This window comes from Apodemus sylvaticus, chromosome 19 (assembly GCF_947179515.1).
Source record: "Apodemus sylvaticus chromosome 19, mApoSyl1.1, whole genome shotgun sequence".
NCBI classification, from domain to species: domain Eukaryota; kingdom Metazoa; phylum Chordata; class Mammalia; order Rodentia; family Muridae; genus Apodemus; species Apodemus sylvaticus.
In genome coordinates, this window is record NC_067490.1 from 36,782,337 (window position 1) to 36,854,425 (window position 72,089).

Here is a 72,089-nt window from a genome sequence, read left to right on the forward strand (position 1 = left end):
TTTAATGCACACTTGCCATAAATATATGACAATTGTCCTGACCTGCAAGACAGTCAACAGGGTTCCTGGACCACCTAGGAGAAGGCGAGAGACAAGAAATGTGAGAGACAGACAGCAAAACAGTATTCTGATCAAGCTGTCAAATTTTATTTTTTACACAAGACAATTTAAAGGGAAGCAAGCAAGGTGTAGGGAGGATTAAATGGGAAAAGTCATTGTATTTGGGGAACAATCTCAGAGGGCTAACATCATTTCTCAGGAACAGTTTCTCAGAATTGTCTCTCAGAATCTCAGGGAAGTGTTGGCAAGTGCAGTAGGAACTTGGCACAATAAATTGATCATGAGGAGGTGAAGTGGAAAGGAGTTGCTATGGTAACCTAACAACAGGTGAGCTTCTTCGTTTGTTCTAGCCCACTCAGGTGAGCTCTGCATGTACTGACCATCTAGCTTACTTGGCTAATCTTTAAGCTAGTACATTTCCTTCTAAAACAGGCTAGAGAAAGCAGACTAGAAATGGCTGAAAGGAGGGGGTTTGGGGATCTCTGTGAAAATGGTTCCTGGCAGAAAATAACTGAGTAGAGAGCATCCATAAACTAAGTGTCCTGCCTTGGTTGAATTAACTACCCTCCGCAGTTGTGTCAACATCCTAAGTAATGCAGATAAAATGGTGTGGAAGAAGGAAAATCATTCCTTCATTTCTTCCCTTGGCCTTTCCTCTTGGCACTCAGGTAATTTGCAACTTTCTGCTGTTGATCCATTCCCTGATATCAGAACCAGTATTTCCTGGCTTTCATTATAGAGATGGCCAGTAACTTCCAGGCTTCTGATTCTAGACTGAGACTGTTTGGGCATTCAGCCTTGTGGTCTGCCCAACAAAGATTGTTACCCCATCCCATGGCCTGCCAAGACAGGTGTTGTGGGGCTACCTTGGCTGCTCAGTCACAAGGATATTATAACCACTTCTTTTTCAGCCCTCAAGTGTGGTTCTATTGATGTTACTGTATTAAAACTATATTAAAACTTACTCAATATAGTCACACACACAAAAAATACAGAGAACTTAACATTTAATTAACATTCATAATAACATTATATTTAAAAGCAATATTAAATCTTAAGTGAATTATTCACAATTTTGGTAAAATTAGTAGCAACATCCATTGTATTCCTGACTTCTCTTTGTGGTTTTTCAGGCAGCAACTAGATGCCTGGACATGTGGGAATACCAGCTTTGGCTTTCTCACACCTCAGACTGCACTACTGCACTTTTCCACCCCTAGAGTACTTCCCTTGGCTCAGCACTTCCCTGAAACCAAGTACCTGTTGTGGCAGAGTGGGATAAGTGGGAGCCCATGTGATATAACTTCATTGCACCGGAAAACCCATTGTTCAGTCCCCATTTATCACATGCACCAACAACTCTGTTTCTTATTAGCAAGAATCTGCTAGGAACTTGGAATGCCACTGGAAACCTAAAATCTCACTTAGCAGTCTTCTAATATATTTCTATTATTTCTCTCCTACAAATTCTGCTTCTAATTTCTGGTGATCTCCTATACTTCTTAAACTCCTTTTCTCTTCCTTCCTTCCTTCCTTCCTTCTTCCCTTCCTTCCTTCCTTCATTTATCTATCTATCTATCTATCTATCTATCTGTTTATCTATCTATCTATCTATCTATCTATCTACTTATTAGTATTGAATCTAAGATCGTCTTCATTCAGTGACTCTCCCAGGCAGTATTCAACATTTACATATATCCTCCATTAAAACCCTGCCATATTCATTTCTCTTTCTGCTCTGCTCCAGACTTCTCTCACATCTCAGTCTCTTGACCTTAAGGCCCCCTGCCTTCATCATAGTTGTGCATGACAAAAGTATCCCTATCATTGACAGACTGAGGCCAAAACACACTACCTGGAATTGAGAATGGCTAATATTATGGTTGGTTTTAATGCACACTTGCCATAAATATATGACAATTGTCCTGACCTGCAAGACAGTCAACAGCGTTCCTGGACCACCTAGGAGAAGGCGAGAGACAAGAAATGTGAGAGACAGACAGCAAAACAGTATTCTGATCAAGCTGTCAAATTTTATTTTTTACACAAGACAATTTAGAGGGAAGCAAGCAAGGTGTAGGGAGGATTAAATGGGAAAAGTCATTGTATTTGGGGAACAATCTCAGAGGGCTAACATCATTTCTCAGGAACAGTTTCTCAGAATTGTCTCTCAGAATCTCAGGGAAGTGTTGGCAAGTGCAGTAGGAACTTGGCACAATAAATTGATCATGAGGAGGTGAAGTGGAAAGGAGTTGCTATGGTAACCTAACAACAGGTGAGCTTCTTCGTTTGTTCTAGCCCACTCAGGTGAGCTCTGCATGTACTGACCATCTAGCTTACTTGGCTAATCTTTAAGCTAGTACATTTCCTTCTAAAACAGGCTAGAGAAAGCAGACTAGAAATGGCTGAAAGGAGGGGGTTTGGGGATCTCTGTGAAAATGGTTCCTGGCAGAAAATAACTGAGTAGAGAGCATCCATAAACTAAGTGTCCTGCCATGGTTGAATTAACTACCCTCCCCAGTTGTGTCAACATCCTAAGTAATGCAGATAAAATGGTGTGGAAGAAGGAAAATCATTCCTTCATTTCTTCCCTTGGCCTTTCCTCTTGGCACTCAGGTAATTTGCAACTTTCTGCTGTTGATCCATTCCCTGATATCAGAACCAGTATTTCCTGGCTTTCATTATAGAGATGGCCAGTAACTTCCAGGCTTCTGATTCTAGACTGAGACTGTTTGGGCATTCAGCCTTGTGGTCTGCCCAACAAAGATTGTTACCCCATCCCATGGCCTGCCAAGACAGGTGTTGTGGGGCTACCTTGGCTGCTCAGTCACAAGGATATTATAACCACTTCTTTTTCAGCCCTCAAGTGTGGTTCTATTGATGTTACTGTATTAAAACTATATTAAAACTTACTCAATATAGTCACACACACAAAAAATACAGAGAACTTAACATTTAATTAACATTCATAATAACATTATATGTAAAAGCAAAATTAAATCTTAAGTGAATTATTCACAATTTTGGTAAAATTAGTAACAACATCCATTGTATTCCTGACTTCTCTTTGTGGTTTTTCAGGCAGCAACTAGATGCCTGGACATGTGGGAATACCAGCTTTGGCTTTCTCACACCTCAGACTGCACTACTGCACTTTTCCACCCCTAGAGTACTTCCCTTGGCTCAGCACTTCCCTGAAACCAAGTACCTGTTGTGGCAGAGTGGGATAAGTGGGAGCCCATGTGATATAACTTCATTGCACCGGAAAACCCATTGTTCAGTCCCCATTTATCACATGCACCAACAACTCTGTTTCTTATTAGCAAGAATCTGCTAGGAACTTGGAATGCCACTGGAAACCTAAAATCTCACTTAGCAGTCTTCTAATATATTTCTATTATTTCTCTCCTACAAATTCTGCTTCTAATTTCTGGTGATCTCCTATACTTCTTAAACTCCTTTTCTCTTCCTTCCTTCCTTCCTTCTTCCCTTCCTTCCTTCCTTCCTTCCTTCATTTATCTATCTATCTATCTATCTATCTATCTATTTGTTTATCTATATATCTATCTATCTATCTATCTATCTATCTATCTACTTATTAGTATTGAATCTAAGATCGTCTTCATTCAGTGACTCTCCCAGGCAGTATTCAACATTTACATATATCCTCCATTAAAACCCTGCCATATTCATTTCTCTTTCTGCTCTGCTCCAGACTTCTCTCACATCTCAGTCTCTTGACCTTAAGGCCCCCTGCCTTCATCATAGTTGTGCATGACATAAGTATCCCTATCATTGACAGACTGAGGCCAAAACACACTACCTGGAATTGAGAATGGCTAATATTATGGTTGGTTTTAATTCACACTTGCCATAAATATATGACAATTGTCCTGACCTGCAAGACAGTCAACAGCGTTCCTGGACCACCTAGGAGAAGGCGAGAGACAAGAAATGTGAGAGACAGACAGCAAAACAGTATTCTGATCAAGCTGTCAAATTTTATTTTTTACACAAGACAATTTAAAGGGAAGCAAGCAAGGTGTAGGGAGGATTAAATGGGAAAAGTCATTGTATTTGGGGAACAATCTCAGAGGGCTAACATCATTTCTCAGGAACAGTTTCTCAGAATTGTCTCTCAGAATCTCAGGGAAGTGTTGGCAAGTGCAGTAGGAACTTGGCACAATAAATTGATCATGAGGAGGTGAAGTGGAAAGGAGTTGCTATGGTAACCTAACAACAGGTGAGCTTCTTCATTTGTTCTAGCCCACTCAGGTGAGCTCTGCATGTACTGACCATCTAGCTTACTTGGCTAATCTTTAAGCTAGTACATTTCCTTCTAAAACAGGCTAGAGAAAGCAGACTAGAAATGGCTGAAAGGAGGGGGTTTGGGGATCTCTGTGAAAATGGTTCCTGGCAGAAAATAACTGAGTAGAGAGCATCCATAAACTAAGTGTCCTGCCATGGTTGAATTAACTACCCTCCCCAGTTGTGTCAACATCCTAAGTAATGCAGATAAAATGGTGTGGAAGAAGGAAAATCATTCCTTCATTTCTTCCCTTGGCCTTTCCTCTTGGCACTCAGGTAATTTGCAACTTTCTGCTGTTGATCCATTCCCTGATATCAGAACCAGTATTTCCTGGCTTTCATTATAGAGATGGCCAGTAACTTCCAGGCTTCTGATTCTAGACTGAGACTGTTTGGGCATTCAGCCTTGTGGTCTGCCCAACAAAGATTGTTACCCCATCCCATGGCCTGCCAAGACAGGTGTTGTGGGGCTACCTTGGCTGCTCAGTCACAAGGATATTATAACCACTTCTTTTTCAGCCCTCAAGTGTGGTTCTATTGATGTTACTGTATTAAAACTATATTAAAACTTACTCAATATAGTCACACACACAAAAAATACAGAAAACTTAACATTTAATTAACATTCATAATAACATTATATGTAAAAGCAAAATTAAATCTTAAGTGAATTATTCACAATTTTGGTAAAATTAGTAACAACATCCATTGTACATAAATACAAAACTCATCAAAGAACACAATTCATCAACAAAAAGTTTAGACAGTATTAACGAGATGAGTGCATCTTGGCTCTTTTCTAATTCTTAACCTAAATGGCTATTCTGCCTACCTTCATGCTTAGGTATAGTTTTCCAAATTAAAAATTCTAACATTTTTTCACACATTCTCGACAAAGCAAAAGTTAAAGTTTTATTGTAGTAATAAGACGTTGTTTAATGTTTCTTCACCCAAAATTTTATTGTACATGATAAGAAAAATCTGTTCATTTCAGACTACTACTTGGAGACATTATTCTACACCACAAAGCATCATAATTTATGCCATTAGTACATACTACAGTTGCTAACATATTTTTATGACTGAAATGTGGAAAGATTAATATTAATATTAAAGCATGACTACTTATGAATAGATTTTATGTTTATTTTATGCTGATATTAGACTTTTATTCTTCATTTATATCCCAGATAAATTTCAAGGGAATTTTTTTCATATTCCTCTTGAATATCATGTCAAATCTTTCATTCTGCTCCACAGTCAAATGGTGTTTCCAATCTCCAATGGTACCTAATGGGATAAGCACATGGATAGCACAGAAGTAACGCTAATTTTAAGATGCACTTTTTACATTTCTGAGAAGAATGCTGTGGGGTTTTTGATTGAAATTTCATCAGATCTATACATTGCTTTTGGTAAGAAGATCATTTCTCTATATTAATTCTAACAATCCATGAACATGAGCAGCCTTTCTATTTTCAAATATATTTCTTAAAGTCCTCACAGATTTAAACGTTTTCCACAAAGGTCTTTCAGCTTTGTTGTTAGGTCCATTCCATGATATCTTATTGCCTTTGACTCACATATAAACCAGATTATTTCCATAATCTATTTCTTAGCATGAATTTGTTGTTTTATAGAAAGAGAACTGATTTTGTAAGTTGATTTTGTATCATTTAAGTCCACTGAAAATTTTATTACTACAGGCTTTCTTATGGAATTTTTGATACAATATCATATCAAATAGGGACAATGTGGCTTCTTTTCCCCATTTCCATATCTCTTTAATTTCTTTTCCTTTTCTTAATGCTTTAGCTAGGTTTTCAGGGGCTGTGTTTAAAAAGAGTATATATAGGTTGCAGCCCTGTGTCATTCTTGATTTTAATAGAATTGATTTAAGCATTTCTCAATTAGGATATTGACTGTGGGTCTGGCATATACACCCTTTATTATATTGAAGTATGTTCCCCAAAACTCTATACTTTCTATAGCGTTTCATGAAAATACATTCAGTTTTGTCAAAGGCTTTTCATGCATCTATTGGAACAATCATGTGATTTTTCTAAGACCATTTAAATGACTGCTTACATTTATAAGCTTACATAAGTTGAATCAGCTCTGCATTTCTGAGAAGAACTAACCACCTAGGGCTTGTAAGGTAATAGGTTTTCCTTTATTTTTACTTCTTAGGTTTTTCAGGCATGGTTTCTCTGTGTAGCCCTGGGTATCCTGGAACTTGCTTTGTAGAGAAGGCTGGTCAGAAAAGGGCTTACCTGTGCCTCTGGAATGCAGAGATCAAAGGTATGTGACACTGTGCCCTTCTGAGCCTTGACCAGGGTTTTTAAGGCCTTCAGCAGGATGAACAGACTTTGAGTGCTTGCCACAATGGACCTTAATGACATAGGTACAGTCATCTACCTTGGTTGCACCTGTGATGTGCAAGTTCCCACAGGAACTTAAAAGGATAGACTGCCTGCTGACCTTGCTTTGGAACATAATCCAGCTGTAACAAAGGCTGGGTCTGTGGGCTTTCTGTATATAAACACAGTGCTAAATATTAAATTTGAAGCCTTGTCTTGGCTTCATTCTTCTCTCACCCCTCCCCCATCTCTTCTCATTTCCATTCCCCTTTCAGGTAAACCAAGTTTATCCATGTTCACTGAACAGCTACAGACAACATGACAAGGAAGGTCATGGTTCTTAGGAAAGAAACAATACAATCAGTTGAGAATAATTCCTACCTGCAATCTAAATCATATCCACAAAACATAGATAACTGTAGCTCTCACCAGTCATCAAAGAAATTTGTCTTACAAACAAGATATTCTCTATAGCAAACAGAAATTATTATAGAAAACTGTAACAGTCCATACTACAGAGATCAGCAGCTACTGTTGTGTTCGTTTGTACTGAACAAACCTATAACACGATTCCTATACCTAAGACTCTTTGTGGAAAGTGGGCCAAAAGACTTTAAGAGTGATAATCCTGCCTCCTACAAATGACAGAGAATCTATAAGAGAAACTTATATTGCATTGATATTTCAACAACATAGCTGTTTATGGAAAAGCCTGAACAATTATAATATCGATAGACATGCTAGCAAACAAGAAGGAAATTTCAGGAGTCCCACCTCTAGACCAAGAACTACAGGTTTTCTAACCTGCAGTGGAACACATGGTTCTACCACTTGCCTGGGAAGCATAGGAAAGCTGACTCTGGTGATGTGAGTGCCAAAGAACTGTCCCCATCCCACACAGGCCACAGCTACAGTACTTGGTAGAGCAAGACTGCACATCACCCGCATAGTAAAGCTGGCCCTAGTGGCATGGCTGCTGGTAAGCCAGCAGTTCCCAAAATGCCCTGCAGGTGTAGGTGAAGGAGAGCTGTAACCCTTCCCACACCTGCAGCAGGTGGGTGAGTTGGCCCCAACAACATGAGAGCAGGAGAGCTGAGCTGATCTTACCCTTCATTGGCTTCAGCACTCAGGACAGCAGGCCTGCACTGCAACCACAGCACAGGAAACCTGACCTCAGTGATGGTGGCCCGACCCAGGTAAGCAGCTGAAGATGTGTGAGCAGAAGAGCTAGCCCTGAGCTAAACTCTCTGTACCATTTGGGAGAATAAGCTTTCACCTTACCAGGGTACTATAGTAGAGCTGATGCTGGTGTTGTGGGTACAGAAGGGATGGTGGGTGGACCAAGGTCAGCTTCCACCCAGGCCTACATCGAGGGCTTTGAGTTAGTCCAACCCAACATCCACCCCATGTGCAAACTGCTGTGGAATGCAAAGGAGCTGTTGCTGCAGATCCAAACATGTAGGGTCTCCATGACATGGGGTAATAACAGAATATCTGAGAGGAATCGAGGTGAGGATCCAGTATTGATAATGTAGCAGAAACCAAATTCCTCAAACCAGACCAAAGACTCACTGCAATGAACATTTGCAAGTAAAGCTGTTTGAGTAAAAGGGCATACTACGAAACACCATAACACACTACAGTTTCCATGGAAAGCTTTCTTTTCTTCTTTTAGCTTTTATTTGTTTTCTTTGAGAGTGGATAGAGGCAAGGGCAGACACCTGATATGAATAGATGGAAATGTGAGTTGGATTGGCATGCATGAGGTGAAGTTCACAAAGAATCAATAAAAAGGTTTTCAAAAAAGGAAGTACAGGCAACTAATAACTGCCGTGAAAAGAAGAATTCACCTCTCCTAGTAAAGAACCCCATAGTTGGTTAAATAATACAAAGTACTTAGCCCACTGCCTAGGCAGACTATCAGCTAGTCTGCTTCTCTGAAGACTCCCAAAAGAGGTATATTACAATGAGAGCCACAAGTAAGGAATCCTCAAAAATAACTGCAGCAGTTGGGAACCCCAAGAAGCCCAGTGGACTTAGGACCCACCTTCACCCTAATAACCAACCCCTACACAAAACCCACCTACTTTCCTTTCCAGGCAGTGGCTTCCACCTGGGAAGACAAACAGGCTTGTCTCCTGTTCTGAAGACCCTACAGTCTGAAGGAACCCCCACCCCAGAAGGCATGCTATGGCCAGGGCCACAGCCCTCCTAAGAGATCTGCAGCAACCCAGGGACACAGGAGGCAGGCTCCAGAAAGAGACAACCAGACTAGCTAACTGATACCGGAAAACACAGGTAAGCAGGTAAAAGCCCTTAAAGAGGAAACAAATAAATTCCTTAAAGAAATACAGGAGAGCACAATCAAACATGTGAACCAATTGAACAAAGCAGTCTAAGACCTAAAAATGGAAGTTGAAACAATAAAGAAAACACAAATGGAGGCAACCCTGGCAATAGAAAACCTAGGTAAAAGGCCAAGAACTAAAGATGCAAGCATCAACAACAGAATACAAAAGATACAAGAGAGAATCTCAGGTGTAGAAGATACTTTAGAAGATATTGACACAATGGTCAAAGAAAATTCAAAACAGAATAAAACCCTAACCCAAAACAGCCAGAAAATTCAGGATACAATGAAAAGACCAAATCTAAAAATAATAGAAAGAGAAGAGATTGAAAATTCCCAGTTCAAAGGGCCCGAAAATATCTTCAACAGAATCATAGAAGAAAACATCACTAAGCTAATAAAAGAGATGTTCATAAATGTACAAGAAGCCTATAGAACACCAAATAGATTGGACCAGAAAAGAAAATCTGCTCATCACATAATAATCAAAACATCAAATGGATAGAACAAAGAAATGCTATTAAAAGCTATAAGGGAAAAATGTCATGCAACATATAAAGGCAGACCTCTAATAATTACACCAGTGTCAACAGAGATGCTGAAAGCCAGAAGACCCTGGACAGAAGTCATGCAGACCCTAAGAGAACAAAATACCCACTAGTATTACCTATATAGTAATGCCTACTATACCCAGCAAAATTCTCAATCATCATAGATGGAGAAACAAAAAACAGATTTCAACAATATCAACCAATCCAGCCCTACAGAGGATTCTAGAAAGAAACTTCCAATATAAAGAAGATAGCAACACCAAAGGAAAAAAATAAATTAAACATCTAACATCAAAAGCAGGAGAGAATTGCATACATATAATGCTACCTACAATAAATATAACAGGAGCTAAGCATCATCTGTCTTTAATATCTCTCAATATCAATGGACTAAATTCTCCAATAAAAAGGCATAAGCTAACAGACTGGACATGCAAGCAGGATTTAACATTTTGCTGCATACAAGAAACATATCTCAATGACAAAGACAGATACTACCTCAAAGTTAAAGGCTGAAAAATGTCTTCCAAGCAAATGATCCCAAGAAACAAGCAGGAATTGAAATCCTAATATCCAATAAAATATACTTTTAACAGAAAGTTATCCAGCATGATAGGGAAGGACAATTTATTTTCCTTAAAGAAAAAAATCCAACAGGAGAAAGTCTCAATTATGAACATCTAGGACCCAAATACACCCACATTCTTAAAAGAAACTTTACTAAAGTTCAACAAACCACATTGAATTCCATACAATAATAGTGGGAGACTTCAACACCACACTCTCACCAAAGGGCAGGTCCTTGAAACAGAAACTAAGCAGAGACATAGTGAACCTAATAGATGTTATGAACCAAATAAATTTAACATACATGTATGCAGAACATTTCACCCTAAAATGAAAAAATATTCCTTCTTCTCAGCACCTCATGGTATCTTCTCCAAAATCGACCATGTAATTGTCACAAAGCAAGCGTCAACAGATACAAAAAGATTGAAATAATCCTATGAGTCCTATCAGATCACCACAGATTAAGGCTAGACTTCAATAACAACAAAAATAAACAAACAAAAACCTCGCATACTTATGGAAACTGAACTATTCTCTACTCAATAATAATTTGGTCAGGGAAGAAATAAAGGAATTGAAGACTTTTTAGAATTTAATGAAAATGAAGGCACAACATATGTCAAATTTAAATCAAAAGCAAGTAAGCTATCTAAACAGGCCCATATCCCCTAAGGAAACAGAGAAAGTCCTTAAAAACCTCCCAACCAAAAAAGCCTAGGGCCAGATGGTTTTAGTGCAGAATTCTATAAAACCTTCAAAGAAGTCTAATGCCAACACACCTCAAATTATTTCATAAGATAGAAACAGAAGGGACATTGCCTAATTCATTCTATGATATCACAATTACTCTGATAGATAAACCAAAAGAGGAGTTAAACAAAAAAGAGAACCAATCTCGCTTACGGGATTCTACAATCAATGTAGAAATACTCAATAAAATTCTCAAAAACCACATCCAAAACCACATCAAAAATGATCATTCACCATAATCAAGTAGGTTTCATTCCAGGGATGCAAAGGTGGTTCAGTATATGAAAATCCATTAATGTAATCTACTATATAGAACTAGAACATATCATCCTGAGTAAGGTATCTCAGACCCAAAAAGACCTGCATGGCATGTACTCATTAATAAGTGGATATTAGCCAAAAAAGCACAGAATACCCAAGATACAGTCTACAGAACTCAAAAAGGTCAACAAGCCATTGGGCCCAAGTGAGGATGCTTCAATCCCACTCAGAGGGCAGAGAGAGGGAGTGAACTGGGTGAGAGAGGGGACTGGTAAGGCCAAGGGAAAAGAGGAACATAATCAGGTATGGGGGAAGAGGACCAGGAGTGAAACCCCAGGGCAGCAGAATGAATGGAAATACACAACCTCGGAAGTTGGGAGGTGGAAGGACCCTCTAGAATATACCAGAGACCTGAGAGATGAGAGAATGTCTAGACTCAAAGAGAAGGAACTTAGATGAACTGTTCAACAGTGGGGAGAGAAGCTTGTAGAATTCACCTCCAGCAGAAAGACAGGGAATCAAGTGGAGGGATTGGATTACCATCCCACAGTCAAAACCCCTGAGTCAGACTGTCCCTGTCTAAAAGAATTCCAGGGACAAAAATGAAGAAGAGACTGAGGCAAAGGAGTTACAGTGACTGGCCCAAACTGGGACCCATCTCAAGAGGAAACTCCAAGGCCTAACACTATTACTGATGCTATAATGTACAGCAGCCTGGCATGGCTGCTCTCTGAGAGGCCCAACAAGCATCAGACTGAGACAGAGGCAGATACTTAAACCCTACCAATGGACAGAAGCCACTGAGGCACCAATCAGGCAGCATACAGACAGTTGGTCCGAGGCCCACAACACATACACAGCAGAGCACTGTCTGGTCTGACCTCAATGACAGAAGATTCACCTAACCTTTGAGAAGCTTGAGGCCCTAGGGAATAAGGAGTCTTGGCAGGAATGGGAGGGGTGTGGTGACATCCTCTTGGAGACAGGGGAGGAAGAATGGGATGAGGAACTGTCAGAGGGAAGAAAGGGGGACTGTAACAACTGGACTGTAAAAAAAATTAAAAAAACAAAAAATAATGTGGTTAGCCCTAAAACTATATAGATGCAAGGGGTACTAATAGAACTTAGTGACTTATATTTAAATATTGATATATGTTTATTCTATATCTATGTCTATGTATATGTATATATATAATACACACATATATATGACATGTATTTTTATATGAATAAAAATAAGACCATCAGCTTGAGAGGGAGTAATAGGAGTATATAGGAGAATTTGGAAGTAAGAGGCATGGCAAGGTTTGGAAATCGCAAAGGGAAGGAGGAAAATGATATTACACTTAAATATATAAATATACATATATGTGTATGCATATATATGCATACAAATTTTGGGGGAGGGGTTGAAACAGGGTTCCTCTGTATAGCCCTGGCTGTACTGGAACTTGATCTGTAGAATAAGTTGGCCTCAAACGCACAGAGATCTGTCCATTTCTGCCTCCAAAGTACTGGGATTAAACTCATGCCTTGTGTGATATAATATATTAATTAAAATTTGTAATAAAGTATTAAAAAGCAATGCAAAGACCAGAAAAATTGCAATTGCTAAGTATCATAATACAGGGGCTTTTAAGAATTAAATTCTTATTATGCAAATATAAATGAATAATATATGTAACATACAATCCAACATTATGAATTTAATAACTTTAGTGAAAAATGAGAACCAAAGACTTTCACTTAATGATGTCACAGAGGGCGCAAGAGCTGTGATTACTGTAATTATTTGTAATCAACATTTAAAGATTTTTGAAATAGAAACAATAACATGCTGTTTTCTGTTGTCACATCTGATTGAACACACAATATTTCTTGGATTTGGAATAGACAGCAAACTAATATTGATATGAGTATTGGAGAACTTCAGTCTAGTTGGAGAATAAGAAGTAAAATAAATGTTAAATTAGAGAAGAGAAAATAGAAACATTTTGTAAATTATCAATATCTAGAGCAATTTCAATAAAACATTTTAAAATTATGTATAGGGGCTGGAGAGATGGCTCAGTTGTTAAGAGCACCGACTGCTCTTCCAAAGGTCCTGAGTTCAAATCTCAGCAACCATATGGTGGCTCACAACCATCTGTAATGAATTCTGATACCCTCTTCTGGTGTGTCTGAAGACAGCAACAGTTTACTCACACAATTAAATAAATAAATCTTTTTTTTAATATTTAAAATTACGTATAAGCCAATGTCCATCATAAGGGGTGAATAACTTAAAGGAAATAAGATACATGCTAAGTCCTACTTTAGAATGTGACATAATAAGTTCACAATGTCTGGATATGATTGTTCATGCCTTTGTTCCCATCACTTGGGAGATAGAGGCAGGAGTAAGAAAGATATGGAGGTAACACTCAGTTACACATAGCAAGTTCAAAACCAGCCTGAGCCTTGTGAATGAGATTTTATCTGAAAAATTAAAATAAAATCTCAGTTACTGATAGCTAACATAATTACAGAAGATAGTGTGTGTAAGACATTAGTATAATTAGGGTTATGTGAATTACTGTGTAATTATTTCAAAAGATGATGACACACAAGGAAAGAGGAATTTAACCTCCTGAACTTCAAATGTAGACTGCTATTTTTTATAATATCCTGAATTTCATGACCAGAAGTAAAAATTAAAATTCTTCTGGTCTAAGCCATGTAAGATGCCTCAAGTCTAAAATCCAAAAACTGTGGTACTCTATCCTGCTTCTCAGTTGCTGGTGCTTGTTGGAGCCAACAAGCTCCCAGAAGTCAGGAGTCCACAATGGTTCCTGGACTCCTCTCTGTGTACCTAAGTGCCATCAGTATTGCAGAGAGAGAGAAAGGGAGAGGGAGAGAGGGAGGGGAAAGGAGAGGTAAAGAGGGAGAAGGAGAGAGGGAGAGGGAGAGGGAAAGAAGGAGGGGGAGGGAAAGAGGGAGAGGGAGAGAAGGAGTGCTATTGCTCTGAGGAAACAGACTCTGGGGGAGTTTCTGTACATTCATTACTACAAACCATTGAGTCTTACCTTTGCGTAGGAAAGAGCCATCATTGTTTCTCGCCCCAATTTCACCATTTATAATGCATTCATAATTTGCTCGTGGGTCAGATTTCATGGTCTGAAAGGTAGCTTGTCTCACAACAGCATCCACATCTTCTTCACTCAGTTCTTTCTCCAGAAAACTGTAGATTTTAAGCACTGAGTTTCTGAGGTTCTGAAACAGTCATGAGTTGAGAAATTACTGATCTTATAATGGACATATGAGATACAGACAAACGTGAAGCATAATAATGTAAGATTCCTTCCAGGAATGCAAAAATGGCTCAACACAAGCAAATTAGTGAGCAGGGATTGTATCAGCTCCAGAACAAAAATCTAATATGATTATTCTGATTGATACAGAAATAAAAACTTTCAGTAAAACACAGCAAACAGCAGTAGAAAAAAATATACTTCAAACACAAAAGGCTACATGCAAAATACCTATACACTAAATAATACACAATAGAAAAACATATAAAAATTTTCAGTTGACATTGGGAATAACTCAAACTTTTCTACCTATACTAATACAATCCTGGAAATAAAAAAAAAGAACAGAATAGTTGGTCAATAACAGGAAATGCAGAATCTAAACTGGAACCTTGCTAAGGAGGTCTGGTAATTTCAATGTAGAAAATGCTAACAAAATAACAATGATATTTTATAGTAATGTAAAGTACAAAGTCAAAACCACACCAATAACACGATAAGTTAATAATGGAACTGCATCAATGCTGCATAAATAAAATCAATAATCTTAGCATTAAAATTAACAAAGACAGTTTGAAATTAACCAAATATTGCTCAATGAAAACAAATAAAGCAGACAAATGTTTAATGTTAAGAGTTGCAAAACAGTAATTTTAAGATAACATGTGAAACAATCTGCTCTCAGTACAGTGCTTCTTAAAAATCCCATTTTAAAAATTATGAAAAAGCATTGTGAAATTCATTTGGAAAGATACTTAATAGGTAAATAACCTTAAAAGGTGAGTTTAAATTTGTTGTATTCAAACTTCCAGATATCAAAAGGAAGGAAAAACCATATTGTACTCAATATAATTAATATAGTACTTATAGGATATATGAGGCAAATTTCTATTCTGAAATTTTATGTATCATTTTAATGAACTGGCATGCTCTGTGTAAATGACCCAATATATAATTACTGCTATTTGTAACAAAAAATATTTTAAAAGACCTAGTAAAATTTTAAATGTGAAATTATGACTTCCAGTTTAATAAAACAAACACCAATGACCATAAAAATTCAAATTGACCCTGAGAGAATATTAGGGGCTTATTTCAATACTCACTTTTGACCCAAGATATGCTATCCAAATTAAAAATCAATGTAGAAAACTTGTCATTAAATTACATCACAGGTTAAAAGTTATATCAACTACCTACAGAATATTCTATATATATTTGTCTCAATTCTATTGAGATAAAGCAGTGACCAAAAACAACGAGGCAAGAGAAATGTTTATTTCTCCATCCAAGTGCTAGAGCATCATAAGGCAGGGGAGGAACTGAAGGCAGGGTCCTACGCAGAGCTAAGGAAGACTGATGCATACTGATTTGCAGCTCATGGCTTGCGCACTCTGCTTTCTAATACAACTCAGGACATCCTGCCCATACATGGCACCATGCAGAGTGGGCATGACCATACCACATCAATAATTAATTGAGAAAAAGCCTCACAGACTTATCTACACCTAATGGGATGAAGGCAATTTTAAAGTGGGGTATAGAGCCAAACAAAGAATTCCCAATTGAGGAATTTCAAATGGTTGAGAAGCATCTAAAGAATGGTTCACCATCCTTAGTCATCAGGGAAATGCAAATAAAAACAACCCTGAAATTCCACCTTAAAACAATCAGAATGGCTAAGATCAAAAACTCAGGGTACAGCAGATACTGATCAGGATGTGGTGAAAGAGGGACACTCCTCTATTGCTGATGGAATTACAAACTGGTACAATCACTCCACAAATTAATCTGGTAGTTCCTCACACAATTTGAAATAGCACTACTTAAAGACCCAGCAATACCATTCCTTGGAATATACCCAAAAGATATTCCACTATTCCACAAGGATATGTGCTCCACTATGTTTATAGCAGCCTTGATAGTAATAGCCAGAAGCTGAAAATATCTCAGTTGTCCTTCAACCAAAGAATGGATACAGAAAATGTTGTTTATTTATACAATGGAATACTTATTATTCAGCTATTAAAAACAAAGACATGAATTTTGCAGACAAATGAATGAAACTAGAAAATATCATCCTAAGTGAGGTAGCCTAAACCCAAAGGACATGCATGGTCTGTACTCACGGATAAGTGGATATTAGCCAAAAGGTTGGAATACAACTCACAGACTGTAAGAAGCTTAATAATAAGGAAAGCCCAAGTGTGGATACCTGAAACCCACTTAGAAGTGGACCAAATTAATCCTGGGAGAGAGAGGGGGGGAAAAACTGGATGAAAGAGGGGAGGGGAAAGTAGAAAAAGAGGGACAGGATCAGGTAAGGGGAGAACAGAAGGGACTCCCAGATGGCCAGAGGAATGAATCAAAATGTGCTAGAGTGAGGGTTAGGGGGTAGGAGAAGCGTCTAGAAAGTCCTAGAGACCTAGGATGTGAGAGGCTACCTGGACTCAATGGGGATGACATCAGATGAAAGCCCAAAGGTGAGGAGATGGTACCTGAAGAGACCACCTCCAGTAGACAGATATGGCCCCTCATTGAGGCAGAAGAATCACCCACTCATCTTCAAAACTTTTAATCTAGAATTGTTCTTGTCTAAAGAAAATGCAGGGACAAAAATGTAGCAGAGACTGAAAGAAAGGACACCCAGTGACCGACCCAACTTGGGATCCATCCCATGAGTGCACACCAAATACTGACACTACTACTGAAGCCACATTGTGCATGCAGACAGGAGCCTGGCACGGCTGTCCTCTGAGAGGCTCTACCAACAACTGACTGTGACAAATGTGAATACTTAGAGCCAACCATCAGATTGAGGACCAGGATCAACATGGAAGAGTTAGAGGAAGCACTGAAGGAGATGAGGGGGGTTGCAACCCCTGTAGGAAGAACAACAGTGTCAACTAACCCAGACCCCTCAGCACTCCCAGAGACTATGCCAAAAATCAAGGAGCATACATAGGCTGGATCATGGGTCCTGGCATATGTGTAACAGAAGACTGCCTTGTATGGCCTTAGAGGGAGAGGATGTGCTTAATTCTGTGAAAATTTGATCCCCCATGGCAGGGGTGCTCATGGAGGTGGGTGAGGGCAAAGGGGGGGGATGGTAGGTGAAGCACCTTCTCAGTGGTCAGGAGGAGGATGGAATGGGAAAAGAACTCTGGGAGAGAAAACCAAGAAGGGGAGCAACTTTGGAATGTCACTAAAAATAATTTAATAAAGAAAATAAATACAAAAAGTATCTACCCGGAACACATGAAGTTATACTGTATAGCTACAGTAATATTAAATAAATAAATAAATAAATAAATAAATAAATAAATAAATAAATAAATAAATAAATAAATAAATAACATGGTGCTAATTTTTGGTTTCTATTCCACTGTTTCACAGTGATCAGTAAATAGAATTGAAGACCTACATATAAGCACACACTCCTATAGTCATCTGATTTCTGATCAAGAGGGAAACAACACACATTTGAGAAAAGATAGGAGATGGAGAGATGGTTCATCCCTTAAAGGATAGGCTCACAAGCAAGTATAAAAAAGAAAAGACAGCACCTTCAACTTCTGATGTTTGTCAAACTAGATAGCGACAAGAAGAACAAAACTACATTCTTAATTTTCCCATAGCATAAAACTCAACTTCAAATTGATTGATGACATCAACATAAGGTCTGATACCTTGCATATGATAGAGGACAAAGGTGGGACTGTGACTGATCTTACAGGCACAGGATCCGGATAGCACAAGAAATTCGTGGAACCTCATAAATACCTTTCTGTACAGCAAAGGCCACTATCATATGAATAAAGATGTATGGAATATGGAAACTTCACCAGTAATACCCTTGACAGAGGATTAGTGCCTAGAATACACAAAGAACTAAATTGAAAAACAAAATCAAAATAAAATATTAAACATTATTAGAAAAAACAGTATAGATAAAAATTAGTGCATGGAACTAAACTGAGTTCTCAAAAGGGAAAACAAAAGTGGCTAGTACACGTTTTTATAAATACATCTGAGCAGCACAAATTGTACTTCAGAGAAAAAGAAAACTGAAAGTTATAAACTTGAGTAGGTAGGAAAGGGAGGTGGAACTTAGAGGAGTGTGACAAGAGGTCATTGTGATTAAAATACATTGAGGGAAGTTTTATCAGAAATAATAAAATGACCAAAAATATTTAAGAATAGACAAACAGTCTCTGAAAAGGACTCCAATAACTTAGGAAGTAATGGGAACAGTGGTAAAGTGATCACATCAAATTAAGGGTTTTGTGCAAAAAAGGAAATAATCTGTTGTTTTATGAGACAATCTTCAGAATGAAAAAGCAAACAAACAAACAAACAAAAATCAATGTTAACCACAATATGTAAGTCACAGTGTTTAGGAAACATTAAATATATAAAAAAACAAAATACACCCAAAATCCAAACCATTTAGTCAGTAAAGGAGCTAGTGAGATAGACTGTTCTCAAAAGAAGAAATACAAGTGGCCAATGAGTATTTGAAAAAAAATTCAAAGTCCCTACACAACCCCCATCCCATTCCCCCTCCTCTTTGTGTCTAAGAGGGTGCTCCCCACCCCCACTCCCATTCCTGCCTCACCCATCTAGCATCCCCCTATGCTAGGGCAAAGAGCCTCCATAGGACAAAGGGCCTCCCCTCCCATTGGTGCCAGATAAGGCAATCCTCTGCTATATAAGTACTTGGAGGCATGGATTACTCCATGTATACTTTTTGGTTGGTGCTTTATTTTGTGGGAGCCCGGGAGGAGGGGTGGTCTGGTTACTTGATACTGTTGTCCTGTGGTTATAATCTCCTTCAGCTCCTCAATCTTCCCCCTAACTCTTCTATTGGAGTCCCCAGGCTCAGTCAAATGGTTAGCTATATTTGCATCTGTCTTAGTCAGATGCTGGCAGAGCTTCTCAGAGGAGAGTCATACTAGGCTCAGGTCTGTGACCACTTCTTGACATCAGCAATAGTATCTGGCTATCTGCAGATGGGGTAGATCCCAAGGTGAAGCTGTCTCTGGATGCCCTTTCCTTCAATCTCTGCTCCATTTTTCGTTCCTGCATTTCTGTTAGACAGGAATAATTCTGGGTTAAAAATTTTAAGATGAATAGGTGGCCCCATTCCTCAACTGGGGGCCATGCCTATCTACTGGAGGTGGTCTCTTCAAGTTCTAGCCTGTGTTGGGTATTTTGGCTATTGTCATCCCCACTGGATCCTGCGAACTTCTTGCTTTCCTGGCATCTGGGACTTTCTAGTGGTTCCCCCTACCCCAGTTCCCCACCCCCCCCCACTGCTATATATTCCTATACATTCTTCTCACCCTCTGGACCTCTCTTCTGTCTCTTCCCACCTGATCCTGCCACTCCTTTTTTCCCTGCCCCTCCTCTCTCCCTCCCAGTTCTTTCCCTCCCTCCACCTCCCTACATCCCTCCACTTCCCTACCTCCCTTTGCCTCCTTCCATCTACCACCCATGATTATTTTGTTCCCCCTTCTATGTAATATTAAAGCATGCACACTTTGGTCTTCCTTCTTCTTAAGCTTCATATCTGTGAGTTGTATCATGGGCATTCTGAGCTTTGGGGCTAATATCCACTTCTCAACGAGTACATGCCATGTGTGTCCTTTAGACATTGTGTTACCTTACTCAGGATGATATTTTCTACTTCCATCCATTTGCCTGAAAATTTCATGAAGTCGTTGTTTTTAACAGTACTCCATTGTGTAAATGTACCACATTTTCTGTATCCATTCTATAATTGAGGGACATCCGGGTTGTTTCCAGCTCATGGCTATTACAAATAAGGCTGCTATGAACATAGTGGAGCATGTGTCCTTGTTATATGTTGGAGCATCATTTGGGTATATAGCTGGAACTTCAGGTGCAACTATTCCAATTTTCTGGGGAAGGGCCAGATTAATTTCCAAAGTGTATGTACTACCTTGCAATCCCACCAGCAATGGAGGAATAGTCTTCTTTCTCTACATCCACACTGGCATCTGCTGACTGAGTTTTTCATCTTAGCAATTCTCACTGGTGTGCAGTGAAATTTCAGGGTCATTTTGATTTGCATTTCCCTGATGATTAAAGACATTGAACATTTCTTTAGGTGCTTCTTTGCAATTTGAGATTCCTCAGCTGAGAATTCTTTGTTTAGCTCTGCCCTCCATTTTCAATGGGGTTTAGTTCTCTGGAGTCTAAATGAGTTATTTGTATATTTTTAATGATAGCTCTTTAGCTGATGTAGTGGTAGTAAAGATCTTTTCCCAATCTGTAGGTTACTGTTTTGTCCTATTAACATTTTGCTTTGGTTTACAGAAGGTTTTTAACTTTCTGAGTTCCCATTTGTCAATTGTTAATGTTAGAACTTAAGCCATTGGTATTCTCTTCAGGAAATTTTCCACTGTACCAATATGTTCCAGTCTCTTTCCCAATTTTTCTTCTATTAGTTTTATGTGGATCCACTTGGACATGAGCATTGTATAAAGAGATAAAAATTGATCAATTTGCATGCCTTTACATGCAGATGCCAGTTTGAACTAGCATCATTTGTTGAAAATGCTGACTTTTTTTCCAATGGATGGTTTTGGCTTCTTTATTAAAGATCAAGTGAACATAGGTATTTGGGTTTATTTCTGGGTCTTCAAATCTGTCCCACTGATCTGTCTGTCTCTGTACCAGTACCATGCAGTTTTTATCACTATTGCTCTGTGGTAGTGCTTGAAGTCAAGGAGGTGATTCCCCAAGAAGTTCTTTAATCATTGGTACTTGTTTTCACTATCTTGGGTTTATTGTTATTTCAGAAGAAGTTGATAATTTCTCTATATCTCTGTGAAGAATGAATTGGAATTATGATGAGGATTGCATTGAATCTGTAGATTGCATTTGGTAAGGTGACCATTTTACTATGTTAATCCTGTGAATCCATGAGCCTGGGAGATCTTTCCACCTTCTGAGATCTTCTTCAATTTCTTTCTTTAAAAAAATGAAGTTCTTGTCATACAGATCTTTCACTTACTTGGTTAGTGTTACAACAAGATATTTTATATTATTTGTGACTATTGTGTTTTTCCCTAATTTCTTTCTCAACCTTTTATTGTTTGTGGATAGGAAAGCTACTGATTAGTTTAGTTTTATATCCATTCATTTTGCTGTAAAAGTTCACTAATAGAATTTTGAGGGTCAATTATATATATTATCATATCATTTGCAAATAGTGATATCTTTGACTTCTTCCTTTCCAATTTATATCCCTTTGACCTCTTTTTGTTAATAATTTGCTCTAACTAGACCTTCAAGTACTATACTGAATAAAAAGAGAGAGAGAGAGAGTAGGCAACCTTATCTTGTCCCTGATTTTAGTGGAATTGTTTCAAATTTCTCTCCATTTAATTTGATGCTGACTATTAGTTTGCTGTGTATTCCTTTTATTATATTTAGGTATATGCCTTGAATTCCTGATTTTTCTAAGACTTTTACCATGAAGGGGTGTTGTATTTTTTCAAAGAATTTTTCAGCATCTAATGAGGTAATTATGTGATTTTTTTCTTTGAGTTTCTTTATATAGTGGATTGTGTTGATGGATTTTTGCATATTGAACCATCTCTATATCCCTGAGATGAAGACTACTTGATCATGATGAATATGGTTTTGATGTGTTCTAGGATTTGATTTGCAAGAATTTTTTGGATGTTTTTGCATCGATATTCATTAAAAGAAATTGGTCTGAAGTTCTCTTTCTTATTGTGTCTCTGTGCAATTTAAGTATCAGTCTAACTGTGGCTTCATTGAATGAATTAGGTAGTGTTCCTTCTGTTTCTGTTTTGTGGAATAGTTTGAGAAGTATTTGTATTAGGTCTTTTTTGAAAGTCCGATAGAATTTTGGACTAAAACTTTCTGGCCTTAGGCTTTTGGGGTTGGGAGCCTTTTAATGACTGCCTCTATTTCCTTAGGGGTATGGGGATTGTGTAGATGGTTTATCTGATTCTGATTTAACTTTAGTACCTAGTATCTGTCTAGAATATCATCTATTTCATATGGATTTTCCAGTATTGTTGAGTACTGGCTTTGATAGTAGGATCTGATGTTTTTTCTAATTTCCTCAATTTCTGTTGTTATGTCTCCCTTCTCCTTTCTGACTTATTTTGGATACTGTCTCTGTTCACTCTAATCAGTTTGGCTAAGTGTTTATCTATCTTGTTGAGTTTCTCAAAGAACAGACTCTTCCATCTGTTGATTCTTCCTATAGTTCTCTTTGTTTCAACTTAGTTGGTTTCAACCCTGAGTTTGATTATTTCCTTCCATCTACTACTCTTGTATATATTTGTTATTTTTTGTTGTAAAACTTTCAGATGTGCTGTTAAACTTGTAGCGTAGGATCTCTGCAATTTCTTAAAGAAGGCACTCAGTGCTATGAATTTTCCTCTTAGCATTCCTTTCATTGTGTTCATAAGTTTGGGTATGCTGTGCTTCATTTTTGTTAAATTCTAGAGAGTCTTTAATTTCTTCCTTTATTTCTACATTGACCAAGTTATCAACATCTATGAATATATGGGCTTTCTGTTGTTTTTGTTGTTATTGAAGACTAGCCTTAGTCTGTTGTGATCTGATAGAATTCATGGTATTAATTTAATTAATCACTAATAAATTATTAATTAATAAAATGTTATTAATTAATAAATTATTAACTTAATCTTCTTGTGTCTGTTGAGGCTTGTCTCATATGATCAGTTTTGGAGAAGGTACCATGAAGAGCTGATAAAAAAAATGTATTCTTTGTTTTAGGATGAAATGTTCTGAAATAGTATGTTTTAGGATGTTTTAGGATGAAATAGATACCTGTTAAATCCATTTAGCTTACAACATTTGTTATTTTCACAGTGTCTCAAACAAATGTTCTATTAACTCCAAATGGTACACAGACCTAAGTATAATATCGAATTATGAAGCATCTAAAACAAAAAGCAGAACTTTTATGATATTGGATAAAGGAATGGTTTCTTAGTTTTAATGCTAAAGTACAACTAGCAACAAAAGAAAACAAATAGATCAAACTGTGAAAATGGACAACTTTTGCCCTTGAAAGATACCATTAATAAAATATGGGCTCCCTGCCGCCATCTTCACTGCCTGACAGAGCAGAAAAGCAGCACTAGGTACTGAGATATCCCTAGTTTAAGATCTCTGGGGACGCAAAACACCAGGGGTATGCCTGCACTCAGGACCTGGGCAGATCAGTGGTTCATCTGTGTGCCAGCTGGTCGTGTGTCTTGTGCCCTACTTGGTGATCAGCATTTTGAGTGATGCCCAGCCACCATCTTCGCTCCATGACAGAGCAGACAGGGAGCACCAGGCTCACTGAGACAATCCAAGCATAGCATTGCTTGAGGCAAGACACAGCAGGGCTCTAATGGCACACAAGAGGAGAGCAGCACATCACCAATCTGTGCCAGGAGAAACCCAGTGATCCAGTGTTGCGGAAATAGCCTTACAGGCTCACAGAGGATGAAGCACCAGCCAGTGACAACAAGACCAACTAACACCAGTGAGAACTAGATGGCAAAAGGCAAACGTAGGAACGTTACTACCAGAAATCAAGGCAATATGGCAGCATCTGAACCCAATTCTCCAACAACAGCAAGTCCTGGATTCCACAACACACCAGAAAAAAAAATTTGGATTTAAAATCCCTGGTCATGATATTGTTAGAGGAACACATGAAGGAAATAAATACAACTCTTAAAGAAATTCAGGGGAAAATGAATCAAAAGTTAGAAGCCCTTACAAGGGAAACACAAAAATCATTTAAAGAAATTCAGGAGAATATGGGTCAAAAGATAGAAGCCAATAAGGAGGAAATGCAAAAGTCACTTAAAGAAAAATAGGAGAACTTTGGTCAACAGGCAGAAGTCATGAAAAAGGAAACACAAAAATCTCTTAAAGAATTAGAGGAAAAACACAAACAAGTAAGTGAAGGAGCTGAGCAAAACCATCCAATATCTGAAAACAGAAGTAGAAACAACTAAGAAATCACAAAGGGAGACAACTTTGGAGATAGAAAACCTTGGGAAGATATCAGGGGACAGAGATGCAAATATCAACAACAGAATACAAGAGATAGAAGAAAGAATCTCAGACACTGAAGATACCATAGAAACCATGGGCTCAACAGTCAAAGAAAATGCAAAATGCAAAAAATGTAACCCAAAACATCCAGGAAATCCAGGACACAATGAGAAGACCAAACCTAAGGATTATCAGAAAAGATGAGAGTGAAGATTTACAATTTAAAGGGCCAGCAAATATCTTCAACAAAATTATGGAAGAAAACTTCCCTAACCTAAAGAGAGAGATGCCCATAAATATACAAGAAGTCTACAGAACTCCAAACAGACTGGACCAGAACAGAAATACCTCCCATCACATAATGATCAAAACCAAAAATGTACTAAAAAAAGAAAGAATATTAAAGGCAGTAAGAGAAAAAGACCAAGTAACATATAAAGAAAGACCTATGAGAATTACACCAGACTTCTAACTAGAGACCATGAAAGCTAGAAGATCCTGGGCGGAGCTCATTCAAACTCTAAAAGAACACAAATGGAAGGAAGACTACTATACCCAGCAAAACTCTCAATCACTATAGATGGAGAAACCAAGATATTCCATGACAAAACCAAATTTACACAATATCTTTCCACAAACCCAGCCCTACTAAAGATAATAGGGGGAATCACCAATACAAGGAGGGAAACTATGCCCTGAAAAAGCAAGATAGTAACCTTTCATCAAACCCAAAAGAAGATAACCACTCAAATATAAAACTAACCTCAAAAATGACAGGAAGCAATAATCACTATTCCTTAATATCTCTTATCATCACTGGACTCAATTCCCCAATAAAAATACACAGACTAACAGACTGGATACTTAAACAGGACCCTACATTTTGCTGCATACAGGAAACACGCCTCAGTTTCAAAGACAAACACTACCTTAGAGTAAAAGACTGGAAGACAATTCTACAAGAAAATGATCTCAGGAAACAATTCTAATATCAGATAAAATTGACTTAAACCTAAAGTCATCAAAAGAGACATGGAAGAACACTTCTTGTTAGTCAAAGGAAAAATCCACCAAGAAGAACTCTCAATTCTGAACATCTATGCTCCAAATGCAAGGGCACCCTTATTCATAAAAGAAACTTTACTAAAGCTCAAAGCACACATTGCACCTAACAAAATAATTGTGGGTGACTTCAACACCCCACTCTCCTCAATGGACCGATCAGGAAAACAGAAACTAAAAAGGGAGACAGTGAAACTAATTGAAGCTTTGGACCAATTGGATTTAACAGATATATATAGAACATTCCCAAAGCAAAAGAATATACCTTTTTCTCAGCACCTCATGGTACCTTCTCAAAAATCAATCATATAATTGGTCACAAGACAGACCTCAAAAAATATAAGAAGATCTAAATAATACCATTCCTCCTATCAGATCACTATGGAGTAAAAGTGGTCTTCAATAGCAACAAAAATAACAGAAAGCCCACATACACATGGAAAGTGAATAATACTCTACTCAATGAAGCCTTGGCCAAGGAAAAAAGAAAGAAAGAAATCAAAGATGTTTTAGAATATAACGAAAATAAGGGCACAACATACCCAAATAAATGGGACACAATGAAAGCAGTGCTAAGAGAAAAACTCATAGCCCTGAGTGCCTCCAAAAAGAAAATGGAGAGATCATACACTAGAAGCTTAACGGCACAACTAAAAGCCCTGGAACAAAAAGAAGCAAATTCACCCAGGAGGAGAAGAAGGCAGGAAATCATCAAATTCAGGGCTGAAATCAAGCAAGTAGAAACTAAGAGAACCATACAAAGAATCAACAAAACCAGGAGCTGGTTCTTTATAAAAATCAAGACAGATAAACCCTTAGCCAGACTAACCAAAGGGCAGAGAGATAGAACCCACATTAACAAAATTAGAAATGAAAAGGAGATATAACAACAGAAACTGAGGAAATTCAAAAAATTATCAGATCCTACTACAAAAAACCTATACTCAACACAACTGGAGAATATGGAGGAAATGGACAATTTCTCCAAATGAAAAAATTAAATCAGGATCAAATAGATCATCTAAACAGTCCCATGACCCCTAAAGAAATAGAAGGGGTCATAGAAAGCCTTACAACCAAAAAAGCACAAGACCAGATGGTTTCAGTGCAGAATTCTATCAGACCTTCAAAGAAGAGTTAACACCAATACTCTTCAAACTATTCCACAAAATAGAAACAGAAGGAACACTGCCCAACTAGCTCTATGAAGCCACAGTTACACTGATACCAAAACCACACAAAGATCCAACAAAGAAAGAGAATTTCAGGTCGATTTCCCTTATGAATATTGATGCAAAAATACTCAATAAAATTCTTGCCCACCAAATCCAGGAACATATCAAAACGATCATCCACCATGATCAAGCAGGCTTCTTCCCAGGGATGCAAGGATCGTTCAATATACGAAAATCCATCAATGCTATCCACTACATAAACAAACTCAAAGAAAATAACCACATGATCATTTCATTAGATGCTGAAAAAGCATTTGACAAAATTCAGCATCCTTTCATGCTAAAAGTCTTGGAAACAACAGGAATTCAAGGCGCATATCTAAACATAGTAAAAGCAATATGCAGCAAACTGGCAGCCAACATAAAACTAAATGGAGAAAACCTTGAAGCAATCCCACTAAAATCAGGGACTAGACAAGGCTGCCCCCTCTCTCCATATCTTTTCAATATAGTTCTTGAAGTCCTAGGTAGAGCAAATAGACAACGTAAGGGATACAAATTAGAAAGGAAGAAGTCAAACTATCACTATTTGCAGATGATATGATAGTATACTTAAGTGACCCAAAAAACTCTACCAGAGAACTCCTACAGATGATAAACAACTACAGCAAAGTCACTGGCTATAAAATCAACTCAAGCAAATCAGTAGCCTTCTTATACTCAAAGGATAAGTGGACTGAGAAAGAAATTAGGGAAATGACACCCTTCACAATAGCCACAAACAAATTAAAGCATCTTGGTGTGACTCTAACCAAAGAAGTGAAAGATCTATACAACAAGAGCTTCAGGTCTCTGAAGAAGAAAATCGAAGACCTCAGAAAACGGAAAAATCTTCCATGCTCGTGGATTGTCATGATTAATATAGTTAAAATGGCCATCTTGCCAAAAGCTATCTACAGATTCAATGCAATCCTTATTCCAACTCAGTTCTTCATAGAGTTAGAAAGAGGAATTCTCAAATTCATCTGTAATTAAAAAAAAAAAAACCCAGGATAGCTAAAACAGTAAACAGTAAAAGAACTTCTGGGGGAATCAGTATCCCAGACCTCAAACATTACTACAGAGCAATAGTGATAAATCTGCATAGCATTGGTACAATGACAGGCAAGTGGATGAATGGAATAGGATTGAAGACCCAGAAATGAACCCATACACCTATGGTCACTTAGTCTTTGACAAAGGAGCTGAAAACATCCAGTGGAAAAAGGATAGCCTTTTCAACAAATGGTGCTGGTTCAATTGGAGGTCAGCATGCAGAAGAATGCAAATTGATCCATTCTTATCTCCTTGTACTAAGATCAACTCCAAATGGATCAAGGACCTCCACATAAAACCTGACACACTGAAATGAATAGAAAAGAGACTGGGGAAGACCCTTGAGGACATGGGCATAGGGGGAAAGTTCCTGAACAGAACACCAATAGCTTATGCTCTAAGATCAAGAATTGACAAATGGGACCTTAAATTACAAAGAATTACAGAAAATTACAAAGTTTCTGTAAGGCAAAGGACACTTTCAAAAGGACAAAATGGCAACCACCAGATTGGGAAAGGATAGTCACCAACCCTAAATCCGACAGAGGGATAATATCCACTATATACAAAGAACTCAAGAAGTTAGACCACAGAGAACCAAATAACCCTATTAAAAAAATAGAGCACAGAGCTAAACAAAGAATTTTCACCTGAAGAACTTCAGATGGCTGAGAAGCACCTTAAGAAATGTTCAACATCATTAATCATTAGGGAAATGCATTTCAAAACAACCTTGAGATTTCACCTCACATCAGTCAGAATGGCTAAGGTTAAAAACTCAGGAGACAGCAGGGGTTGGCAAGGATGTGGAGAAAGAGGAACACTGGTCAACTGCTGGTGAGATTGCAAGATGGAATAACCACTTTGGAAATCAGTCTGGCAGTTCCTCAGAAAACTGAACATGACACTTCCGGAGGACCCTGCTATACCTCTCCTGGGTATATATCCAGTGGATTCCCCGGCATGCAATAAGGACACATGCTACACTATGTTCATAGCAGCTTATTTATAATATCCAGAAGCTGAAAAGAACCCAGATGTCCCTCAATGGAGGAATGGATACAGAAAATGTAGTATATTTACACGATGGAATACTACTCAGTAATTAAAAACAGTGAATTCATGAAATTTTTAGGCAAATAGTTGAAACTGGAAAATATCATCCTATGTGAGATAACCCAATCACAAAAGAATACACATGGAATGCAATCACTGATAAGTGGATATTAATTAGCCCAGAAGCTCTGAATTCTCAAGACACAATTAGCATATCAAATGATATCAAAGAAGAGGGAAAGAGAGGGCCCTGGTTCTGAAAAGAGTTGATCCAGCATTGTAGGGGAGTACCAGCACAGGGAAATAGGGAGGGGATTGGGAAATGGGTGGAGGGAAGAGGGCTTATGAAACCGATGGGGAGGGGGGAATCGAGAAAAGGGAAAGCGTTCGGAATGTAAACAAAGAATATAGAAAATTTAAAAAAAAAAAAAAAGAAGTACAGGGACAAAGATGGAGCAGAGATTGAGGGAATGGCCAACCAATAACCAGCTCAACTTGCGACCTATCCCATGGGCAAGCACCAATCTCTGACACTATTTATAGTACTCTGTTATGCTTACATACAGGAGCCTAGCATAACTGTCCTCTGAGAAGCTTCCACCAGGATCTGACTAAAATTGATGCAGTGACCCACAACCAAACATTGGATGGAGCTTAGGAAGACTTATGGAAGAATTTGGGGAAGAATCAAGGGTCATTGAAGGGATAGGAACTCCACAGGAAGACCAAAAGAGTCAAGCACCATGCACACAAGTAGTAGATATGCAGTGCAGGCTTCATGGGGGTCCCTCGACAACTGGAGCAGGAGCTGTCCCTAAGACTGTAGCCTGTCTGTGGATCCTGTTCCCCTAAAAGGACTGCCTTGTCTGGCTTCAGTGAAAGAGGATTGCCTAAGACTGCAGAAACTTGATACACCAGGGTGTGGAGATACCCAGGAAGAACTTCCACCCTCTCAGGAAGAGAGGATGGCAAGGGGTAGACCCCATGTGTGAGGGAGGGCAGGAAAAGGGATATTAAATAAATAAATAGATAAATAAATAAATGAGTTAATGGGGGAACAGTTACAAAAAAAGGACTGTTGAAATCCCTGGGTAACCAACTACAGAGGTGTTTGACTTCTTCAAGATAGAGCTATGGTCTCTTATTAATTCTACTTTGAAATTCTGGACATTTTTCTCAGAGTTAACTTTTGTTCAATTTTAAAAGTTGGATCATATGTAGACAGACCTTTTACAGTAACAATATAATTAAGGGTGAGTTGAGAGTTATTCACCACTCAAGCTTTGTATGTTAGAAGGTCTTAGTGTCTACTTCGGAACTCAGATTTAAGCTGGTGGCTAGCTTTACTCCATTTGGACACTGTCAATTAAATGATATAAAGAGATATAACTACATTTGATTAATAATGTTTTAGAGTAAATGGCAATCTTCTGAAAGGCCAAATGCTTCCTAGAGATATGTATAGTTAAATCCATTTATCAGAATATATTTTGAACTGTTTTGTTGGTAGACATGATCTGATGCCATTCCCTAGTCACTGGAACCAGTTTACAAGCAACTTTGTCAGCTCACCAAATACAGCATGCAATCTTAAGGTCCCTGTCAACGTCTTTAGTAATCATTTTGTATTATAAGTCAAAATAAAAATTAATTTTTTCCTTTAAAAAAAAAAGAAAGAAAATATGCTGGGGGGTGTTGGCACACGCCTTTAATCCCAGCACTTGGGAGGCAGAGGCAGGCAGATTTCTTAGTTCGAAGCCAGCCTGGTCTACAGAGTGAGTTCCAGGACAGCCAGGGCTACAAAGAGAAACCCTGTCTTGAAAAAAACCACAAAGAATGAAATAAAAAAAGAAAGAAAGGAAGGAAGTAAAGAAGGAAGGAAGAAAAAAGAAAGACAGAAAGAAAGAAAGGAAGGAAGGAAGGAAGGAAGGAAGGAAGGAAGGAAGGAAGGAAGGAAGGAAGGGAGGGAGAGAAGGAGGGAGGGAGGGAGGGAGGAAGGAAGGAAGGGAGGGAGGGAGGGAGGGAGGGAGGGAGGAAGGAAGGAAGGAAGGAAGGAAGGAAGGAAGGAAGGAAGGAAAGAAGGAAGGAAGGAAGAAAGATGCAAAAGAAATGGACAAGCTACAACATAAGAGAAAATATTTATAAACCATTTATCTCAGGATGATATTTAGAATACATATTTAGAATAATCAAAAACCTTACAAATTAATAAGATAATTAATTTAAAAATAAGAAGAAATTAGAATAAATAGTTCACTAAAGATTACATATGAATGACAACTGGGATTATATTATTTATTTATCACCAGGAAATTAGACATTAAAGTCACAGTATAGTATTATTTTATACCCCATAGAATGCCCACCATTATAATAGCAATTAGTAGTTGAGCAGAATGTGGAGACAATGAAAGGTATGTGCACAATGTATGGTAATTAAAAATGTCTATTCATGCAATAGCTTGTCCCAAGTTACTTATAGCAGAAGGATTCTAAGTCAGCACACATATGTACACTTAGACATCCATTTTTATGTTTAAGTTTTTACAAGTATTTGTGTATGCATGCTACATCTCTGTCTGGACACACATATGTGTGATTATATAGGTCAGAGGGCTGTGTCTCATAGTGAGTTTCTCCCACCTTGTGGGTCCCAAGGATCAAACGCAAGTTGTCAGACAAGTACCTTTACCATCTGAGCCCACTCACTAACCCCATGTGTCCATTTTTATAGCTTTAATTTTCATGGTAGCCAAAAAAGACAAGAAGTCCATCAACAGTTGACTGAATAGAGGAAGATGTGGTACACAATGGAGTTTTGTACAGCCATAAGAAAAATTACAACAGGACACTTATATGAAACGAATAGAACTGTATATCAAAATGTTAGCTGAAATAAGACAGATTCAGAAAGAAAACCACTCCAAGTTTCATTTTTAGTGTGGTAACCATACATAAAATTATATACATGCGTATGTATTTCTATATGGGTTTAATCACAAAATAGACAGGAGTCATGAGAAGGGATCATGAAAAGTAAGGAATAAAGGTTGTTATTGAACATATGTATCAGGAAAGCAAGCAGGAGTGTCTGGACTGACTGGGGAAGGAAATGGAACCAGGTAGAAGGAAATGATGAATTAAGGAACAGGAGAAGAGAAGAATAAGAAATGAGAAAATATCATAGTGTAAATAAAAGTGTTTGGGTATGCTTATCTAAGAAATTAGTAGAAATAAATTTAAGAAAAGAAAAGAAGGTAAAAAGGAGAAAACTGGTTTCCTTTGAAATGAAGCATGATGGGAAATCAACAAAGGGAAACAGCAGTTTGAAGACACTGAGATGAGGGAATGAGGAGTTTACATACAATAGACAAGTGGCAAGAAAAAGAGAAGATCTTCTAATTTGTTCTCAGAGAGGTTAAATTTTTCATGATGAGAAGAGATGTCTTTAAATGTGTGGATTTGCTTTCTGAGTATACATCAAGCACTCAGCTCAGAGGAGCTTGAAATGCTTTCGATGTGAGAAGAAGCTTTAGAGAGATTGATCGACAATAATCTCCCAATAACACAAAGATGATCACTGTTGGGAACAAGGAAAGGCTTTCTAAACTTGCTGCTACCTTATGTGTTTTTGTTTGTATGTGATCATGTGAAAGAAAGTTATATGGCCCATATAATATCAATGTCATAGTCATTAACTTATTTCTACAAATAACTTTGTTGTACAATAAAGATGAAGGGACATAAAAAGTAAGTCAACATGGTCAGAAGGAATGGAAAATTGGTGATAGAAATAGAAATACTTGTTAAAAATAATGAAATTTTTCAAGTCAGGCGTGGTGGCACACGCCTGTAATCCCAACACTTGGGAGGCAGAGATGAGTGGATTTCTGAGGAAGAGGCCAGCCTGGTCTACAGAGTGAGTTCCAGGACAGCCAGGACTACACAGAGAAACCCTGTCTCAAAAAAACAATAATAATAATAATGATAATGATAATGATGAAAATTTTCAACATAGCTCTGAAAATATTACATTGAAGGAGATAAAGTACAAAATTAAAAATTTTCCAAAACCCTTGATTCTGGCTAGGAATGTATGTTAGTAGAACATTTATATAGAATTATGAAAATCTGGTTTCAATCACCAGCATAGAAACAAACAAACAAACAAACAAACAAACAACTAAGTATTCTAGGTGATATATACCAGATGAGATATTGAGGATATCCACCATGGAAAACAGTGTATATCTTCATAATTAAAAATAACCCATCATATGATTAGTGACCATGTTACTAGTTATATAGACAACAAAAATAATATCACCATTCCAAACTCTTATTAGCATCCAATGTTGTCCCACTTTGTCTATCATCAAGGCATGCAATGGTTTGCTATAAAAAAGAATAAAAATGCAATATATATATATATATATATATATATATATGCATATATGTGAGTATTATTTAGAAATATACAAAGAAAGGCATAAAGCCATTGATGAAAATAGAGGAATCTTAAAACACCAGATTAAGTGAAACCAGCCAATGCAAAGATAGATATTGCATCTCTCACCCATGTAGAAAAAAAAAAGCAAATAACAAACAAAAAAAATTGTCATTTTAAGGTTGAACTATGATTACTAGGAATTATGAAGAGTCCTGTGCAAAGAAAGGGTGAGAGTATAAAAAAGTGATTTAATAACGCCAATGCATGCTATGTTCATAAATGGAAATATCACAAAAAAATTACTAATACAGATGAAGGTTGATAATTTCTTGAAAAGGCAAGTCTACTCTAAACACATAAGATTTCCTTCATTGACACAGGTAGCTACACTAGTAGGAATCACAAGGGATGACTACAAAGAGAAGAGAGTCCAGAGAGACACCAGTCAATAAAAGAGAGCTGGGTGTCAGGAACCTCCTTCAACAGGAAGACCAAGGAGCAGCTAGGTATAAGGATACCTGGGAGTGTGTGGTTTAAACTCAAAGATGAGAAATAATTTTGACACACCTTTCTCAACTTACCTTGTTCAAATCTTCATAGCTCAGGAACATTATATTGAAGTCATGTCTGTGTTCATACCAGCCTCTAACGTGATCAAACCAACGGCTTCCTACAACTGAAGAGCAAGTTACTGAGTATCAAAGTGAAGACATTATGTGTACTAAACACAAAACTAGATTTTTTCTTTTCTAGTTTTGACTGGAAAGAAATAAAATGAAACCCTCTATAATTGAATGTCTATATGACAACTTAAAGGAATTATTTGTGTAGGCACAATGCTTTCATATACTGTATAAAGTTTACCTTTGTTTTGGCTGTATATGGCTTTGTAATGCTAATTCTTAGAAACTCCTACCTCAAATTTGTATAAACTTTGCTTCTCTTTCATTCTCTGCCTTGCCAATAAGAGCTTGCCAATACAGAGCTTTAGAAACAGAATAGATGGGACTTCTGATTCTAAGAAGGTTAGAAATAGAAAGAGGAGAGGAGGAAGGAAGAAGAAGGAAATGGAGAAAACATGTAGAGAAGAAAATGGGATCAAAAAGGAATGATAAATTTCAAGTAAGATGTGAGTATAGTCTGGGAGGAAACCTGGCTAACTTGGAAGTTTAGAATGGAGTAATTCTTGCTCGGTATTTGTCTCAAGGCAATTTTAGTAAATCTTAGTCTCTCTGTGAGGTTATTGAGGAAATAAGAAATACAGCTGCCAGATTAATTCACTGTTGATTTCTAGTTAAGGAAAAATTGAGTATCCCTCCAAATATATGCCATGCAGAGCACACACCCACTCTCATCTTTAGCTGTATGACTCTTCCTATGCCATAAGCTAGGGAGAAAATGAATAAAGTATTTGTAAACATCTTATAATCTTGCAAAATACCTCCTAAATAACACAGCATTGTAAAGCTTAACAACTGTCACATGGTCCTAACAATGGCTGAAGAACTGTTCTGCATCAGGTTTGGTTGATCAACATTATTATTACTCTGTATGTAATACACCCCACTGCCCCTTCAATCGTTTTTATAAACATCTCCTATATTGAGATAGTTTACATGTCATCTCTCCTTTTAAAACTAGTGAGAGGGACAAATGTTGTTACCTTTTCCATCTAGAAATTTGTCCAGATAATGGTCTATGGTATCTGTAGCTTCTAAGGTAACCACCCAATTTGAAAAATGGAAAAATGAGATTAGAACATCTTTGGGATTTCTGTAAATATAAAGAATCTGCAGAGAAAAAACACAAAGTTGCTTTAGTAATTCTTAGTTATCCTAACAAGTTCTGAAAAATGATATAATTCATTTTCTAAAGAAATCTTTATATTCATCCAGGTAATAGTTATGAAAGTTTTGTTATGAACTTGTTTCATAGTATCAAACATGAATGAATATTTTCATTTACATAGTATTTCATAAATGTGCAAAAACAAATCAGCTTTCTAGAAATTAGATTATTTGTAAAGTTGCTAAACATAGTAAGCACAGTTTTCTTACAGATACACCAAATGACATTGATTGAGTTATCTGAGATATTTGATATATAGTGAGGGTAGCACTGGAAATAAGTAGACAATTTTTTAAATGAAGTTTGTCTTGATATAAGCATCAACTGTACCCCATATTCCTTCCTGCCCAGACTGCCGCGTGCAATCACGGATCAGCAACCCACACACCATCCCACAGTGCTGCCTACATCCAGGGAAACCTGCAGCTATCTGAGACAAGCAGTCCCAGAGGCTTATTACTCCCAGAGACTACCAAACCAGCCAACATCAGGAACAACCAGATGTTGAAAGGCCAGTTCAAGAAGATAATCAACAGAAGCCAGTGCAATAGGCATAATCAGAACCCAGGAAGCCCTGGATGCCATAACACACCTGAAAAGCAAGGTTTTTGACCTTAAATCACATCTCATGAAGATGATAGAGGCCTTTATAGAGGATATAAATAGATAAGGAAACACGGGAAAGCATAATCAAAAAGATAGAAACAAATAAATCCCTTGAAGAAACACAGAGAAATATAATCAGGTGAAAGAAATTAATAAAATAGTCTAAGACCTAAAAAATGGAAATAGTAGCAATAAAAAAAACACTAATGGAGGCAACCATGAAGAGGGAACTCCTAGGAAATCAAACAGGAATTACAGACTCAAGCATCACCAACAGAATATAAGAGATGGAAGAGAAGATGTCAGGTTTAGAAGATACCATCAAAGAAAACAATACATTGTTCAAAGGAAATGCCAAAATATAACAAGAATACAATCAACAGACACCAGTGCAGTATGAGACCATCAGAAGATAGCTCTTCTACTACAGCAAGCCCTGGATGTCCTAATACACCTGGAGAGCAAAACTGTGACCTTAAATCTTATCTCATGAAGATGAAAGAGTAAAAATTTTCTTTTTTTTTTTTTTTCTTTTTTTTATTGGATATATTTTTTATTTACATTTCAAATGATTTCCCTTTTTCTTGTTCCCCACTCCCTGAAAGTCACATAAGCTCCCTTCCCTCCCTCTGTTCTCCCACCCGTCCCTTCCCACTTCCCTGTTCTGGTTTTGTCTTATACTGCTACACTGGATCTTTCCAGAACTAGGGGCCACTCCTCCGTTCTTCTTGTACCTCATTTGAAGTGTGGATTATGTTTTGCATATTCCAGTTTTCCAAGCTAATATCCAGTTATTAGCGAGTGCATACCATGATTGATCTTTTGAGACTGGCAGCTCCATCCATTTGCCTAAGAATTTCATGAATTCATTGTTTCTAATGGCTGAATAGTACTCCATTGTGTAGATATACCACATTTTTTGCATCCATTCTTCTGTTGAGGAATACCTGTGTTCTTTCCAGCTTCTGGATATTATAAATAGGGCTGCTATGAACATAGTGGAACATGTATCCTTATTACATGCTGGGGAATCCTCTGGGTATATGCCCAGGAGTGGTATAGCAGGATCTTTCGGAAGTGACATGCCCAGTTTTCTGAGGGACTGCCAGACTGATTTCCAGAGTGGTTGTACTAATTTGCAACCCCAACAGCAGTGGAGGAGTGTTCCTCTTTCTCCACATCCTTGCCAACATCTGCTGTCTCCTGCGTTTTTAATCTTAGCCATTCTGACTGGTGTAAGGTGAAATCTCAGGGTTGTTTTGATTTGCATTTCCCTGATGACTAGTGAAGTTGAGCATTTTTTAAGATGTTTCTCCGCCATCCGAAGTTCTTCGGGTGAGAATTCTTTGTTTAACTCTGTACCCCATTTTTAATAGGGTTATTTGGTTTTCTGGGGTCTAACTTCTTGAGTTCTTTGTATATATTGGATATTAGCCCTCTATCTGATGTAGGGTTGGTGAAGATCTTTTCCCAATTTGTTGGCTGCCAATTTGTCCTTTTGATGGTGTCCTTTGCTTTACAGAAACTTTGTAATTTTATGAGGTCCCATTTGTCAATTCTTGATATTAGAGCATAAGCTATTGGTGTTCTGTTCAGGAACTTTCCCCCTGTACTGATGTCCTCAAGGGTCTTCCCCAGTTTCTTTTCTATTAGCTTCAGAGTGTCTGGCTTTATATGGAGGTCCTTGATCCATTTGGGAGTAAAAATTTTCTAACACAATACATCCAGGAATGTTGGGACACTAAGAAAAGACCAAACCTAAGAATAATAAGAATAGAAGAGGGTGATGACTCCCAGTCTAAAGGGCCAGAAAATATCTTCAACAAAATCATAGACAAAGAAATTCCCAAACCTAAAGAAGTAGATGGCTATAAACATACAAGAGGCTTACAGACCAAATAAATTGGACCAGAAAAGAAAATATTCCTGCCCCATAATAAAATAAAACACTAAATACACAGAACAAAGAAGGTATATTAAAATTCACAAAGGAAAGGGCGTAAGTAACATATAAAGGCATACCTATCAGAACTTTACCTGACTTCTCAAAAGAGACTCTAAAAGTCAGAAAATCCTAGACTTATGTCTTGTAGATACTAAGAGACAACAGATACCAACATAGACTACTATACCCAGTGAAATTTTCAATCAACATAGATGGAGAAACCAAGACATTTCATGACAAAACCAACTTTATAAAATATCTTTCTACTAATCCAGTCCTGTAGAGTATTCTAGAAGAAAAATTCGAACACAATTAAGGTAACCACACCCAAAAAATACAAGAAATTAATTATCTCACACCAAAACTAAATAAGAGAAACACACACACACACACACACACACACACACACACAGTATTACCAACAACAAAAACATGACAGAAAATGACAGGAGGGGCTGGAGAGATGGCTCAGCGGTTAAGAGCACTGACTGCTCTTCCAGAAGTCCTGAGTTCAAATCCCAGAAGCCACATGGTGGCTCACAACCATCTATAATGAGATTGGATGCCCTCTTCTGGTATGTCTAAAAACAGCAACTGTGTACTTACATATAATAAACAAATATTTTTTTTAAAAAAATGACAGGAATTAACAAATCATTCCTCATCAGTATCTCTCAACATCAATAGATTCAATTCACTAATAAAAAGATGCAGGCTAACAAACTGGATACTTAAAGAGTGTCCATTAATATGCTGCATACAAAATATACCTCAACAACAAAACAGATACCACAGAATGATGGGCTGGAAAAAGGTTTTCCAGGCAAATGAACCAAAGAAACAAACTGGAGTAGCCATTCTAATATCTAAAAAAAATACATGACAAGCCAAAAGTAATCAAAAGAGATGGGGAAGGACCCTTCATGCTCATCAAAGGAAAAATTCACCAAGATGTCATTTTAGTTCTGAACATCTATGACCCAAATGTTTAATAGCACTCACATTCATTAAAAACATTACTAAACCTCAAATGACACTGAACCCCATCCATAAACTAATATTGGGGGACTTCAACACTCCACTCTCAGCAATGGACAGGTCATTGAAACAAAACAGAGAAATAATTAAATTAATAGAAGTTATGATTCAAATGGATGTGACAGATATCTACAGACACTTTCACCTCAAAACAAGAGAACATACCGCTTCTCAGCACTCCATGGAATCTTCTCCAAAATTGACCATATATTTGGGCACAACATAAGCCTCAAAAGACACAAGAAGATTGAAATAACCTCTTGCATCTTATCAAATCACCATAGAATAAAGTTGGAGTTTAACAACAGAAACAACAGAAAACCCACATATTCATGGAAACTGAATAACTATCTACTCAATGATAACTTGGTCAGGGAAGAAATGAAGATATTAAAGACTTTCCAGAAATCAAGGAAAATAAAGACATAACATTCCCAAGTTTATGGAACATCATAAAAGCAGTACTAAAAGGAAAATTGATAGCACTAAGTGCCTTCATAATGAAATTGGAATAAGTTTCCTATTAGCAATTTAACAGCATACCTGAAAACTTTAGAACAAAAAGAAGCAAACACACTCAAGAAGAGGAGATGGCAGGAAATAGTTAAACTCAGTGTGAATTCAATCAATTAGAAACAAAGAGAACAATAGAAAGAATCAACAAAAGCAAGAATTGAATCTTTGAGAAAATCAACAAGATAGACAAACTTTTAGCCAAAAATACCTGAAAAGCACAGAGGCAGTATCCAAGTTAACAAAATGAAAAATGAACAGGGAAACATTATAACAAGCCAGGTGGTGGTGGCGCATGCCTGTAATCCCAGCACTTGGGAAGCACAGGCAGGGGGATTTCTGAGTTCCAGGCCAGCCTGGTCTACAGAGTAAGTTCCAGAACAGCCAGAGCTATACAGAGAAACCCTCTCTCAAAAAAAATTTTTTTCAAAAAAAAATAATTTAAAAACTTTATAAAAACCATTATAACAGAAATTGAGAAAATTCAAAAAAATCAAGTCTTATTTCAAAAGTCTGAGGTACTAGACAAAAATGAAAAATCTAAATGAAATGGATGATTTTCTAGGCAGATACAACTTACCAAAATTAAATCAAGATCAGGTAAATTATGCAGTCTTATAACCCCTGAGAAAAATAAAAGCCACTGTTTAAAAATCTCACAATCAAAACAAGCCCAAAGCCACATAGTTTTAGTGCAGAATCCTACTGACTTTCAAAGAAGCCCTAATACCAATACTTCTCAAACTATTCCACTAAATAGAAACAGAAGGAACACTACCTAACTAATTCTATGAGGTCATAATGAACCTGATATTTAAACCACACAAATACTCAACAAAGAACATTTCAGACCAATTTTGCTTATGAACATCAATGCCAAATTACTCAATAAAATTCTTGCAAGCCAAATCCAAGGACACATCAAAAAATATCATTAACCATGATCAAGTAGACCTCATCCCAGAGATACTAGGATGGTTCAATATATGAAAATCCATCAACATAACCCACTATATAAACAAATGAAAGGGAAAAAAGTCAGATAAGCATCTCACTAGATGCTGAAAACCCTCAACAAAACCCAACTTCCCTTCATGTTAAATGCCTTAGACAGATCGGGGATACAAGACACATACCTATACATAATAAAAGCAAAATACAGCAAGCCAATACCAAACATGAAATTAAATGGAGGGAAACATAAAGCTATCCCACTAAATCATGACAAGGCTGCCCACTCTCTCCCTATTTATTCAATATAGTTCTTGAAATTCTACCCAGAGCTATATAAAACAACAAAAGGAGATCAAGGGGTTACAAATTGGAAAGGAAGACGTCAAGGTATCACTATTTATAGATGATATGAAAACATACATAAGCAACCCCCAAAATTGTACCAAAAAAATATGTACAGATGAAAAACAACTTCAGCAAAGTGGCTGGTTATAAAATTAACTCAGATAAATTAGTAGCCTACAAATGATAAATGGGCTGAGAAAGAAATCATGAAAACAATACCCTTCATAATAGCCACATATAATATAAAATACCTGGTGTAACTCCAACCAAGCAAGTGAAAGTTCTGCATGAAAAGAACTGAAGATAGAAACTGGAGAAGCTATCAGAAGATGGGAAGAGCTCCCACGCTTATGGGTCAGGAGGATTAACACAGTGAAAATGGCCATCTTACCAAAAGCAAAATCTACAGACTCAATGGAATCCCCATCAAAATTCCAGCATGATTCCTTAAAGACATTGAAAGAGGAATTCTCGATTTCATATGGAAAAAAAAAAAAAAAACCCAGGATAGCTAAACTAATCCTGAACAATAAGAAAACTTCTGGAGGGGTTACCACTGATCTCAAGCTGTACTATAAAGCAGTAGGTATAAAAACTGCAGCATATCTGCATAGAAGCAAACAGGTTAATCAATGAAATGGAATGGAAGACCCAGAAATAAACCCACATACCTATGGACAGTTGATCTTTGACAAACAAGCCAAAATCATACATTGGAAAAAAAAAAAAAAAAGCATCTCCAAGAAATGGTGCTGATTTAACTGCATGTAGAAAAATACAAAGAGATCCATATTTATCACCCACCATAAAACTCAATTCCAAATGTATCAAGAATCTTAACGCAAAACTGGAACACTAGGAGCCCAGGCATTAGGTGTTGCCTGCTTCCAATGATATTGGGAGCACCAGAGCTGGAAGCTTGCTTGCAACCCAGTGCTGCAGCAGCGGCCTCCCGGGAAATGCCACGCACTGTCCAGGAACAGATTCTGTAGTTAACAGTTGCCCCACCCCACCCAACCCCGCCCCTGGTTCTGTGTGCACCAGCGAGGACTATGTGCGCCCTAGGGAGATGACCCTGGCCGACCCCTGGCCCCCAGACTGCTGGCATCTCCTTGTTGTAGAAGGGACTAGATAATGTAATTGGCTCTCCAGAAAGACCCACAAGGCCCTGTGTTGAGCAAGATATCTCAGACCCTGTCTCATTTTAGATCCACTTGAGAAGAAATGATGTGGCAATTCTTATCTAGAAGGACGTCTTGAAAGTGTGGGATACGTGTGAGGAAGTTCACCCTTTCCCCAGTCTGTGAAATAAACATTCTCAGGTTCCAAAATGCCAGTCAAGACCCCAAATTACCTGAAAGAGGCTAACAACAAGAAGGGAAAGAAATTTAAACTGAGAGACATTCTGTCCCCTGATATGATCAGTCCTCCCCTGGGAGATTTTCATCACACTATTCACATCAGCACAGAGGGCCAGCATGACGTCTTTGGAGATATTCCCGTTCTTCAAGGGAACTATAAGCTTTTGCCTGGAAACAAAGAGAAAGAACACTCCAGCCAGTTCCTGGGGCATAAGGACTTCTTGCGTGCCAACAGCACCTCAGACTCAATGTTCACAGAAACACCCTCCCCTGTACTCAAAAATGCCATCTCCCTCCTGACCATTAGAGGCTCCCAGGCACTCATGCTGCCCTTATTGTCACCAGAGACATTTAATTTCCAAGCAGGAGTCTTTTGGGGGTCCTAAGTTGTTAAGGCTCAGCTGTAAACCTGTCATGGAAGAGAAAGTTCAGGACCAAAGTAGTCTGCTGCTAGAGAATGGTGTCCACCAGGGAGACACCTCATGGACTCCAGTGGGTCTGCGTCTCAGTCGAGCCAGGGCAGGGACAGCACTCCTCCAGTCTGTCAGGACAGAGTCAGACTGGCCCGGGACTCCATGTTTGAGCATCGTGCCTCCTAAATCAGACTAAATCAGACGAATTCCTCTCTGACCTGACTGGCTGCCTGCTCTCCCTGCAGCTGGATCTTGGGCCCTCACTTTTGGATGAAGTCCTGAATGTCATGGATCCATCCAAAAAGAGATGGAAAAAGTCATCTCTTTTTCTTGGGAGTAAGAGGTACCAAAGTAAGCCGCAAACAAGAAATCAACTAACCACAGACAACGGAAAGAGCTACTCTGACGGTTTTTATTTGAAGCCATGTGATTCATTTTCTTAAATAATGCTCCTGTTCCTATAAAATATTTTTTAACCATCATGCCCTTTTTGCAAAAATTTTGAAAACAATAATTTTTAAAAATTAAATAAAAAAACAAATAAAAAACCCTGTTCTGGCAAGAAGAAGAAGAAGAAGGAGGAGGAGGAGGAGGAGGAGGAGGAGGAGGAGGAGGAAAGAAAGAAAGAAGAACAAAGAAAGAAGAAAGAAGAAGAAAAGAGAGAGAGAAAGAAAGAAAGAAAGAAAGAGAGAGAGAGAGAGAGAAAGAAAGAAAGAAAGAAAGAAAGAAAGAAAGAAAGAAAGAAAGAAAGAAAGAAAGAAAGAAAGAAAGAAAGAAAGAAGAAAGAAGGAAGGAAGGAAGGAAGGAAGGAAGGAAGGAAGGAAGGAAGGAAGGAAGGAAGGAAGGAAGGAAGGAAGGAAGGAAAGAAGGAAGGAAGGAAAGAAGGAAGGAAAAAGGAGGAAGTGAGTCAGCCAATTTTCAGCAGGCATTGCTGATGCTCAAACATGCTCGATTTGTTTGTTTGTTTGTCCATCTGTAGACATGCAGAAATCCGCTGTCTAGGAGAGCTGGGTCCATGGCTCTCTCCAAGGCGATTTATGACATGCCATGAGAAGGAAATCAAACCTTACTTGGCACCTATGCCTTTTTTTTCAAGACTCTTTTGTATATTGTATCTTTTGGGTTCACCATAGCGAATTCTCCAGTGTTAAGATTTTACTCTCTTTTCATATTCAAACAACCTTACAGGATTTGGGATTTTTCCTTGTGGTTCTTATATATCCCTGTATATTATTTCCATGTTGCAAAAGTTTGACTGTCAGCTACATGGTGGTTAAAAACAAGCAAGGTATTACTGTATCTAAGTTATTTTTAAAGTTGAAATGTACTTTTATGTGCCTTTGGTTTTTTAATTGCAAATTGTCTACATTTTATACCTAATTAAAAAAAGTTGGATACACTAAACCTCATTGAAGACAAAGCTGGACAAATGCCTTGAATGCATTTGTACAGAAGACAAATTCCTGAACAGAATATCAATGGTTCGGCCTTTAAGATCAAAAATTGAAAAATGGGACTTCACAAAACTGAAAAGACTCTGTAAGGCAAAGGACAATGTCAACAGGACAAAATGGCAACCTACCAGTTGGGAAAAGATCTTCACCAGCTGTACAATTGACCTAGGGCTAATATCCAAAATATACAAAGAACTCGAGAAGTTAAACTTCAGCCAGCCAAATAATCAAATTTAAAATGGGGTACAGTGCTAAACAGAGAATTCACAACAGAGGAATCTCAAATGGCTGAGAAGCACTTAAATAAATATTTAACATCTTTAACAATCAGGGAAATGCAAATCAGAATGACCCTGAGATTCCATCTTACAACAATCAGGATGGGTAAGATCAAAAACTTAGGCAACAGCACATCCTGGTGAGGATGAGGAGAAAGGGGAGCATACTGCCATTACTGGTAGGATTTCAAACTTGCACAACCACTCTGGAAACCAATCTGGCAGTTTCTCAGAAAACTGGAAATAGTTTTAACTGAAAAACCTTGCTATACAACTCCTGGACATATACCCAAAAGATACTCCACCATACCACAAGGACTCATGTTTCACTATGTTTATAGCAGTTTTATTCATAATAACCAGAAACTAGAAACAACCCAGAAAATGTGGTTCATTTACACAATGGAGTACTATTCAGCTATTAAAAACAAGGACATCATGAATTTTACAGTTAAGTGGTTGGTACTAGAAAATACCGTTCTGAATGAGACAACCCAGATCCAAAAGGATATGCATGGTATGTACTCACTAATAACTGGATATTAGCCAGGAAGTACAGGATACCTGTGATATAACTCAAAGAAGTTAAAGAAGGAAGGTACAATCGAGGATGCTTGAATCTCAGTTAGTAGGGGGAATAACATAGTCATAGGAGGCAGAGAGTGGAAGGGAACTGAGTAGGAGAGTGGGGACATGAAACCAGAAGAGGCTTCCTCCTGTAGCCTGTCAAGACACTCAAATGGAGAGACAAGGAAACCAACTACCCACAACACTCACCACCCAAAATTTGTCCTATCTGAAAGCAATGCAGAGACAAAGATGGAGCAGAGACTAGAGGAATAGCCAAGCAATAACTGGCCCAACTTAAGACCCATCCCATTGGCAAGCACCAATACCAGACACTATTAATGATAGAGGAGCCTAGTACAATTGTCCTCTGAGAGACTCTACCCAACAGCTAACTGAAGCAGATGCCAGCCAACAAATGGAAGGATGTCAGGGACTCTTACAGAAGAGTTGTGAAATGGATTGAAGGTCCTGAAGGATATAGATACTCCATAGAAAGACTAACATAATCAACTAACTTAGACCCTTGGGAGTTCTCAGAGACTGAGCCACCAACCAAAGAGCATACACACCCTGAACCTAACCCCTGGTATATTGTGTGGTCTTCTCTGCCTTCAGTAGAGAAAATGTGCCTGATCCTACAGGATCTTGATACACCAGGGTTGTGGGTTACCCAAGGAGGCCAACCTCGCAGAGGAGAAGGGGAAGGGGGAAGGAAGGGACTCTGTAATGGGGGAACTAGAAGAGGGGACAGTATTTGTCATATTAATTAATTAATTAATTAATTAATTTTAAAAATTCTCTCATACTATTATGCATAATAACTGATAAGTCTATTAATAGCATTAGACCAAAAGTAAACATATTTCTAGAATTGAAATTGAAACAAGAAAAGATTTCTTAAGTGAAATCTTGTTCTAGTAGGTTTGTATTTGGGTTTTTCTTATGAGAAAGAATATAAAGTAGGGAAGATAGGGGTAGGGAGAGGATCTGGAAGGACATGAAAAATGAATAATCATTAACAAGCATATTATCAGTATTAAATCAATAATAGATATAGTTCTAGTCTTGAAACAAAGAGCAATTTCTTTAATAGGGTCTTGATATAATATTAGAGTTTTGTTTAGGTTTTTTTTTTTTAGAAGAACTTAAAGTTGGGTAGTAAGGATGGGGAAAGGATCTGGAAGGACCTGGCAAAGAGGTAGAATATGGCCAAAATATATTTAATTTAAAATGGTTTAAATAATAAAAATAAAATAAAAAAGAAAATAGTTAAATAATGAGTTTATATTTTGAAAAGTCAATTTGATTGATGATACTAGAAATAAGGATGTTACTAACCAAATTAAAGCACGAAATTATAAAGATTTATAAAACATAAGAAAGGTCACAAGTATAACTATATTAGTATACAAAAATGACAGAATTGAACACACCATCTCCAAGCAGTGCAGGAAGCCAGCTATACACCCAGCAGCCAGCGAGGAGGAGGTAGCCTGCACAGGTGAGAGTGGCTTTGCAGATTGGAGGATTTTGTCCATAGGCCTCCGGATTGGGAACACACACACCACCACCACCACCACCGTGCCCTGGCCACAGTGCACCATCTCCAAGAGGCACAGGAAGCCAGCTATACACCCAGCAGACAGCAGGGAGGAGAATCATGCTGATGGAGGGCATCATGGAGGGCTTCAAGAAGGACATAAACAACTCACTTAAAGAAATACAGGAGAACACAAGTAAACAGGGAGAAGTCCTTGAAGAATTAAGAGAAAACACAACAAAACAGGTGAAGGAATTAAACAACAAAGCCATTCATGATCTAAAGAAGGAGGTAGAAACAATAATGACATCACAAAGGGAGACAACTCGGGACATAGAAAACCTAGGAAAGAAGTCAGGAGACATGGATCCCAGCATCAACAACAGAATACAAGAGATGTAAGAGAGAATCTCAGATGCAGAAGATACCATAGAAAGCATTGAGAGAATAATCAAAGAAAATGAAAAATGCAAAAAGCTCCTGACTCAAAATATCCAGGAAATCCAGGACAAGTAGAGAAGACCAAACCTAAAGATTATAGGTATCGAAGAGAGTGAAGATTTCCAACTTAAAGGACCAGTAAATGTCTTCAACAAAATTATAGAAGAAAACTTCCCTGACCTAAAGAGATGCCCATGAACATACAAGAAGCCTACAGAACTCCAAATAGATTTGACAAGAAAAGAAATTCATCCTGTCACATAATAATTAAAACACCAAATCTACTAAACAAAGAAAGAATATTAAAAGCATTAAGGGGAAAATGTCAAGTAACATATAAAGGTAGACCTATCAGAACTACACCGGATTTCTCACCAGAGACTATGAAATCCAGAAGAGCCTGGGCAGATGTCATGCAGACTCTAAGGGAACATAAATGCCAACCCAAACGTCTATATCCAACAAATCTCTCAATAACCATAGATGGAGAAACCAACGTTTTTCATGACAAAAACAAATTTACACATTATCTTTCCACAAATCCAGCCCTTCAAAGAATAATGAATGGAAAACACCAACAAAGGGAGAAAAACTACACAAAAGAAAAAGCAAGAAAGCAATGGACTCAATTATCATCAATGGACTCAATTCCCCAATAAAAAGACATAGACTAACAGACTAAACAAGACCCAACATTTTGCTGCATACAGGAAATGCATCTCAGTGTCAAAGACAAATACTACCTCAGTGTAAAAGGCTGGAAAACAGTTCTCCAAGCAAATGGTCCCAGGAAACAAGCTGGTGTAGCCATTCTAATATCTGATAAAATAGACTTTCAACGAAAAGTCATCAAAAAGACACAGAAGGACAATTTATACTCATCAAATGAAAAATCTACCAGAAGAACACTCAATTTTGATCTATGCCCCATATACAAGGGTAGCGGCATTCATAAAGGAAATCTTAGTAAAGCTTAAAGCACACATTGCACCCTACACAATAATTATGGGCAACTTAAACACCCCACTCTCTTCAATGGACAGAACAGGGAAACAAACTAAACAGAGTCACAGTGAAACTAACAGGACTTTTGGACCAAGTGGATTTAATAGACATCTATAGAACATTTCATCCTAAATCAAAAGAATATACCTTCTTCTCAGCACCTCATGGTACCTTCTCCAAAACTGACCATATAATTGGTCACAAAACAGACCTCAACAGATATAAGATGATCGAACTAATTCCATGTCTCCTATCAGATCACTATGGAATAAGGGTGGTCTTGAAAAGCAACAAAAACAACAGAAAACCCACATAAACATGGAAGCTGAACAATGATACCTTTTCAAGGAAGAAATAAGGAAAGAAATCAAAGGCTTTTTAGAATTTAATGAAAATTAAGGCACAGCATACCCAAATTTATGTGACACAATAAAAGCAGTGCTAAGAGGGAAACTCATAACTCTTAGTGCCTACAAAAAGAAGCTAGAGAGAGCATACACTAGCAGTTCAACAGCACACCTGAAAGCTTTAAAACAAAAAGAAGCTAATACACCCAAGAGGAGCACAAGGAAGGAAATCATCAAACTCAGGCCTGAAATTAACCAAGTTGAAACAAAAAGAGTTATACAAAGAATCAACAAAAGCAATAGCTGGTTCTTTGAGAAAATCAACAAGATAAATAAACATTTAGCCAGACTAACCAGAGGGCACAGAGACAGTATCCAAATTAACAAAATCAGAAATGAAAAAGGTGAAATAGCAACAGAAACTGAGGAAATTCAAAAAATTATCATATCCTACTACAAAAGCCTATACTCAACAAAACTGGTAAGTCTGGATGAAATGGACAATTTCCTATACAGATACCAAATACCAAATTTAATCAGGATCAGTAGACCATCTAAATGGTCCCATAACCCCTAAAGAAATAAAAGTGGTCATTGACAGTATCCCAACCAAAAAACAGCACAGGACCAGATGGCTTTAGGGCAGAATTCTATCAGACATTTCACAGGAGAACTAATGTCAATACTCTTCAAACTATTCTACAAAATAGAAACAGAAGGAACATTACCCAATTCATTCTATAAAGCCATAATTTCACTGATATCAAAACCTCACAAATATCCAACAAAAAAAAAGAACCTTAGACCAATTTCCCTTATGAACATCAATGCAAAAATACCCAATAAAAGTCTTGCCAACCGAATCCAAGAACACATCAAGACAACCATTCACCATGATCAAGTAGGCTTCATCCCAGGGATGCAAAGATGGTTCAATATACAGAAATCCATCAATGTAATCAACTTCATAAACAAACTCAAAGAAAAAAAAACACATGGTAATTTCACTAGATGCTGAAAAAGCATTTGACAAAATTCAGCATCCTTTCATGTTAAAAGTCTTGGAAAGAACAAGAATTCAAGGCCCATACCTAAACATAATAAAAGCAGTATACAGCAAACCAGTAGCCAACATCAAACTAAATGGAGAGAAACGTGAAGCAATCCAAATAAAATCAGGGACTAGACAAGGCTGCACTCTTTCTCCATATCTATTCAATATAGTACCTGAAGTTCTACCAGAGTAATTAGACAACAAAATGAAGTCAAAAGGATGCAAATTGGAAAGGAAGAAGTCAAACTATCACTATTTGCGGATGATAGGCAAGCATACTTATGTGACCCAAAAAACTCCACCAGAGAACTCCTACGGCTGATAAACAACTTCAAGAAAGTGGCTGGATATAAAATTAACTCAAGCAAATCAGTAGCCTCCCTATACTCAAATGAGAAGCAGGCTGAGAAAGAAATTAGGGAAATGACACCCTTCATAATAGCCACAAACAATATAAAGTATCTTGGGGTGACTCTAAGCAAACAAGTGAAAGATCTGTATGACAGGAACTTCAAATCTTCAATCCCCATCAAAATTCCAACTCAATTCTTCGTAGACTTAGAAAGAGCAATTCTCAAATTTATCTAGAATAACAAAAAACCCAGGATAGCTAAAACTATCCTCAACAGTAAAAGAACTTCTGAGGGAATCAGTATCCTGGACCTCAAGCAGTACTACAGAGCAATAGTGTTAAAAACTTCATGGTATTGGTACAGTGACAGGCAGGCAGATCAATGGAACAGGATTGAAGATCCAGAAATGAACCCACAGAATTATGGTCATGTGATCTTTGACAAGGGAGCTATAACCATCCAGTGGGAAAAGGATAGCCTATTCAACAAATGGTGCTGGTTCAAATGCAAAAGAATGTAAATTGATCCATTCTTATCTCCTTTTACTAAGCTCAAGTCAAAGTGGATCAAGACCTCCACATAATACCAGATACACTGAAACTAACAGAAAAGAAACTGGGGAAGACCCTTGAGGACATGGGCACAGGGGAAATTTTCCTCAACAGAACACCAATAATTATGCGCTAAAATCAAGAAAGTTACAAAGTTTCTGTAAGGCAAAGGACATTGTCAAAAGGACAAAACAGCAACCAACAAATTGGGAAAAGATCTTTACCAACACTATATCAGACAGAGGGATTATATCCAAGATATACAACGAACTCCAAAAGGTAGACTCCAGAGAGCCAAATAACCCCCTTAAAATGGGGTACAGAGCTAACCAAAGAGTTTTCACCTGAGAAATATCGAATGGGTGAGAAGCACCCAAAGAAATGTTCAACATCCTTAGTCATCAGGGAAATGCAAATCAAAACAACCCTGAGATTTCACATCACCCCAGTCAGAATGTCTAAGATCAAAAACTCAGGAAAAAACAGGTGCTGGCAAGGATGTGGAGAAAGAGGAACATTCCTCCACTGCTGGTGGGGTTGCAAGCTGGTATTACCTCTCTGTACAGTCTAGCTGTTCCTCAGAAAACTGAAAATGATACTTCTGGAGGATCTCCCTATACCACTTCTGGGAATATACCCAGAGGATTCCCCACCATGTAATAAGGATATATGCCCCACTAGGTTTATCGAGGCCCTATTTATAATAGCCAGAAGCTGGAAAGAACCCAGATGTCCCTCAAGGGAGGAACGACAGAAAATGTGGTATATATACACAAAGGAGTACTATTCAGCCATTAGAAACAATGAATTCATGAAATTCTTAGACAAATGGATGGATCTGGAGAACATCATCCTAAGTGAGATAACCCAGTCTCTAAAGAACACTCATGGTATGCACCACTGATAAGCGAATATTAGCCTAGAAGCTTGAAATAACCAAGACATAATTCATATATCAAATGATGGCCAAGAAGAAGAAAGGATTGGCCCCTGGTCCTGGAAAGGCTCAGTGCAACACAGTAGAGGAATACCAGGACAGGGAAATGGGAAGGGGTGGATTGGGGAGTAGTGGGATGGAAGAGGGCTTATGGGACTTTTGGGGAGGGGGGATCCAGGAAAGGGGAAATCATTTGAAATGTAAATAAAGAATATATCAAATAAAAAATATACATGTATTATGTCATAACAAAATTTAAAAAACAAAAGTGACAGAATTAAGTTCAGTAGGAAAATTATACTAAAGCTACAATAATGATAAAACTATACACATAGTAGAGCCCTTTCACTGAATCATAAATGATCATGGTCAATAAATATCAAACAGATCTAATCTTACTATTGAGCACAGATATTCAAATTAAAACAAGTGTGAGTCACCATCCAATAACTCCCATACTGACAAAAATTTAAGTCTGATGTGTCAAGTTACTAATTCATCCTTTGCTGATTTCAGCAATACATGATCATTCATTTTCTTCAGAAATATAATACCACCTCCTTTAGTTGAGTACTCTGCAGTATGTGGCTCTGCAGGTCAATTTGTGACACCGATTCTAGGGAAGCTGGCAAAAGAATGCCCATGAGACATACTCAGGAACAAATTCTGAAGTAATGATATTATCCAATAATTAAATTATTTTATCTATGCAAAAAGTAAGTACGCCATCTGACATACTTTAGCCTTTTCTTCCTTGAGACCTTTTGGTACTAAGTAATATGGAAGGTGGGAAGTGAAGATGCGAGGGGATGGCATGTTGGCATAGTCTAAATTATGAATATTGTACTCCAAGAATGGTGCTCTATCCATGGTTGGTATATTGTCAGTGCTGTTCCGGTGCCCCTCAAAATAAATCAAGCTGAGGATCTGCTGAGTCCAGATGGTACCTGCAAAAAGAGATAACAGTCCTGAGGTGGGTTTAAATAATAAATATCCATGGTAATGCCATCTGTCACAAAGTCCTTGGTGCTTTTTTAAATACTTCATGTATACTAATGAGCAAGTGGAGGTTTTGCTTTGTTTTTCTTGCACATTTAGATAAGATTAGAAAAGATATAAATAAAGGTCCTGTGTTGCAGGATATTTGATCACATCGTGAGATTGTATAAAAAAAAATTGTCTCTGATTGTGCTGTGGCTCTATTCTAGCACCTACCTTTAATCCAAGAGCTTTGTGATAATTCTAAACAAGATAAAGTCAACAATAGATTAACAAGCAGAGCAAGCAACCAGTTGACAGGGAATGAACATAGGAAAAAACATAGAGAATTGACGAAGACATGAGCTCAAATAGAGGGACACACAGGAAGTAGAAAAGAGGGACACTCGATTCGAAGGGTTTTTAAGACAGTGTAGAGAAATAAAGTAGACTCTCTTCTGTGATATCAGTTGAGAAGAAAAGTCGCCTGGGTGTTTTCTCTGCCTCTCTAAACTATCTGGCTCCTGAGTCTTCATTTGATAGAATCAAATGACTGGGATTTAAAAAAGAAGAAACTCTGATTCCACTTTTTAATTGTATAGGAATTTTTGTCTTGATTTCTTGATAGTGATTATTCAAATTATTTCTATAATTTCTCTGTATTTTTTATTGCATAAAAAGTCTTTTGTAGAACTCTAAACGTCACTTGAACACATACTATTTGCATATGTTAATAGATACAGTCTTACTAGATCCCACATATATATACTGTGCTAAACTTATATCAAGATTAGTAGCATTTATATATGACTAGATTTTGGTTGTAGGTGCTGTTGTTTGGAAACCTATGACACATTTCTTCTTGATCTTCAGGAATATATTCATTTCGTGTATTGGTTCCCCTTATATTGTGCATCATAGGTAGTGATAATTGTTTCAGAGACTTCCTTGAAGTTCATCAGTATAGTAATTTAAGTCCTAGTTAGAGCAATAAGACAACAAAAAGAGATCAAGGGGACACAGATTATGAAGGAAGAAATCCAAGAATTGTTATTCATACATGATATGATAGTATGCATAAGAGATCCCAAAAAATTCTGCCAGAATACTCCTACAGCTGATAAACAACTTCAGCAAAGTGGTTGGACAGAAAATTATCTCAAAGAAATCAGTAGCCCTCCTTCATACAAATAATAAATGGGCTGAGAAAGAAGGTAAGGAGAAAACCCCCTTCATAATAGCCACAGATAATATGAAATATCTTGGTGTAACTCTAACCAAGCAAGTGAAAGACCTGTATGACAAGAACTTCATGTTTCTGAAGAAAGAAATTGAAGAAGGTATCAGAACTTTGAAAGAGCACTCATGGTTCATGGATTGATAGGATTAACATACTAAAAACAGACATCTTACTAAAAGCATCTACAGATTCGATGGAATTCCCATCAAAATTCCAACACAATTCTTTACAGAACTTGAACAATTCTCATCTTTATATGGAAAAACTAGAACACCCAGAATAGCTAAAACAATCCTGAACAAAAAACAAACAAACAAAAACAACTTCTGGAGATATTACATATCACCATCCCTGACTTCAAGCTATGCTACAGAGAAATAGTTATGAAATCTCCATGGTATTGGTATAGAAACAGGTTGATCAATGGAGTGGCAGTCCTAGAATTAACCTACATAGCAAGAGACACTTGATTTTTGACAAAGAAGTCAAAACCATACAATGGAAATGGGAGAGCATGTTCAAGAAATGGTGCTAATCTAACTGGATATCTGCATGTAGAAGAATGTAAATAAATCCATATTTATCACTCTGCACAAAATTCAAGTCCAAGTATATAAAAAACTTCAAAGTAAAACTGGATGCACTAAACCTCAGAACAGAAATTAGGGAATAGCCTTGAACTTATTGGTGTAGGAGACAACTTTCAGAATAGAATACCCATAGCTCAGGCACTTAAGTTCAACAATTAATAAATGCAACCTTATAAAAGTGAAAAGTTTCTGTAAGGCAAAGAACACCGCTTAAAGAACAGAATGATAGCTTACAGATTAGGGAAAGATTTTCACCAACTATATATCTGACAGAGGATTAATATATGAGATATATAAAGCACTCAAGAAGATAGATACCAACAACCCAAATAACTCAATTAAAAAATAGGTACAGAGTTAAACAGAATTATCAACAGAGGAATCTCTAAGGGCCAAGAAAAATTAAGAAATGGTCCATGTCCTTAGTCATCAGGTAAATGCAAATCAAAATGATTCTGAGATTCCACCTTACATGCTTCAGAATGGCTAAGATAAAACCTCAAGTCACAGTACGTGTTCCTTGGATCAGGAACAGGGATATGGAGAAAAGGGAATACTGCTTCATTGCTGTTGGGAGTGCAAACTTCTATGATGACTCTGAAAATCAATTTGGCAGTTTCTCAAAAAATTGGGAATAGTTGTACCTCAAGACCCAGCTATATCATTCCTGAGCATATAACCAAAATGTTCCACCATGCCAGAAGGACACTTGTTCAATTATGTTCATAAAAGCTATATTCATAATAGCCAGAAACTGAAAATGAACCAGATGTCCTGCAACTGAAGAATGGATAACGAAAATGTGGTTCACTTACACAATGAAATACTACTCAGCTATTAAAAATAAGGGCATCGAGAATTTTGCAAGCAAATGGATGGAACTAGAAATTATCATCCTGAATGAGGTAACCCAGACCTACAAAGGATAGACATATTATGTAATAAGTGGTTATAAGTCATAAAATATAGGATAACCATGCTATTATCTACAAACCCAATGAAGTCAAATAACAAGGAAGGCCCAAGAGAGGATGCCAGAATCTCCCTCAGAAGGAGAAACAAAATAGATATGGAGACTGAGATGGATACTTCCTGTAGACAAGTAATACTCCCAGTGGAGTGTTATGGATAGCAACCTACTCACAAAACCATTGACCATTGAAGATGTATAAAAACAAAGATGGAGCAGAGATGGAATGTCCAATTGAATGATTTGCCCAAATTGAAACCTGCCCCATGAGCAAGAACCAATCCCTGACACAATTAATGACACTCTGTTATTCTTATAGACAGGAACTTAGCATAACTGTCCTCTGAGAGTCTCTACCAGCAGCCAATGAAAACAGATGGAGAAACCCACAGCCTATCATTAGATGAAGCTCAGGGAGTCTTATTAAATAGTTGAGAGTAGGACCGAAGAACCCAAAGATGATAGAGACTCCACAGGAACAAAATCACTTAATCTGGATCCTTAGAATCTCCCAGAAACTGAACCACCAACCAAAGAGTGAGCATGGGCTAGAACTAGGCTTCCCACATACATGTAGCAGATTTGCCTCTTGGTCTTCATGTGGGTCCCACAACACCTGGAGTGGTAGTTGTACCTCAGCATGTTGCCTGCATGTGCATCCTGTTTCCCTAACTGGGATGTGTTGTCTGGCTTCAGTGGCAGAGGATGCACTTAGTCTTGCAATAACTTAATGTGTCAGTGTAGGATGATATGCTGGGTGAGGGGAGTTCCCCTTCTCAGAGAAGAAGGGGACAGGGGAATGGAGGGAGGAGCTATGTGAAGGGGGTCCTGGGAGATTGGGGGGGTGATATTGCAGTGTTAAGTGAATAGATTTATCAATGAATGAATGAACAAAAGAATGAAAAAGATGTTAGGGGAAATATTTTTAAAGTTGAACCAGCTTATTCCCAGGCAGCCTGGCTGGTAATGGCGGACCTGTTTTTATCTCATGGAGATTCTGACTCTGAACTCCATAATCTCTCCACCCAACTGAGTAGGTTCCCACTGGTGAGTTGCTACCATGCCATCCCTGTGCTTCAAATCCTCCACAGTCTTTGTGGAGCACCTCAAGCAAAACCACACTTTGCCACTGTATCTTTCTCTCTTGAACCCAGATGAACTGCTGTGTGAAGGAAAATGCAACACAAACTTAGTTCAGAAACAATAGAAACTCAATTACTGGGCACAATAACTAAAACCTAATCTTGTAAGCCTTACTAAATCTGATGGTGGTGGATCTGCAAGAATCCACCATGATACTAGGAAACTCTAGCACATACATCTTACCCCTCTGCTGTCTCAGTTCCCAAAGGAAGTAACTATTCCCTACTTCCTCTCTTTCTCCATCCTACACAAAGTCCTGCCTACTCACCCAGTCATTGGCTCCTTTGTTCATTAGGGGATTGGTTCACAAAAACAGCACCAGGACCATCCACAACAAAAAGATACAAAGATGATAATGATACAGAAAAGACTGAAAATTTATAAATAAATCTAAATAAAATTGAAACAGATACCAAGATAGAGACAGAGTAAGAAAGATCAGAACATACTACACCATCTTGTAACAAGACTTCAGGTCAAACTATATCTGTTGAGAAACTTAAAGTGATTTTCCCACCTTTGATAAAGGAATAATTAGATGAAAGAAACCCACAATCTTATTTAAAATTCAAATGGCAACTTATAGAAGAAGCATAAGATTTTAAAAGATTTAAGGGAGCAATAATAAATTATGGCTTATACTCAACATAAATCAAACAGATGTTTAATAACTGGGATATACACAATCATATAACTCCAAAGATTGGTGAGATTTAATAATAGCCATCCTATAGCCTGTCCATCAATTAAAATGGCTGACATTATGGAAATATGAAGCTTCAGTCATGGAGCAAGAAAATAGCACTAGAGGCATTGATATTGTCAAGAATCAATTACTAAGTGAAGGTCCATATTCTGAATTAAGTGTACAGGTTACCCTTGATGATGATGTCCTACAACAATGTCCTAGAATCATACAATAGCCTTAAGTGGTTGGGACAAGGTTAAACAAAACAACAAACTGAATTGTAGAAAAAGATAACCCAGAGTCCGAATAAATCTTTTTACAAAGACTAACTTAACTACAGCTCTAAATAGAGTAATATGAGATCTGACTACTACAGAACATTTAGTTGAATCTTTAGATTTGGAAATGCTACTGCCGAATGCAAAAAGGCTACTAGACCTTTAAGGGCCAAATAACACACTTTATGAATGGATTAAAACTACTGAGGACATAAAGCTTAATGCTCACAATTGAATTGTGGTTGGATTACAGTACAAAAATTCCATTGTTGTGGCTGTATGAACAATCAAATCATTTCCTAAAGGACTGTAAACAAATAGATACTAAGGATGTATTCTTTTATAATAATAATGATTCAGGGGAAAAGTTTTCCATGAAATGAAGATGTAAAAGGAACTGTCATATGGTTCATGAATGTAGATCATCCAAAGAAATAAAAGCTTGCAAATCTGGTATAGAGATAAAGGGAGACATGGGAGTGGGGTAAGGGGCCCAGAAACATGGAGAAGTCCCAAAGCATAGAAGCTGAACAGAGGTAACCAGTCATGTAGTAGAACTTAGATTCAAATAAATGGTATATTAGGTTATGATCTAATCAAAGAATTAACCAAAGCTTATGGCCAAGGTGTTTGTAGGTATATTTTTGAGTCTCTGAGTCATTATTCCAGGGGCCTGGAACTGGGAGGAAAAATTTGATTTTATACATGCTTCTTAAACTGTGTTAAGTAGATCTCAGTTTCTGTGGAATAATTTTAATGTAAATGGCACTCAGTATAACATTCATACTAAATGACAAAGCATTTGCATTCAGAAGAAAAGATTTCAGACTGTATGATTCCTGTCTTCCAGAACAGGTCAGCACTGAACAAGTGTCTGCTCCTGGCTCTATGTTGCACATTTCCTTCCCATAACATTCCTACTTGCCATCAGAGTGTACAGTACATGCCCTGAAAGTGGCCTTCTGTCCTACAGATTGAAGTTTCACATACATTTTCTGATCATAAATTCTTATGTAAATGTGGTTCTGGTGCTCTTGGTGAGTGGACACGAACAGTTTTGCACAAATAGTACTAAACCAAAGACATTGATGGCACTTACCAGATTTTGGGTATGTGATGATGAAGACATCATCATCTCTAATTTCAAAATCTTCCATCTTTTCTAATTCCTCAATGTTCACTAAACTTTTCTCAAAATTATATCCTTTAAAGTTCAACAAATATTCGTCTGCATTGTCCATAATAATTCAACTAGAAGTAAAAACACAAAGTTCATTTCATGAGTCAAGTATTTTGCAAGCCTGAATACTAATTACTGAGTGGTCAATGCATGCCAGTCACCATTTAAATATCCTTTGTGTACAAATATTTACTCTAAAGAAACAAGTAACATCAATGGTGTTATCTAAATCTCATAATACGGTATTGCAGCTATAAATCATATATGAGGAAACAACTAGTAACAAGTTAAATATATATTCTGATAATTCCATGTGGGAAGGATTATTATAGTTCTAAACATATAGATGGAGAATGGGGCAACACAGATGCCAACCAAATTATTCAAGGTCACAGAGCTAGCTCCCCTCAGAGGATTTCATAACAAAATTTGGGCACAGAGTCCATACATTCAATCTAGAATATTTTTTTATTTTTATTACCTTCAAGTTTTATTATTAAAAAGTAAGAAATTCTTTATTTAAGCTGTGCCTATTGTCTTTAAAGTAAAGTTTTAAAAACCTGATCTCTCTGAATGGGGCTTTTGTGACTTAGCTAATGAATGACTACTTGCAATTACCAACAATGCAATTACCAACAATAATAATGTGTGCTTTTGGCAGGTTACTCACTTATAGTTATAAGATCTCCTATAAAACTTCATAATTTCAGTTTCCACCCCAAAAATCTGACATCAGAAATGCAACTGAAGTTTAAATAATAAATTAAATAAGTGTAAAGCAAACAATAGTGAGACACACCTGTTCTTCTCAGAGTTTGATCTGTGTCTGCCAGAGAACTCTCTACTTGAAGGTTAAAATAGTGAGGGAATGCTAACAGTTCTTACATTATGTTAGCACTCATGAGATTCCCTTGAACTGTTTATTTTTTTAAAATTCTGTTTCTAAGAAATTCAATTGATAAAATCTGAAAATATAGAATTTACTTAATTACATGTTAATAAACAATATAATTTGGTGTTTGAATGATCTGAGTGAAAGAAGCACTCTCCACATAGTGTAGACTGGCCCAGAACTCCATATGTAGACCAGGTTAGCCTCAATTTGTATGGATGCTCTTGCCTATACTGGGATTACAGTCATGTGTAACATACCAGACTAATTTCTCTACAGAGCTCTATCATATGGACAATCACTTACATTAGAATCACCTGGGTAAATCTCTTTGGGTGCAGAACACACTAAATGTATCTAATTGAGGCTCTTCTGCTTTGGTTCCCTCCCTGACAACTCAGATCTAAGCATCCTGACTACAGAGAGTAGAGATAGAAAGGCTAGACAGAAGGAATACACACACACACACACACACACACACAAACAAACAAACAATTATTTTAGTGGAGGTAGATAGCATTGATATTGAAAAATAAAACCTAAATGTATCCCTTGAAATATGCAGAAAAACATAGACAGGACATTTCTGATCAGTAGAATCCAATAGAAGTGAGTCAATGTCAGTTCTCACCTATTACCCATAATACCTTCCACACTCTAAATACCCATTATGCATTACATCTTGACCTTCCTGGCTAAGATGTCTGAATGCTTCTGAAGGAAATTTTCACCAGTTCTTTTTTGTGTTCTGTCACAATAGGTTGGGTTTCATAAGAAAGAAGCAGAGGAGGAGACAAAGATGTGGGAGAAAAGGAAGAAAGGAAGAGAAAGAAGGAGAGATGAGAAGGAGAGAGGGTCAGAGAAGGAGGGTAGGGTGACAAAGAGAGAGAGAGACAGACAGAGACAAAGACAGAGATGGAGAGGGAGGATTTCATTCTCTAAAATGAGTGGAAAGCAGAAGTGAAGAAAGTTCATTTTGCAAATGGATATCAGAGAATGTTTTTGGTGGAAGAAAGATGGTTATATAAAGAGAAGGCAAATGTATATTCCCTTATTTTTCACTGAAACTCAAGAAAAGGAGGAAAACAACATTAGTGAGAAAAATATTGAGACAAAGTCTCCTCATGTAGCTGTGGCTGGCCTGGGACTCGCTATAGAAACCAGGCTTATCTTGAACTCACCGAGATCTACCTACTTCTTCCTCCAGTGTGTTGGGATTAGAATCATGCACCACCAAGCACAGACTGTGCATATATTATGCAGAAAGGGGGAGCCTTGGTATTTTCTGAATCTATTCTCTTCTACTCACAGTTTTCAGATGATCTGATGAAGCAAAACCAGTTCTGATGAAATGTGAAGCAGGAATTGATGGGAGGCTGAGGTATAAATAGTCCCTGCAATGTTTTCCTTGGCCAATAGCAAATGGTCTAAATAAACTGAACTCAGATGTGATAAGGAGACCTCCTCAGCCTGAACAGACTAAGCAGATCTTGAACATTTGCCATGACAGGGCTTATCAGCCTGGACAGGTACATTTGTCTTGGCTCAGCTGCAAGTTTTGACTTACTGAAAATAGCAAGCTGCCACCGAGACATGGAACCATTGGATTGGCTGCCGTGCTGTGGCTAACCTGCATTACACCCGGCTCTGGGCTTGGGTTTTGTTGATTTAACCCATCAATAAGCACTGCAATGATTACTAAACTTTGAACTGTGGGCCTTGGTCAGAACAATGCATTGGCACCAGGCTTCTCTCATCCCACCCCACTCCCAACACTTTTCATTTCCAGCTCTCCTTTCAGGTGAACCCAGCTGGACGGTAAGCCCCTGGACAGCTACATGATATGTTGGGTAAGGTGTTCTTGGCAAAGAAAAGTCTTATCAGATGTTTTTAGGAGCATAAAAGAAGTTAAACATTGATCCATCCGATATACAGTTACAAAACCCAGACACTATTATAGATGCTCACAAGTACTTGCTGACTGGAGCTGGATATAGCTCTCACCTGAGAAGCTCTGCTAGTGCATGACAAATACAGAGAGGGACACTCTCAGCCAGCCATTGCACTGAGCATAGGGTCCCCAATGGGGGAACTCGAGAAAGGACCCAAGGAGCTGAAGGGGTTTGCAGCACCATACAAGGAACAATGATATGAGCCAGAGCTCTCAGGGACAAAAGCATCAACCTCATGTTTTTAGGAGCATAAAAGATTACACATGGTGTACCCATAGTACACATGGTGTTACCCATGACTCAGTATGCAAAGGCAGCAGAGGATAACCTTGTTGAACATCAAAGGGAGGTGAAGCCCCTGGTCCTGGAAAGGCTCAATGCAGCAGTGTAGGGGAATACTAGGACAGGGAAGAGGGAGAGGGTTGATTGGGGAACAGGGGAAGGAAAGATGGCTTGAGGGACTTTTGAATTGCGGGGGTGGGGGGGGAGGGCGGAGAGGAAGAACCAGGAAAGGGGAAATTATTTGAAATGTAAATAAAGAATATATTTAATGAAAAGAAGTTAAACATTTCAAAGATATGGAAGAAAATTGTACTGGCTAGATTTGTGTGTCAACTTGACTCAGGCTGGAGTTACCACAGAGAAAGGAGCTTCAGTTGGGGAAGTGCCTCCATGAGATCCAGCTGTGGGGCATTTTCTCAATTAGTGATCAAGGATGGAGGGCCCCTTGTAGGTGGTACCATCTCTGGGCTGCTATTCTTGGGTTCTATAAGAGAGCAGGCTGAGCAAGCCAGGGGAAGCAAGCCAGTAAGAAATATCCCTCCATGGCTTCTGCATAAGCTCCTGCTTCCTGACCTGCTTGAGTTCCAGACATGACTGTGTTTAGTGATAAACAACAATGTGGACCTGTAAGCTGAATAAACCCTTTCCTCCCCAACTTACTTCTTGGTCATGATGTTTGTGTAGAAATAAAAACCCTGACTAAGACAATTTGGTACCAGGAGTGGGGTATTTCTGTGACAACCTGACCATGTTTTGGGGAGGACTGTGGAAGGACTTTGGAACTTTGAGCTAGAAGAGCCATGAGGATGTTAAGAGCTCTGTGCAATGTTCTATAAGAGCTTGAATGATAACGTTAAGAACAATGCAGAAGATGGAGGCCTGGCTTGTTAAATTTCAGAGGGAAAATTAAAGACTCTTGTCAGGGCTGTTGATGTTTGATTGTGAAGATTTTGTGGTTTTGGTTAGCTGGGGCTGAAGAATAAGCTGTGATTAACAAGACACCAGAACCACTAAAGCAAACCTTTGTGTTACTGGGACTATTGATGCTGGTTAGCTGGAGCTAAGAAATTAGCAGTGATTAAGAAGGGGCCAACATCATTGAGGTAAAATCTTCTTGGAAGTGTTTTCTGGGAGCACAGAGCCTGTGTTCCAGAGATAGTTATGGTTGTACTTCATGCTGTGGTTGGACTTGGTAATGTGTAGGAGTCACCCAGGTGGTACCGATTTTGAAAGCATGAAGGCATCATGAAGAACATGAAGCTTGGCACTGTGAGAGGCCGTGGAAGGCCATTGGTGAAGGGACAACCTCAATTGCAATTGATGGCCCAGGACTAAAGGGATCATGCATAAAAGATGAGGCATGGCATCATGAAGAGAGCCTATGAGAGGCTATTGGTGAAGTCTAGTTACAGCAGAAGTCAGCAGTATTTTGGAGATGCCAGGGCCATGCAATGACCACCAAGAACAGAAGCAGAAGTGGAGTACAGGCAGCTGGAGCCTAGAAGACAAGGTGTGTTCTACAAAGGGTAAAGCTGGAGAAGTGACCCAAGCCTTTGGAGGAGCCTGGAAGATTATAAGTTGGATCTCAGACATTGAACCATTGGAGTTTGAGTTTTGTTTTTGATTGTGACTGTGCCCTGATACTTTTCCCTCTTGAAAAAAGAAAGTATGTTAGTGGAGCCCACAATTAAGAGACTTTAAAATTTTAAAAGACTTTGAATTTTAAAAGATATTGGACATTATAATGGGATTGAACTTTTAATATGTAAATACTGTGGGGCTTTTTAAGTTATTTAGATCTTGGGGGTGAATAAAAAAGTAAGGGTTGAGGCTTAATAGTGATGTGTTTGTATGTCAAGTTGACAAGGGGTCAATTGTACTGGCTGGTTTTGGGTGTCAACTTGACACAGGCTAGAGTTATCACAGAGAAAGGTTAGGAAAGTGGAAGTTGAATAAACCCTTTCCTCCCTAACATGCTCCTTGGTCATGATGTTTGTGCAGGAATAGAAACCATGACTAAGACAACAAATTTTACATTTAATTAATTATGAGAAGTTTTAGGCAAACAGCAAGTTAATCTGATACCTATAGCTACAGTTTGCTAGGATAACTCCCAGAACGAGAGGGTAACAATCCTTTTAAGAATATCTCATGGGCTAGTTTTAGTTTTTCAGGGCCTTACAACTTTTTTTCTTTATCCCCGTTTGTGATGGTTAGGTTTTTTGTTTATTTGTTTGTTTGTTTGTTTGATTTGTCAACATGGCACAAGCTAGGTCACCTGAGAAGAAATGACTTCAATTGAGGCTTTATCAAATTGACATATATGAGAGTCAGAGGGGCATTTTCTCAATGAATGATAGATGTAAAGAGCTGAGCCCACTATGGATGTGCCAGCCCCTAATTGTCCTGGATAATAAAGAACACTAAGAAAGCCATGTAGAGGAAGACAATAAGCAGCATTCCTCCACATCCTCTGCTTCAGCCCCTGCCCCCAGGTTCCTGCCTTGAGTTCTTGCCCTGACATCCCTTCATGGTGTGCTATAAGCTATAAGATAATCACTTTCCTACCCAAGTATCCTTTGGTCATAATTTCATCACAGCAACAGAGAGAAAACAATGTCACTATATGTCCTAGCTAGCTTTATGTCAACCGGACATAAGCTAGAGTTATCTGAAAGGGAAGAACCTCAATTGAGTAAAAGCCACCACAGGATCTGGCTATGGGGTATTTTCTTAGTTAGAGATTGATCATCAAGGGCCTACCTCATTGTAAGGGGTGTCATCCCTGGCCTGTCTTGGGTTCTATAGGAAATCAGGCTGAACAATCCAAGAGGAGCAAACAAGAAGAAATACCTTTCCATGTCCTCTGCATCATCTCCTTCCTCCAGATTACTGCCTTGAGTTCCTGTCCTGACTTTCCTTGGTGATACATGGAAGGATAAATCAAACAAAGCCTGTTTTCTTCAAGTTGCTTGGTGATGGTGTGTCATCACAGCAGCAGTAAACCTAATTAAGGTGAGTTGGTACCAGGATAGTTGGGTATTGCTTAGAAAGACCTGACCATGCTGTTTTCGGAAGGATGTAAGAAAGACTTTAGAAATTTGGGCTAGAACCATTGAGTGTTGAGAGCTCAATGAGCAGTTCCATGGTGAGAACAATGTAGACTGTGGAAGCCTAGCTTGTGAAGTTTCAGAGGGAAGTGAAGACACTACTGGGTCATTTATGTGAAGAATCTGTGATGTCTGGTCCACTGGAACTGAAGAAATGGCTGTGATTGGCAAGAGACCAGTAAGTCTTTCACTTCCCTGGGGCAATAGATTCTGGTCAGCTGGGACTGAAGAATCACCTAGGATTAACAGGAGATCAAAACCACTAAAGTAAATCCTTTGCCTTGCAACAGTAATAGTTGCTGGTCAGCAGGGGCTGAAGATTCATTAAGACTCGTCAATATTATTAAGTGAAGTCTTCTGGGAAAAGTTCCTCAGAGTCAGCTTATAGAAGCTGTGCTCCAGAAGCAGTCAAGGTCATACCTCCCATTTTTATCTAAACTTGGTAGTTCAGAATCATCCCGGTGGTCCTAGTTTGGAAGGCATAAAGGAGTTGTGAAGAGCTGCTGAGGCTTGGCCCAGTGTGGCAGGGCTGGAGTCCCCTGAAGAGAACCCAAAGAAGATATTTTTAAAATTGCAGTCCAGCTGCAGCAAAGGACTATAGCAGTTTTGGGGATGCCTGACATGGGATGACCACCAAGAACAGCAGCTGAAGTAGAGTGGAGCCTAGAATATGAGTTGTGTGTATTGTAGAGGGCTGTGGAGGAGATGATCATGAGTCATTTCGAGGTACTTGAACACTGAGTTATTTACACTTTTAGAGTTTGACTTTCTTTATTCAGATTGGCACTGTGCCTTGTTCTTCCCTCTTGAAGTAAGAAAATATTTAACTTCTTTTTGGTTATACAGAAGCCTATAGCTTTACTTTTTTTTTTTTTTTTTTGTTTCCTGAGTCAAAGACTGTGTATTTACTTGTTTTGCCAAGTTATTCTCTAGAAAAGTGGCCCTCCTTTTTATAGACAGTATACTTTTATTTACTTACTATTGAGTGCAGGCACAGGGGTGTGTACTACATGTGTGTAAAAGGTAGAGGACAACTTTTGGCAGTTGGATCTCTCCTTCTATCATGGGATCACAGGACTAAACTCAAGACAAGTGCTTTATCTCCTGAGCCAAATTTCTAGCCTTTGTAACTAATACTCATACACCATAGAACGCCCTTATTAACTTTAAGGGTGATAGCTTTGCTCATCTGTCCCAAACAGGAAAACAAAGACACTATTTCATTGTTTCAACTTGCAGTTCTTCAGAAAGATGAAGTATATTTATACATTTGGTAGGGATGTTTGTATTCAGTGAATTGCCTGTTTATATGCCATTTGTGCCTTTTACTACTGGAGGGTACAGAGCCATATTGGGGCAGTCATGCACATGGTTTGAGTTTGACATTGGTCAAGGACAATTCCTGGCTTCAGGCAGGAATCTGCCTGTAGGACATAATAGGGAAGTAGGTTAAAGCAGGAATTTTTATCCTAGGGTGGAGAAGCTCAGAGAAGGTTAAGCTCATTGTTCCTCCAGGTCTAGGAATTCCTGAATTAAGCAGGTGACCCACCCAGCTGCCAGAGCAGTCAAGACAAGGACCTCCAAGAGAATCTAGACAACTTCCACTGGAACTCAGCCCAGGGTCTGGGGGGAAAGGTTTGCCCAAACTGTTAAAAGGTCTGACCGCCATTAAAGTTTCCGGCCTTGATCAGTGAAATATTGTCTTGGCCCTCCTTCTTTTCGCCCCTTCCCCATCCATCCCTCAGCTTCTGTTCCAGCAACCCAGTTCATAATAGCTGCAGGCAGCTATGGAATACAACACTGGAATTTTAGTATTTTTTAATATAACTATAAACATTTAATTATATGCATCTATATGACAAACAATATTTTATACTTGTTTATATTGTAAATCTGCGTATCAACAACTAAGTGATTTCAAATTCACCATATTTATCATTGCATATTCAAATTTTAAACTAATGTAACTATTGTTATGTAGTTATGAACCCTTCAAGTTACAAAACTGAACTTTCAGACAATATGTGCTCACTGGTGCAATCATGGCATGATTATGAGGGGAGTAACACAACACTTTCTGACTAGATCTGAGTCCCATTGCTAAAGAAGTAGCACATGTTTGGTACTGTAACCTAGTCAAGAGACCCTGGCTGGTAAGGTAGGACCCTGAAAAGAATCTCCTAGTGTTTTGTTTTTTTGTTTTGTTTTTTGCTAAATTGACATTTTGTTAAATTGTATTATAAATGTGCATGCTATTCTCATAGGTTTGCAAAGTCTCTTTTTTCATTTTGTTGTTTTATAGAACATGATTTTAATATTTTCAACTGTTACTATACAACAAACAGAATAATTATCTTAATATATATTTTGTTGTTATGTCTCCCTTTTCATTTCTGATGTTATTAATTTGGATACTGTCTATGTGCCCTCTGGTTAGTCTGGCTACGGATTTATCTATCTTGTTGATTTTCTCAAAGAACCAGCTCCTGGTTTTGTTGATTCTTTGTATAGTTCTTTTTGTTTCTATTTGGTTGGTTTTGGCCATGAGTTTGATTATTTCCTTCTGTCTACTCCTCTTGGGTGTATTTGCTTTTGTTTGTTCTAGAGCTGTCAAGCTGCTAATGTAAGCTATCTCCACTTTCTTTTAGGAGGCATTTAGAGCTATAAGTTTTCCTCTTATCATTGTTTTCATTGTGTCCCATAAGTTTTGGGGCACATGATGTGTCTTCATTTTTATTAAATTTTAAGAAGTCTTTAATTTTTTCTTTATTTCTTCCTTGGTCAAATTATCATTGAGTAGAGCATTGTTCAGTTTCCATGTGTATGTGTGTTTTCCATTGTTTTTGTTGATATTTAAGACAATCTTTAGTTCATGGTTTTCTGATAAGGTGCATGCGAATATTTCAATCTTCTTTTATCTTTTGAAGCCTATTTTGTGACTAATGATATGGTCAATTTTGGAGAAGGTACCATGAAGTACTAAGAAGAAGGTATATTCTTTTGCTTTAGGGTGAAATGTTCTACAAATATCTGTTAGATCCATTTGCTTCATAACTTCTGTTAGTTTCACTGTGTCCCTGTTTAGTTTCTGTTTTCATGATCTCTCCATTGCTGAGAGTGGGGTGTTGAAGTCTCCCACTATTGTGTGGGGTGGGATATGTGTTTTGAGCTTTAGTAAAGTTTCTTTTATGAATGTGGGTTCCCTTGTGTTTGGAGCTTAGACATTCAGAATTGAGAGTTCATCTCAGTAGATATTTTTCCGTTGATGAGTTTGAAGTGTCCTTCCTTATCTTTTCTGATAACTTTTGGTTGAAATTTTTTATTTTATTAAGTATTAGAATGGCCACTCCAGCTTGTTTCCTGGGACCATTTGCTTGGAAAATTGTTTTCCAAACTTTTACTCTGAGGTAGTGTTTGACTTTGTCACTGAGGTGCATTTCTTGTTTGCAGCAAAATGCTAGGTCCTTTTTTACATATCCAGTCTCTTAGTCTATGACTTTATATTGGGGAATTGAGTCCACTGATATTAAGATATATTAAGGAAAAGTGATTGGTCCTTCCTGTTATTTTTGTTCTTAGAATTAGAATTATGTTTGTATGGTTATCTTCTTTTAGGTTTGTTGAAAGATTACTTTCTTGATTTTTCTAGGGTGTAGTTTCCTTCCTTGTGTTGGCGTTTTCCATCTATTATCCTTTGTAGGCGTGGATTTATGGAAACATATTGTGTAAATTTGCTTTTGTCATGGAATATCCATCCTTGGTAATTGAGAGTTTTGCTGAGTATAGCTGCCTGGGCTGGCATTTGTGTTCTCTTAAGATCTGTTTGACATCTGCCCAGGATTTTCTAGCTTTCATGGTCTCTGGTGAGAAGTCTGGTGTAATTCTGATAGGTCTGCCTTTACTTGACCTTTTCCCCTTACTGCTTTTAATATTCTTTCTTTGTTTAGTGCATTTGGTGTTTTGACTATTATGTGACAGGATAAATTTTTTCTGGTCCAATCTACTTTGAGTTCAGTAGGCTTCTTGTATGTTTATGGGCATCTTTTTCTTTAGGTTAGGGAAGTTTTCTTCTGTAATTTTATTGAACATATTTACAGGTCCTTTAAGATATTTACTGGTCTCTTCTATACCTATTATTCTTAGGGTTTGTCTTCTCATTGTGTCATGAATTTCCTAGATGTTTTGGTTTAGGAGTTTTTTGCTTTTTGCATTTTCTTTAACTGTTGTATCAATGTTTTCTATGGTACCTGCTGCACCTGAGATTCTCTTTTCTATCTCTTGTATTTTGTTGGCATCTATGACTCCTGATTTCTTTCCTAGGTTTTCTAACTCCATGGTTGACTCCCTCTGTGACTTCTTTATAAATTCTATTTCCATATTTAGATCTTGTAATATTTTGTTCATTTCCTTTGACTTTTTGATTGTGTTTTCCTGTAATTCTTTAAGGGATTTTTGTGTTTCTTCTTTACGGGCTTCGAGCTCTTTACCTGTGTTTTCCTGTATTTTTCTAAGAGAGTTATTTATGTCTTTCTTAAAGTCCTCTATCATCATCATGAGATGTGATTTTACATCCAAATCTTGCTTTTTGGGTGTGATGGTGTATCCAGGAATTTCTATGGTGGGAGAATTGGGTTCTGATGATGCCAAGTAACCTTGGTTTCTGTTGCTTATGTTCTTATGCTTGCCTCCGGCCATCTTGTTAGCTCTAGTGGTTTTGTTCATTTCCTTTGACTTTTTAATTGTGTTTTCCTATAATTCTTTAAGGGATTTTTCTGTTTCTTCTTAAAGGGCTTCTAGCTCTTTACCTGTGTTCTCCTGTATTTCTTTAAGAGAGTTATTTATATCTTTCTTTTTTTTTTCTTATAAAGGTAACATTTAATTGGGGCTGTTTTTCAGGTTCAGAGGTTCAGTCCATTATCACCAAGGCAGGAACATGGACGAACCTGGGCTATTAATTGCAGCTGTGGCTGCACGTTCACCAATGGCCTTCTATGGCTTCTCACAGTGCTAAGTCTCAGCTGTTCTTTTTTTTTAATATTTTTATTTTCTATATTCTTTGTTTACATTCCAAATGATTTCCCCTTTCCCAGATCCCCCCTCCCCATATGTCCCATAAACCTTCTACTCTCCATCCATTCTCCAATCACCTTCCTCCTTTTTCTCTGTCCTTATAATCCCCACCATCCAGGATCAGGACCCTCTCCATACTTCTTCATGGGAGTCATTTGTTATGCGATTTGTGCCTTGTAAAGTCCTCTATCATCATCATGAGAAGTGCCCTCACTATAGCTGACTAGAGCCTGTCCTTCCTGTGATCCTGGTTGTGTCAGAACTCCTCAGAGTTCAGCTGTCTTTGTGATTCTGAAATCCTGGGCCCCTGAGATCCTGGTGTGATCAAGCTCCTGGGATCCTGGGATCCTGAGTGTGTTAGAGAACCTGGGAGTGGAGCTTCCTCTGGGCATTGTGGGGCTGGCTGCCGAGTTCTCACCCAAGATCTGCTCAGGGCACTGACCTATACCAGAAGAAATCCATGCCACTGGTCAGGTGTAGTCCCTGGGAACCTGGGTACCACTGGTCCCAGTTACTGCTGGTATTGGAGCAGATGTTGTATCCTCCTCACTTCTGATCCTATGATCCTGGGCATATTAGTGCTGGATCCTGGGAGTGGAGTTTCCTCTATGTGTTGTGGGACTGGCTGCTGAGTTTATACCCAATGTCTCTGATCCTATGATCCTGGGTGTGTTAAAGCACCTAGGAGTGGAGCTTGCTCTGGGTGTTGTGGGACTGCCTCTGATCCTATGATCCTAGGCAGAGATGTTTACTTTTAAAAGACTTTAAAGAAACTGAATTTTTAAGCACTTAAATTGTTTTAAAAGGGAAGGAATTTTAAATCTTGGAATGTTTCTATTGTAATGTATGATCTTTGATAAAGAACAGGAAAGGAAAGGTTATGGCTAACAATGATTTTTTATATGTTGTGCTGCCTAGTTTTATGTCAATTTGACAAAAGCTAGAGTTACCTGAAAGGAGGCGATCTCAATTGAGAAAATGCCTCCATAAGATCTGACAGTAAGAAATTGCCTTAATTAGTGATTGGTGGAGGAGGGACCAGTCCATTGTGAGTGGTTCCACTCCTGAGTTGTTAGTCCTGGGTCCTATAAGAAAGCAGGCTGATCAAACCATAAGAAGCAAGCCACAAAAAACCACTCCTCCATGGACTCTGCATCAGCCCCTGCCTCCAGGTTCCTGCCCTGTTTGAGTTTCTGTCCTGACTTCCTTCAATGATGAACAGTGAGTGATGATGAACAGGAAGTGTAAGCCCAATAAACCCTGTCTTTCCCAAGTTGTTGTGGTCATGGTGTTTCATCAACAACAACAGTAGCCCTAAGACACCATGTTCTTGTTTGTACCTAATCTGTTTCTACCATTATGAAAACAGATTATAAAACAGATGACAAAAATGGGTCATACCAATGAGAGTTCTAGTAGTTTTATAAAATCATTCCATATGTTCATTTATTTTCCAGTACCTTTAGAGTGTCCTTAGTGATTCCCTTCCAACCCCATTCTTCATAAATTTAGACATTACGTGCCTTTGGTTTTCTACAATAATAGGCTTTTGTTTGAGACCTGTTCCACCATCTGATCTCATGTCTTAGACTATTTTTCAGTCTTCTCTTTCTCATATGTATTGCTGTTAGGTAATGATTCTCAGATTCCCACAAAATAAAAAATTTGATCCCAGGAAAGAGTCTTTATCTGCTCAACATACAAATATTTCAGGGTAAAAAAATAGGAGATTATCTAAGGGTAATTTAAGCCTTTAAATGTTGAGGTTGTCCCAGTTTACATAATGACAAAAACTAAGGAAATGTTTGTAAAATAATCCAAGTTGTGGGGGATTGATAGTACAAAATATGAATAAGAATGGGGGAGGTGAACCTACCTACTTTCTAAAATGGATTTAAGTATGTGATCTTTCTCAATCTAAGTAACAAGCCACAATCCCAGTGAGTTGGAAGGGAGAGCACCAGAATTCCACAGTATTCCACGATAGCTGACCGAAGTTGCTTGACAACATAGGTGTACCACATGCAATAGCCACTGTGATCCTAGAAATGTGCTCCTGGGGTTGTGTTATTCTGCAACACATGTGTCAAAAGACTTACATGTTAGGAGTAAAACTGTAGATCAGTGTCTCACATGCAGGAGGCTCGGTTTGCCTCAGTATTGCTATCATGTTCACAAAAATATTTATTTGCACTTTGGGCCATGGTAAGTTGGAGAGCATTGTACATACGAGTAAATACGCTACTTCAAATCACAGAGCCATTAGTCATAAACTTGCTGCATAGTCAGTGTGAGTGGAAATAGATTCATTCATATATCTATCATTAATGAAACTAATATTCCAGACAAATGAAAGATCCAAAATTCAATAAAATACTCATAAGGGTTACATAAGTGGCCACATACTGCTGTTTAATATTCCTGTACCAGTAAGAACTTTCTAAGCAAGACAGTCAACTTGGATAACATAGATTGCAACATTGGTAGATAAGATGACCTGGTTTCCTTTAACAGTTTTTATTCTATGTGTATGGGTATTATGCCTGCAGATATGTTTAGGTACCACAGGGTCAGAAGAGCACATCATCCAGGACCCTAGAACTAGAACTACAGAGTACTGTAAGCCTCTGGATATGTGCCCAAGGTCCTCTGGAAAAGCAGTAAGTGATCTTAGCTGCTGAGTTATCATTAGCATCCAATAACTAATTATGGTGGAATACGTAAATATTGCATATC

At 37.9% G+C, this 72,089-nt stretch overlaps 1 protein-coding gene and 1 pseudogene across 1 annotated transcript; one reads left to right on the top strand and one right to left on the bottom strand.

Annotated features, from left to right (window-relative positions):
* Positions 1-5,536: 5,536 nt before the first annotated feature.
* Positions 5,537-58,108, bottom strand: LOC127669952 (amine sulfotransferase-like). Its single transcript, XM_052164212.1, has 6 exons — positions 57,967-58,108; positions 51,719-51,927; positions 35,091-35,217; positions 34,009-34,103; positions 14,276-14,462; positions 5,537-5,658 (listed from the first exon to the last, which is right to left on the bottom strand). The coding sequence occupies exons 1-6, from the start codon at positions 58,106-58,108 to the stop codon at positions 5,537-5,539; spliced, it is 882 nt and encodes a 293-aa protein (XP_052020172.1).
* LOC127670046 (cdc42 effector protein 3-like) lies at positions 42,007-42,893 on the top strand (annotated as a pseudogene).
* Positions 58,109-72,089: the final 13,981 nt, after the last annotated feature.

Excerpts from the sequence above, each read along its gene's own strand:
- LOC127669952 (XM_052164212.1), bottom strand. The coding sequence starts at position 58,108 with ATGGACAATGCAGACGAATATTTGTTGAACTTTAAAGGATATAATTTT. Across the intron at positions 35,218-51,718 it reads TCAAGGAAGAAAAGGCTAAA|ATTCTTTATATTTACAGAAA; the intron begins GTATGTCAGATG and ends TTTTCTCTGCAG. Across the intron at positions 34,104-35,090 it reads CAAATTTCTAGATGGAAAAG|TTGTAGGAAGCCGTTGGTTT; the intron begins GTAACAACATTT and ends CTTGCTCTTCAG.